Genomic DNA, 72,089 nt, shown 5'->3' with positions numbered 1-72,089 from the left:
ATCTTGTATCTTTGATTCTTTGGTGAGGAAATCCCAACTTTAGCTCAATCTCAAGCTTCCAGCTTGACCACCCATGGTCCCCGAATGAGGCAGAAGTTTAGTTGCACCTCCTCCAACCTCTTCCACCATATCCGGTGTTCCCGGTGTGGGTTCATATATATTGGTGAAACCAAGTGTAGTCTTGGCGATTGTTTCGCTGAACACACTCGCTCAGTCCGCCTTGGCCCATGCGATCTCCCGGTAGTTAAACATTCCCTTCCCATTCCCATACTGACCTTCCTGGACCTCCTCCACTGTTAGTGCGCAAATTGTAGGAACAGCACGTCATATTTTGCTTGGGCAGTTTACAACCCAGCAGTATGAATGTTGATTTCTCTAATTTCAAGTAACTCCTGCATTCCCTCCCTTCCCCTCTCTCCCCACCCTAGTTGTCCTACCAGTTCCACTGGTCGCATCCTTGTATCCCTCGTGTATCACACCTTCCCTAGTCAACAATGTAGCATTGTACAAAACCTACCATCAACGGCGCTGCAGATCTGCCACTGCATGTGCGTGTGATTCCGGAGGCTTGTGGGGGGGGGGATTAAAATGCAGGTTTGTATTGGTTGTCGGAGAGGAATTTGCTCGGACTGCTAGCTGATGAAGAAAATCCGTTCTGCGAGCACGCCCACGATTTAAAAAAAAGGTTGCTGGTCGATAAAAACGCCTTCAACGCCTTCAACATCACGGATCGCAAGTGCAGGGCAAAACAAAAGGTATGTCCTTTATTTAACATATTATCTTGCTTTTTGTTATGGGTTCATTTTAATCGGCTGATGCGAAAAATGTTATTTAGGCCCCGATACAAATCGACCATGTCTTGCCTGCCGATGGGGCTTAAATCATGGCAATGGCAACATTCCAATCGATCACATTCCAGAAACATCCACTCTCAAGATAATCAAATTCATTATTTTTTGCACAATCATGTCATAAGAACATCTAGATCATCTATATTTTGTGTAATTATCTATCCATGATCAATATTTTCATACTAAATATCCACAGTACAGTTTTAGTCAGATGTATTGTGCAAAAAATAATGATTTTGATTATTTTGAGAGTGGATGTTTCTGGATTAATTTAGGGGGATCAAACATCAAATTCCTTCCATTTGGCATATAAGTTTATGACAAAGTGAGATTTAAAAATCATGTTATATTGTGAATTCTTGTGTGAATGGGATCAATTTGTTATTTGTTATTTGGATACTTTGGCTATTTAAAAATGTCAGCCTTTTCTTAAGAAATGGATAGATGTTTAGATCTAGTAATTGAAATTAGATTAATTTAATTGATTAGATGAATTGATCTAATCAATTGATTAGATTGATTTGATGAAACTGATGAATATGAATTTTTTGTTGGGTATTTACTATTTGTTTTAACGTTTAACTTTATCATTTCTTTTTTTTCACAAAATGCAAATCATAACTTGTTTCTATTAATGCTGTTCAGTGTTTTTTATCCGTTACATTTTAAACAGATGTCTCTGAACAAGAAATGCAAAATTGTCGATCCAAAAGCCCAGCCAGGCATAGCTAGAGTTCACCTTGAAGTGAATTTCTTTGTAATGCCTGAGTTTAAGAGGGATCTTAAAAATGGACACATCTTGTACTTGACTCCACCATGACTTCACCCAGGCTGAAGCAAACGTAGAACTTCAGATATTGGGCTTACTTGGCAAATATATGACTGGGCCTTGGATGAAGCACTTCTACACTTCAAGCCAGAATCAGATCAACCATGTTGATGGCATCAAAGTGGTTAAAGGGGTGATTGCTGCTCTAAAGGAAGCCACAGAAAATCCAGAGAACTTGATATTGGCAAGGGAAGATTTCTTCAGTGAGGAGGTGCATCTTGATGCCACGTTGACAACATTTTGGGAGCTACCAGTACATCCACAGTTCAGTTCAAAGATGAGGAGCTGTCTTCAAGTTGTCATTACTGTGTTGGAAAGGCAGTATAGTAAATACTTTGAACTTGATGTAACTGAGAAACTGAAGGAGGAGACTGCATCAGCAAGATCACACAACATTGATGCGGATGAGATAATGGGGATGTTTAGCTCATCGAAACAGAAATCTCCCAATGCCACCATGTGTTATTTGTCATGTAGGATGCGGGCCTGCAAGAATAGAACAGTCAACCACCTTGATAATCTCGAGGACCAACATAGGGAGGAGGTGCTCTCTAAGGCAATGAAATTGGGGAGAGTGCAGAGGAACAGACGGAAGAAAAATCAGAATGGATTGCGAGCAGAAATCGTCAAGCGGCAGAAAGACAAGGATCATGCTCGGGAAAAGAAAGTGAGGAAAAAGCTAGGAAAAAAATTGAAAGAGACTGATTTAAATAGCAATTCACAGAGATTATTGGAATTTGGGCTACTCCAAATGTGGAGTACAGGACATTCTTAATGGGAAAGTAATGGGCAGAAAGGCATGCCATGCGTGGTTTGAAGAGCAAAAACTTGTAGTTTACAATGCCAAAATTGAAAAGTTGAAGAAACCAAGGTGTACAGAGTTGCTTATTGGTTGCAATCTGAGGAGTATGATGATGCTGCTGATTATGTTATGCCAATGTACCAGCTAGCAGCTGATCTTCTCCATAAAGACTTGGTCTTTTGCTAGAAATTGTAATTTCTTTACCTGTCCGTTACAGACTTACAGCATATAATACAATAATATTAAAGTTCTGATCTTGAGAATATCACATTTTTGAATTTTCAAGGCAGTCTGGATGTTTATTATCTATTTCCGTCACAACGGTTAATTTTGTAATTAGCTGCAATTAGGTAACACTAAATTCCTTCTATTTGGCCTATAAATTCATGACAATGAGATTTAAAAATAATGTTATATTGTGAATTCTTGTGTGAATGATATTTGGACTCTTAGGCTATTTAAAATTGTTAACCTTTTCTTAAAAAATGGATAGATGTTTAGTCTAGTAATTGAATTTTGTAATTAGCTACAATTAGGTAACTAACTAATTATATGCTTTAATTTCAGGTCATCCAAGTAAGACATTTCATATTTGTTTCAGAATGCTTCAATCTATAATAACTGAAAATTTCATTCAGTTCTCTTAATTTTTAAGAAAGTTATGGGCTTTTATGACTTTTGACTGTCCTTGATCACAGCTTTTGTGTTAAGGATGGAAAAGCAATAGGGAACAAGATGCTAATTTCAGAGTATGAAAATGACCATAAAATTTTAATACTGAAGATATGAAAGTGAATTAGGTATCAAATGAAAGTTATTTTTATGCTTTATCTGAATTTGTAAATTACAGGTTTAATTTTTTAAATCATAAATTTTTGTAACATTCCTAAACAATGGGCCATTATGGACCTCACCTAGTGTTGCCAACTTTCTCACTCCCAAATAAGGGACAAAAGGTCAAAATAAGGGACAAATTCCCGACAGCATAAAGTACAGAAGGCCTTCGTCGAGTCACCGCTGATGGGCTGAACCCACGTCTTTTTTGCTTCCCATTGCTTGTTATAGCTGCACATTCTTTTATTTTGTGCAGGTTTATCCATATTTGCACATGCCAAACCGACCGAACAACACCAGACGTTACTGAAACTTCTTGTTTTGGCAGGAATTGGCAAATATAGTGTACAACTGATAAGGGGGCCTGTGATCGGATGACAGGTGAATCACTCGTGCTTGGCCTCAACAGCACATGCAACACGCACGCACGCTGTTGTATCAGATCTAGGATCTATCTGTAAGTGTGCCCTCTGGTGATTACAAAGTACAGATGCCCCTCGACTTACGATGCTTCGATGTACCAACTTTACGATGGTGCAAAAGCGATACACATTCAGTACAAACCGTACTTCGAATTTTGAATTTTTATCTTTTCGACGAACTAGGCGTGCAACTGATGCACGGAAAGTGACAGGACGTCAACCAAGTTACCAAGTCCGGGGCAATTCGTTGGACTACACACAAAGCCGAGCCGGCGGGCCAGCTGAGGAGTTTAGGCGCGGGCCACGTGACGTTGCACGCAAAGTCCAGCCTGGCTTTGTGTTCTGCTGCATGCCAAGTCCGGCACCCCATCCAACTCATGAACTGATGATCGGCCATGAGAAGGAGGGGTGGTGGTGTCGGCGGTAAGCGAAGGTCCGAAGGTTGGACAGCTGGCCGGGCTGCCAACCCACGGGGCCACGGGCAAGGCATTGCTGCACACTATGGGCTGCACTACGTCGGGATGCGTGAGGCGGGGCCGGACGCGATGCCCCGACCCAACAGTCTCCTCAACCCGAGTAGTAGCAGTCAAATGCGGTCTCACATGGGACAAACTAATTTAGCCCAATATAAGGGATGTCCCGGCTAATATGGGACAGTTGCAACCCTAACCCCACCCTTTCTGAGGTCATCTGTTGCGGGCCCTGATTTTTTTCTTGCCTTTCCTCGCCTTTAGTTTATTCCCCCACCCCCCACCTCTACTTTTTCTCCAGAGATGGTGCCTGACCCATTGAATCACTCCAATATTTAGTGTCTATCTTTGACAAGCATCTGACAGTTGCCTGCTGTTGAGATAAAACAGTATGGAGGGTAAAGGTCACTGCTTTGGACATTGCAACAGCTACAAATCACATACTTTGTGACTCTTGCTGGAAAACAAGCATGGAGGTGGAAAGGTCATAACTTTGGGCTTTGTAACAAAAATCAAACACAATTTATGGAGTCAGCAATCACAAGGCGAGATGTCAAAACAACAGTGCAGAAGAAAGACAAACATCACAAAGTCGAAAATAGAACAAGGAAAGCAAAGGTTTCTTTGGTCAACAAAGGGAGTTTCAGAGCAAAGGTCTCATTAACCCATTTCATGTAATACTTTCTCAGTGTAAGTGTTGGTCAAGACATTGCTTGTTGCTGCTTGCACAATAGCAAATTGCTCTATAGAAACAAAGAACTGCAGATGCTAGTTTAGCAAGGAAAGACACAAAATTCTGGAGTAACACTGCCTGTCAGGCAGCATCCATGGAGACTGATTCGGGTCGGGACCCTTCTTCAAACTGATTGGAGGGGTGGGGGGAAAGAAAGTTGAGTGGGGGGAAAGAAAGAGTGCAGGGGCAGGATAAAGCCTGGCAGGTCATTGATGAACACAAGTTGCGAATTCTGTAGCTAGGGCATAGATGGGGTGTAAATTACTTCGTAATGTCGGTGGAGAGGGTTGGGTGGGGAGAGGTAAGTGCAACATCAGCAAGGGTTCATGATATGGGTCTAACCTCACCTTTGTAAAGGCCTATGAAATCATGTATAACATCATGAGAGGAATAGTTCGGGTAGATGCACAGAGTCTCTTACCCAGAGTAGGTGAATCGAGGATCAGAGGACATAGGTTTAAGGTGAAGGGGAAAAGATTTAACAGGAATCTGAGGGGTAACTTTTTAGCACAAAGGGTGGTGGGTGTATGGAACAAGCTGCCAGAGGAGATGGTTGAGGCTGGGACTGTCCCAACTTTTAAAAAAACAGTTAGACAGGTACATGGATAGGACTGGTTTGGAGGGATATGGGCCAAACGCAGGCAGGTGGGACTGGGCAAGTTGGGTCTAAGGGCCTGTTTCCACACTCTATCACTCTATGACTCTGTGACTCTGTGACTCTGTGGCTATTCGTTAGGTTGATACTTTCATGCACAACATGCTAGTGAATCACGTGGTGAATCCCATCTCACACCTTACCCCAAACCACCAACCAACTCTTCAATGCTCTTGACGGCATCTTTTTAATGAATCATTGATACATTGACTTAATTAAATAACTTAGTGACAGAATACCATGAATAATGAAACCTCTGACAATTAATTAAATAAATTAATGTTTGAATGTATTGAACTCGTTAAATGCATTAAATCAATAAATGCCTTTCTCCAATTAATAAATAATGAAATTAGTGGTTGGATTTATTCATTAAGCTTTGATCACAAGAACCCATGTATCAGCAAGATTGTTCCTACTATCTGTTTCTCTTTTAGCAGGTCATTTCTCATATCTCATCTTCTTGCTCTCTTAGGTCCTCCCACCATTTGATATATTCTGCTACATTTCATCCAATTTGTGTGTTCTTAGTTTCTCCTGAAGAGCATGTCGCCATTTGAATGTATTAGCTTGGACCAACTTCCTTTTCTCTCTCCCTCCCCTCTTAAATCTTGCAATACATCTGTTTTATCAGTGGATGGAGTCGAAGCTTAATCTGATCTGCCACAGTTTGTGTAGATTTTGGCATTGAACTGGTAAGTAGAACCACTTAAATCTCCCACAGCAAACATTGCTCAAAGTGCTTCTCAAGAGAATTAATTTTGCATGAAATTGATGGCAGACTTGAGTTGCACAGAATATTTTCTGGCCTAACACTGTGCCAACACATGATCTAGTTATGATCTTATTGAGTTGAGGAGTTTCTGTATCTTTTCTTCTTAATCGGTTGTTTAATTATGTTTGACGAACAAATATAGGCAAGACAACTTGGGAGGACTATGCTGACCTTTCATGATGCAGCTCTGTAAGACTTTGGCTAGGCTGCATTTGGAGTATTGCATGTAGTTCCGGTCGTCCCATTTCAGGAATGATGTGAAAAGGGTACAGAGGAGGTATACGAAATGTTGCCTGGGTTAGAGGGTTTCAGCAACAAGGAGAGGTTGGATAACTTGTATTGTTTTCTCTGGAACATTGGAGGTTGAGAGATCTAATAGAAGTATATGAAATTATGTGAGGCATACATAGGCTAAACAGAGAACCATTTTCCCAATGTGGAAATGTCTAACACTAGGAGCATAGCTACAGTTTAAGGTGAGAGGGGGGAAAAGTTTAATGGAGATGTGCGGGGTATGTTTTTTACACAGAGATTGTCGGGGCCTAGAACACATTGCCAGGGGTGGTAATGGAGGTAATGGAGGTTTCAGTAGAAACTAGAAATGCACAAGCTGGATGATAGTGGTGTTTAAGAAGCTTTTGGATAGGCACATGGAAGTGCAAGGAATAGAAGGATATGGATCATGTACAGGCAGATGAGATCAGTTCAAATTAGCATCATGTTCAGCGCAAACATTGTGGGTTGAAGGGCGTTCCTGTGTTGCACTATGTTCTATGTTCTTCAAAGTGCTGCCATGGATTTTTTTCTGATGGGTCAGATAGAGTTTCAATTTAAGATGCACAAATAAAAGTGGCTATCTCTAATGTTGCAGCAAACCTCATTATAATGTACTGAATTATCGGACTAGATTATGTTCTCATCTCTCTGTGGTCAGAACTGAACCATGAACCAGCTATGCCAGATGAAAGAATGCAACATAACCACCTGAGTTCAGAGTTACAGCAGAAGTGATGAAACATGAGCTCATACGTTCATGAGTTATAGGAACAGAATTAGGCTATTAGGCCCATTGAGTCTACTCTGCCATTCAATCATAGCTGATCTTTCCTCCTCAATCGCATTCTTCTGCCTTCTCCCCGTAACCTTTAACACCCATACTAATGAAGAACATGTCAATCGCCACTGTAAAAATACCCAATGACCTGGCCTCCACAGTCACCTGTGGCAATGAATTTCACAGATTCACCACCCTCTGGCTAAAGAAATTCCTCCTCCTCCTGTCTAAAGGTACGTCCTTTCATTCTGAGGCTGTGCCCCCTGGTCCTAGATTTTCACACTAGTGGAAGCATCCTCTCTACATCCAATCTTTCCAAGCCTTCCAGGCTGGTTTGGACTGAAGCCACATTGGCCGCTTTCGATAGCTGACATAAATGTTACAGGTGGCATTAGAGAGAGAAAGCAATTGCGTCCAATTTACAATCAATATTCATCCTCAATCATCATTGGCAAAGCAAGGTTCATTGACCATTTATTCCAATGCTGGAACTTAGCAGGGAAATAAATCTCTCCCATGTTTTCTGTCCTTAGAAACTGCATCACAATTGCATCTGCTATCAGCGTAGATTTTAACTGTCTACAGCCATCCATATTTATTATTAATAAGTGCGTGATGCAATGGAGAGTTTCTCGGTATAATTTACACCCACTTAAGGTCCTGTTGCCTTTCCAGGGGTTTAAGAAGCGAACATTAGTTTTCAGCTGATTATTAAACTAGACCCTTGTGACAGCAATTAGGCAGACACGTAACTCCCTGCCAATTACCCCCTCTGTCTGGTGATATCCCTTGGATTTCATAGCTGCGGGTTGGTATTCATGGAACCTATTATAGAAAAGGTTTCAGTCAAAAACATAACAATTCTCTCAGAGTCAGAGAGATGGAGTTATAAGTGTGGAAAAATGCCCTTCAGCCTAACTTGCTCACGCCAACCAACATGTCCCATCTACACTCGTCCCACCTGCCTACTTTTTGCCCAAATCATTCTAAACCTATTCTACCCATGTCAGAAAGCTTTTCATACGTTGTGATAGTAACTGCCTCAACTACCTTCTCTGGGCGCACGTTCCATATTAGTTTTAGTTTTTCTTTAGTTTTAGCATGGAAACATGCCCTTCGGCCCACCGAGTCTGCACCAACCAGCGATCACCCCATATACTAGCACAATCCTGTATAATAGGGATAATATATAATTTTATAGATTCCAATTAACTTACAAACCTGCATGTCTTTGGAATGTGGGAGGAAACTGGAACACCTGGAGAAAACAGATGCGGTCACAGCAAAATTACAAACTCCGTACTGACAGCATTCGCAGTCAGGATTGAACCCAGGTCTCTGCTGCTGTGTTGGACTAACTCAGTGGGTCTGGCAGCATCTCTGGAGAACATGGACAGGTGATGTTCAGACCAAAACGTGGTCTCCTCATGACGTCATTATTTCTATCCGTTAAGGTAAATTCCATTTCATTTATGTGTTGCACATTTCAAACAACACGTTGGAGAATGTGCTATAATTTTGGATTTATTTTATTTTGGGGATTTGAATTCCATATTTTCATTACCAGTCCTCCAATACTTGAAATAAAAATGTGCAAACTACAGATAACCTTTGTTATAAAGGACCATAGGATGGGGGGGGGGGGGGGGGGAATATGTTTGTTATTTCTGTTTGTCCGTTATAATCAAGTAAGGAAATCGCTCCAACCACCTTGTGGTCACTCTGTGAAACAGTGAGTTGTTTTCAAATGCAAAGTACTTTTTAACTACTAAAATATATTTTTGGTACTGCAAGTTACAAATATTAAAGATTCTTTGTTACGTTGTTTAATAAAGTATCATTGTACAAGTGTAAATCAAAGCAATGGCTTGTCAAATTCAATGCCTTCCTGCAGCGTTATTTGCAGCCTGTAGTCTCAAAGAGACAGTGGGGTCATACAGTAAATTCATGTCACAGGAGCAGAATTAGGTCATTTGGCCCATTGAGCCTAGCCCACCATTCAATCAAGGCTAATCTATCTTTCTCTCTCAACCCATTCTCCTGCCTTCTCTCTGTAAATTTTCACACCCTTACCAATTAAGGGCCTGTCAATCTCCACATTAAAAATACCCAACAACTTGACCTCCAAAAAACGTTTTCACCCAGAAAGATGTGAATCTGTGGAATTCTCTGCCTCAGAAGGCAGTGGAGGCCAATTCTCTTTGGAAGATGGCAGCGTGAAACTACTCAAGAATTTAGTGTAGTGTGGCCGTGATTAAAGTGTCACTGGACTGGAGAGAATTCACTTCAATGCCCTGATTCAGTGCATTCGATTTGAATTTAATGTTGCTGTAATTGTTCACACTGAGATAAAAAGGAGAAATTCTGCAAATAATCCATTCACAGTAATTACAGACTGCGGTGTTCTCTTTGAAATGTCCCAACCATAAAGATACTTGTTCTCAACACAGGATTAATCCATAAATTACAGTGGGATAGCAAATATCCTTCACTCTCTTTTGCCAGGCATTAATCCACCTCAAATGTGTTGTTGGACACCTTTAGATTTAACTTTCATTTTACTCATGTGTTGGATGTGGACATCAATGTTGATGCTTGAGATGGTGATCTAGGGGAACTTGGTGATGGCAATGCTGCTGAATATCAAAGATAGACACAAAATGCTGGAGTAACTCAGTGGGTCAAGCAGCATGCCTGGAGGAAAAGGATAGGTGACGTTTCAGTCTGAAAGTCCCGACCCAAAATGTCACCTCCAGAGATGTTGCCTGACCTGCTGAGCTACTCCAGCACTTTGAGTTGACCCCCTACTTTCAGTCCAAATAAGTGTCCCAACCCGAAAAGTCACCTATTCTCTGTCCTCAGAGATGCTGCCTGATCCGCTGAGTTAATCCAGCACTTTGTGTTTATCTTTGATATTCAGTGGAATTCCCATTACCAAGTTCCCCTCCATCAACATTTCAGGCATTGTTAATCCTGGCTAAATTGGAGCAGGTAGGACTTCAAAATGGGGTAAAGCTTCAGGGTTGCTGGGAGAATTGGTCTATTTGGAATTACTCTTTGCAGAGCTGGGACAAGCTGCAAAGAGATGCCAGAGAGTCTGGAGCTTAGATTCAATTTGCAAGCAAAGACTGTGAATATCTGCAAACCCTGCCAATTAGGTGCAATATGCATAGAATGGATTGGATGGCTGCAAACCAGACATATACCTTATAAATAATTGTAAATAGTGTTGCCGAGTTTGACTTTGCCGAGTGTTGATTGGGTGAGGTGTTGAGCTATGTCTGGGTTTTCTGTAAATCAGTTGAAATGTTTCTAAGTTGGCTTCCTTACAAAGTCCGTTTTGAATACAATGTATTGAGCTGTTATATCAGTGGGTTAGGTGAATGCCTGTTATGCATGGGGTTAATCGATGTCTGTAATTGGGTTATTAAGAGACCACCCCCATGTGGTTCGTCTCCTCGAAAGTCCTGGGACATATAAAAGTCCGCTATCACGAGGCTCAGCGTCGATCTTCTGGAAGAGCGCTTTGGACTGCGTGAACTTCTGGAGTGTCTCTGTCTGAGCGAGGCCTAGAGGGCTTGAACAGGCAGACACGAGGATCGAACCCACGGTGGGATAGGTACAGTATTTGAACTGTGACACGCTTTTGTTAACATAAAATGTAGTTGTTTCAAGTTCTTGATTCAGTTTTTACTGAAACTAGACTGGGGGAAGCTTAGAAGCGAGCAATTATCAGCATCAATATTGATGTAGATGTAGAAACTAAAAGGATTCAGACCCAAAGGATTCCAGAAGAAGGATTCCGACCCGAAGCATCACCTATTATTGTTCTCTGGAGATGCTGCCTGACCTGCTGAGTTATTCCAGCATTTTGTGTCTATCCTTGGTGGAAACCAACATTCGCAGTTCCTTCCGACATGGTCTGAAGAAGGGTTATGACCCAAAATGTCACCTATTCCTTTTCTCTAGAGATGCTGCCTGACCCGCTGAGTTACTCCAGCACTTTGTGTCTGTTTTCTGAGTAAACCAGTTCCTTCCTTCACATTTTGTGAACAGCCTGCATAGTATGATCCATATCCCTCCAGTTCCTGCATACCCTTGTGCCTCCCTAATGGCCTCTTGAATGCCTCCATAATATCTGGCACTTTCACCACTTCTGGCAGCGTGTTCAAGCTACCCACCTCCCTCTGTGTAAAATAAACTTGCCCTGCACATCTCCTTCACATTTCTCCCCCCTCACTTCAAAGCTGTGCATTTGATATTACCACCCTGGGAAAAAAAATAGTTGAGGCAATTAACCGAATAAGACTGGATAGACTTGGTTTATACTCTCTAGAATTTAGGAGATTGAGAGGGGATCTTATAGAAACTTACAACATTCTTAAGGGGTTGGACAGGCTAGATGCAGGAAGATTGCTCCCGATGTTGGGGAAGTCCAGGACAAGGGGTCACAGCTTAAGGATAAGGGGGAAATCCTTTAAAACCGAGATGAGAAGAACTTTTTTCACACAGAGAGTGGTGAATCTCTGGAACTCCCTGCCACAGAGGGTAGTCGAGGCCAGTTCATTGGCTATATTTAAGAGGGAGTTAGATGTGGCCCTTGTGGCTAAGGGGATCAGAGGGTATGGAGAGAAGGCAGGTACGGGATACTGAGTTGGATGATCAGCCATGATCATATTGAATGGCGGTGCAGGCTCGAAGGGCCGAATGGCCTACTCCTGCACCTAATTTCTATGTTTCTATGTTTCTATGTTTCTAATAACCAATCCTATATGTGTTATATGATACATGATATATGACATGTGCGGTTTTTCTGAGTAAATTTATATTTACAACTCCTTTTCGAAAGGCCTCAAACAGCCGTGAACCCTTCAGCTGATTCTCAGGACTGACTGTGATGAAAAAAAATATTTAATCATTGCAATATTTGAGCACCAGTGGGATACACATCCTCCGTTCAATATTTCACCACCACTTATCAAATTGACAATGGGATAAACCTGACATTCTCCATTTGCTTGTTGCATATAAATGATTCATTAAAGCTTAATGGGGAATTCTTAATGTTAGCTAACAAATCCAGATGGAGAGTAAACACAGTTTTATTCTGTACCTCTTGTTCTAATGAAATTTCAATTCAGAAAGACTAGGTAAATCCAGAGCAAGAAATGCAATTATTTAGCAATTTGTTTATGTTCGTGCCAATTCTCCCTTCACATGAAACAATATCCACCTCATACCATTAATCTGAATGGTCTGAAACATCGCCTGTCCATTCCTTCCTTGATCGCTGCCAGACATTGGAGTTTTGTCTCTGGACCTGTTACGCTACAATGCTGCGAACTATATATTCTGCATTCTGTATCTTTCCCTTTGTTCTACCTATTGTACTTGAAGTTGGCAAGATTGTATTTATGCATAGCATTTTCCGATTTGATTGGATAGCGTGCAAAACAAAACTTTTCACTGTACCTCAGCACACATGACAATAACAAAAAAAAGCCTACACCTTTCTTTCTCTACCTTAAGGGGCTGTCCCACTTGGGCGACCTAATCTGCGAGTTTAGAAGAGTGTCTTCAACCTTCAAACTCGCAGCATGGTCGACACGTGATCCTAGGAGGTCCTATGGGGTTGCTGGAACTCTCCTTCATGCTTGAGGGAAGTTCCCACATACTCGCGGACTCAGCTAGGTCGCGAAAAAATTTTCAGCATGTCGAAATATTCTCCACAAGTAAATTTGGTTGGCATGGTTCTTTTGAACACGTAGTGCAGTAGAGTGGGGTCGCTATTTAGTCACAGGCAGTCAAGGATAGCCGTAGGCAATCTCGTTTGCTGATCGGGTATTTTGATTGTCTCATTGGAGTTTTCAGTACCAAGGAAAGCTGACCGGTTGGTAAAATGCCCGCTAAACTTTATTATACTTCTTAAAAGTGTCTCCACTCCTTCTCTCCCCTTCTCTCCCCTTCTCTCCCCTTCTTCCCCCCTCGCGCTCTCCAAAGAACTTATCGTTACTGTGCAGCCGTTTTACCTTCCTCTTCATCGTGGGTGTGAATTTCAGACACCGCTTTCCCTGGCCCCCGCCTTTGCGATGTGTTTGTGTTTGTGTGTGTGTGTGCGGTCGGTCGATCCAGCTCGCGGTTTCAACGCAGACGCTCGATCCAGCTCGTGGGACAGTCCCTTAAGATGCTTCCAAAACAGGTTTGTTTTCGGGGGCAAATGCTAGACTGGGCAATGTTCCAGCTGCACGAAATCGAGCACAAAGATTTCCAGTCGTCATTTGCATGTGTTGGATGGTTAGAAGTAAAGTGAGCTTTCAGAATAGAAGTCTTCAGAGATCCATGACCCAGTACTTTGGAACAAAAAATACATTGTGGTTTCTAAACACCATCTGCAATGATGAAATTAAAGCCTAAGTCCACTCGAGATAAGTTCTCTTCTTGTTCGACATGATGGATTGCATGATACCTGCGGAAAAAAACGGAATGTGAGTTAAGGCTATTTATTAGGTGACTACAGGCGACTAGGCTGCCACCACATGGTCACCGGGGTGTCGCCTGTATGGTCGTGAGTCCTTTCTTCAGTCGGCCAAAGAGTCGCAGCATCTTTCTGGTCGCCGCTGGATTTTCAACATGTTCAACATTTTTCGGCGGCAGTTGGACACCAATGAGCGTAGCTTGACTTCTCCTGATCTATGTGCTGCCGTAGGTTGTCGCCAGGTGACGTAGGTTGTTGCCGGTGCTGACTTTGGTGAATTTCATTGGCAACTACCTACATCAACCTACGTCAAACCGGCGACCGGTACCGTCGGCTGAATTGTCTTCTGTTGTTTTCAGTTGTCGCTGACAGGGTCGTAACTTGTCGTAGTTTGTCGCGGGTGGATGTTGGTTGACTTTGGATATGGTAGGTTGTCACCTGTGGGGTCGTAGGTTGTCGTAGTTGTGGTCATAGGAGGACATCCTAATGGATCGCCGATTGTCGGTAGCTTGCCTTGGCTTGATGTCGTCTGGGTGTCGTAGCTTGTCGTAGACATTGTCGTTGGTTTTTCGGCAGCCTGCTACAACTATGACAGTCACTGACAGTCGCCTAAAAAATTGCCAAAGTGGGACAGGCCCTTTACAAAGTTTTTCACAAGAATGACAACATTCAACTTTCGAGAGTCAGACAGGAACTATGGTAACAATGGTAACTACTCAGGTGCTGGGCACGGAGGTGAAATACATTGTCATGGAGAAATGTAACAATGAAGGTCAGCTCGATGTGGAAACAACCTCTAAACTAAATAAATACTTCTAATCAAGACACAAAATAACACACACGCCTGCCGCAGAAGAATAGAGAAAATGACTGATCGGTATTTCTTAACAATACAATACAAATTTATTGTCATTTGAGCCCCAGTGAGACTCAAACGAAATTTTGTTTCCACAGCCATACAAACAAAAACAATGTCCTACAGACATACACACAATTAAGTTCACACAAACATCCATCACAGTGAACCCACTGTGATGGAAGGCAAAAGTCTTTTCTCTCCCCTGTTCTCCATGTCTCTCCCGATGTCGAAGCCCCAGGCGGGCGATGATAAGTCCCACGGCCATTTTAGGCCGTGCCGGGCGATTTACGGCCCCGCTCCCGGTCTAAAAGTCTCGAAGTTGGAGCCCCCGGCGGGCGCTGTAATGTCTCACGGCCACGAAGCCGTGCCGGGTGATGTACTTCCCCGCTCCGGGTCGTTCCAAACCCCGCGACACGGGCTGGAGAAGTCGCGTTGCGGGAGCTCCGGGAAGCGGTCTCTCTCTCCCCCCGGACCCGCGAGCTCCCGATGTCCCGACAGTCCACCGGACCTGCAGCTGCGTTGCTGGAGCCTCCGAGCCCCAGGAGTCGAGTCGCAGCAGCGAGTCACCACCGCTCCCCACGTTCCGAGGCCGGCCAGCCCCACGATGATGAGTAGTCCGCACCTCCGCAGTCTCCCGAGCCCCCGGGTCGTTCAGGTTGGAGGCCGCTCCACGGTGCTAGGCCCCAACGACAACAGAGACCCGCCAGGGAAAAGGTCGGGTCTCCCGGACAGGGAAGAGATTTCAAACAGTTTCCCCCGCCCCCCCCCCCCCGCCCCCCACATATACACATTTAAAAACAAGCTTAAAAAACACCAAACACTACATTTAACTAGACAAAAATAAAAAAAAAGACAGACAGGCTGTAGGAGCCGCTGCAACGAGTCGCGCCGCCACTAACTACATCGAAATATACTGAAATATACCGAAATACTCGAGCATACTCGAACTTGGGGTAGGTAGGCTATTACAGAACATATTAATCAGTTAACTAAATATACGAGAGATAGATATTATTTTTGTTAATGGATAACTTGTTCTATATTTCATTTTTGCTTGTTATTCTCCTCTGAATTAGACTACTAAATTGGCAACACAGTAATTAAGAAGTATAAAATACAGATCGTTAAGTCCAAAGCTTAACAAAAGAAATTTTTTTTTTCACAAAATAGGCATACTTCAAATTTTCTTCTCAACTTCAGATTTTTTTTTGAATTATAATTGAAAAAAAAATGTACTAATCCAGAATCAACAGATTCACCCTCTGGGTAGGCTAAATTTACCCCCTGGGGTAACCCTTTTACCCCAGGCTGGGAACCCTTGCTCTAAACTAGACTACGTAAACTAAAAGACACATTTGTATGTGGAGGAAACTGATGAAACCACTATGGGGGTCAACGTTTTGATGAAATATTGGGAATCTGTGTGGTGACTTTCCACACCAGCCTGGAATGTCAAAAAGGAGCTTCAGAGGAGACTTTCCAAAGGGAATAGAAATTGGGGTAGTTTAATGAAACCGCTCAGAGACTTTCCTTTTTAACACCCAAGCTACAGTTTAAATCTTCCTTTGACAGATGCAGATGCTTGTGAATCAGTTTTAGTAAGAATCGGAAATAATGCTAGGAATCATTTTTAAATGAAAATGCTGAATGGATAGGAAATGCTTATGGGCCTGTCCCACTTAGGCGACTACAGGCGACTGCCGCAACATTTTCAACATGTTGAAAATGCTTCGGCGACAGTGGCGACAATTTTTGCTGTCGTAGGTTGTCGTAGGTGCTGATGTAGGTTGTTGCCAGGTGTTGAAGGTGAATTCCATTAAACTAGTCCCTGGCAATCACCTAAAGAGTCGCCTAAGTGGGACAGGCCCTTTAAAGGGATATGAGGCAAATGCAGGCAGGCCTACCAGGGGCATCTTGGTTGACAAGGGCAAGTTGGGCTGAAGTTTGGCAACACATGCAATGATTAATTACATGATTTGAAGATCTTTTTTTTTACATTTATTGTTAGGAAATGGATAAACCAACTGGAGCCAGAAGTCAAATACATTAGAACTTTTAAAAAGGGAGAGTATGTGTTTTTTTTCCGAAATGAAAATAGTAAACCTCTCTCGGGGAAAGGAACTGAGTAACCTAGATCTTTCAAAGAGTTGACACAAGTGGAAAAGTTTGAAAGACCACCAACGGTGTGATAACATTCTTTGATTCTAATTCATTGTAGTTAATGCAGACTATCTCTGACATCAATACGGATGCAATACTGTTAATCTTTTTTATGTCATCACTCAACCTTCACACAAAGGCTTTGTTCTGAGGCTCTGAAGCTGTTTGATGACTTTGGTGCAGGGATATATATGGTACAATGAAGAATCTTCATGCTTAGTAGATACCACAGGGGGGCTGTATGCAATTAGCTATCAAGTATCAAAGTTCATCATTTATGAACTGAAATGTGTGACTGAGAAATAGAACACATTCCTGAATTGTTGTGTTGGAAGGAACTGCAGGTGCTGGTTTATGCCAAAGATAAACACAGTGCTGGAGTAACTCAGCCGGTCAGGCGGCATCTCTGCAGAAAAAGGATGGATGACCTTTCGGGTTGGAACCCTTCTTCAGACTGAAAGTAGAGGTGGGGCAGGGTAGGGGTTGGGGTTGGGGGTGGGGTGGGTTCAGGAACTGGAGTTAGGAATAGTCCAGAACAAATCACGGCTGGCAACAGATGACCAAAGAAGGGTGGTCTTCCCCATTGTTGGCTGAGGAAGAGGTGATGACGAGGGGATACAAAGATGTCGAACTGGTAGGACGACTGGGGTGGAAGAGGAGAGGATGGAGAGAACTCATGGATTACTTGAAATTAGAGAAATCAACGGTCACACCGCTGGGCTGTAAACAGCCCAGGCAAAATATCAGGTGCTGTTCGTCCAATTTGTGTGTGGCCTCATTCTAACAGTGGAAAGGGTCCAGGGCTCGTGGGGGGCAGGGGGGGGGGGGGGCGCAAGAATGAAGGGTGGACCCAATGGGAGACAGCCGAGAATGAAGGGGGACCTGGAGTGGGACAGCCGAGATCAAAGGGAGGACCAGAGGGCAGAGTCTCAGAATACATGGATATACCTTTAGAGGAGATGAGGAGGAATTTCTTTAGCCAGAGGGTGGTGAATCTGTAGGATTCATTGCCACAGACGGCAGTGGAGGCCAAGTCAGTGGGTAGTTTTAAAGCGGAGATTGACAGATTCTTGATTAGTAAGAGTGTCAAATGTTATGGGGAGAAGGCAGGAGAATGGGATTGAGAGGGAAAGATAGATCAGCCATGATTGAATGGCAGAGAGGACTCGGTGGGCTGAGTGGCTGAAATCTGCTTCTATGACATGATTTTATGAACTTATGAAACAGACATTTTTGGTTGAGTCAGAACCAGTGAAACACGGTCGATTTTGAATCAGCAAATGGGTTTATTTGTTGATGTGTGATATAAAAATGGACAAAATGACATTTTCAGTGGCATATATCAATTTCCAATCACTCCAAGTACTACGAATTTTGTTTTATTCAAGTGGGTGCCACTTTCATATGCTGACTATCTCAGTGGAGCCTGATGTAAAAGCAAGGCTGTGTGAACTTATTCCAACATATTTCCAGTGTTTGGTAAAACAATGACCCTAATCACATGCAAATGTGTGACACTCTGATTCTGCAAATAGGTTTCATTGGACCTGATGCGGGGAGGTGGATGTGTTTATTGTCTTATTCTGCATAGCCAGGATGGGCTGAATGGTCTCCTCGGATGTGAAAATGGTTCAAAAAACATCATAGCACTATTATACTGGCCCTTTGGCCCACTCCATTCACACCCGATCACCCATTCACACTCGTTCTTTGCTATCCTATTTTCACATATACTCCCTACACACTAGAGGCAATATACAGAGGCCAATTAATCTACAAACCCACACGTCTTTGGGTTGTGAAAGGAAACCCTCTTGGTCACAGGGAGAATGTGCAAACTCCAAACAGTCAGAACCTGAGGTCTCTGGCGCTATGAGAAAGCAGCTCTACCTGCACCGCCACCGTGCTGCCCTGTAGAATGAATGAATGAAGGACAAATTAAAATAAAAACTTACCCAGCACCTGTGCAGAGGGAAACCAGATTAATGTTTTGGAAAATGCTGGAAACCCTCAGCAGGTTGGAGAGTAGAAAGAGAAACAGAGTAAATGTTTCAGGTTCAAGTCTCCTTATCAGACCCAAAACATTCATCTTGTTTCCCTTTTCACAGGAAGGGAAACGTTTTTTACACAGAGTGTGTGTGCCTGGAACGTGCTGCCGGAGTTGATAGTGGAGTCAGATATGACTGTGGCATTTAAAAGGCTTTTGTATAGGTACATGGATATGCTGGGAATGGAGGAATATGGATTATGTGCATGTAGATAAGAATTGGTTTTGACATTATGTTTGACACAGACATTGTAGGTCTGAGTGTCATCTTGGTGGGCATGGACAAGTGGGGCCGAAAGGCCTGTTTCCATGCTGTATGTCTCTATGGCTCAATCTGGCACATTATCTTCCCTTACTGCACCCTTCCTAAATCCTGATGCGACCCAATCTGCTGATGTATCCAGCATTTTGCATTTTGATTCAGAATTCCTGCAATTGCAGGGTTTTTTTAATGGTTCCATTTTAGAAAATGAAGATAAGTCTTGCTTGAGATATGCATGTGATTGTGACATTAGAAAGAATATTCTTCTCAATTCATTGCTTTGCTACAGAAATCAGCTTCTTGTACTTGTCGACACAAGGAACTGCAGATGCTGGTTGACAAAAAAAGGCAAACAAACAAACACTAATCGTGCCTGAAGACTAAACCAATGCCCCCAAGTCTATGTAATTCAGTTTATTTGTAGATTGCAGTGTTTAATAGCCTGGTGGCTGCAGGGAGGAAGCTGTTCCTGAACCTGGACGTTAGTTTACACAGTCCTATATCTTCTTTGTGATGGAAGTATAGATGTCATGATCAGTCTAAACTACACTGTTTCCTGCCCATCATTTCCATAAATTGATTTATATTAAAACGTGTCATTCACAGTCCAATAATTCACATGAGTAAGAGTTTTTGCCACTTTATCATATTAATTACTGGGAAGTTATAAACTGCCCTGGAGCTTGTCAGCTAAGTTTAAATCTTAATTTAAGTGCCATTGAAAAGTTGAAACTCTTTACAATCAAAATCTTAATCCATTTTTAAGGAAGACTATTTAATAGTAAGATTAAACGAGAACTTACCAGTTTGAAGTTTGATCTTTATTTTATGAGGAGTAACGTTGAGGGAATACATGAAGAACCCACTAGTCCGCATGCGCGTCATTCTTCAAAGCAGCGGTGTGAATCACAGATACCTGTAATGACTTAAACATAGTAAGATTAGAGAAAAAGATACCAGTCAAGTTTATGGTCCAGGGTGGGAGCGGAGGGCATATATTCCCTCAATGTTACTCCTCATAAAATAAAGATCAAACTTCGAACTGGTAAGTTCTCGTTTAATCTTACTATTTTACTTCGGAGTCACGTGAGGGACTCCATGAAGATTTCAAAGCTCTGTGATTCTTGCCGTGGACGAGTCCATGACACACATCTGCCTTGGTATAGGGGAGAAATATATTCGACATCCATACGGTATGTAGATGCAACAAACAAATTTGTTAACAAAATAAATCATAAACCCCGTATATTCATGGGGACAAATTATATTACGGAACTTAAAATAGTTTTTGAAAAATTTACGGAAAGTTCCTTCTGATGACCATCCTGCCGTCTTGAGGATCTGATCCAATGGAACATCCAACTTGTATGCTGCCGACGTAGCTGCAGCCCTGGTGGAGTGAGATTTAAAACAATTAGTATCTACACCTGCTTTGGTAAGTACTTGTTTTATCCATTTGGAAATGGTCTGTTTTGTTATTCGTTTATGAGGCTGTCTGTGGCTAAAGAGCAGTGCCTTTTTTGTGCCTCTGATGGTTTTGGTTTGTTTAATGTATTATTTTAGATGTGTTACCACACACAGTCGCTCATCTGCAGGGTAGTTATTGAAAATCACTTTTAGGCCTGCCGACCCCTGTCTGTTCTGTTTTACCAGTTCCTGGATGTAAAAATGTAAATTTTCCTGCGAACTGGTCATGTTATCCAGCCTCAATTTGTGTAGGGAGTGCGCCCTTTGTGCTGTGACCAATGCCATCAGCATGACCGTTTTTAAGGTCAAAGTCTGTAATGACAGGCTAGTGGCTGGAGTCCAGTTCCTTAGTAGATTCAGAACGATGCCAACGTCCCATATATGGGAATATCTGGCCTTAGGAGGGTTAGCATTGAATATGCCCCTCATGAACTTGGTTACCAAAGGGTGTGACCCCACAGGCTGTCGTTCCGTTTCTCTCCAGAGGTAGGTAGACAGGGCACTTTTGGCACAGTTGATGGCGCTGTACGTAAGTCGTTCGTCATGGTGTAAATTTACCAGAAATTCCAATACCGGTTGAATGTTCGTAGGTCTGTGGATAATGTTGTTCTGGTTGCAATACCTGTGCCATTTTCTGATATATACTAGGTATTGATTTTTTGTTGGGCGCCAGCGATCATGTTCACAGCTCTCGTTGTTAAGCCCAGGTGTAATAAAGGAGCTTTCAGACTCTACAAACCAAAGCGTTAATGTGACGATGACAAGGATGACTTGTCCTAGTTGCTGGATTTACCAGTAGATCCGGTCTGTGTTGAATGGTGATGTGAGGTTCTAATATCATCTCCTGTACCACTAGGAACCATGGTTGGGTAGGCCAATCGGGTACTATTAAGATACCAGACGCAGAGTCTTGTCTTATCTTACTTAGTACCCGACTGATGAGGCAGAAGGGAGGGAATGCATAAAAGAACAATTTCCCCCAATGCAGCGAAACAGCATCTGTAGCTGCTGCCCCAGGGTCTGGTTCCCATGATACATATTTTGGCACTTGGTGGTTAAGCCTAGATGCGAATAGATCGACATCTGGTGTTCCGTATCGTGCTGTAATTTCAGCAAATACTTTTTTGTCCAACATCCATTCGATGTTGTCATTGAATTTGCGTGACCTGGTGTCTGCCACTAAGTTTTGTCTACCTGGTAAGTAGGTAGCTGATATCCAAATTCCTCTGCGGATACACTATTGCCAGATCTTGTTTGCCAGATTGTCACATGATGTCGATTTGTTTCCACCCATGTGGTTGATGTATGCTACCACAGTGGTGTTATCAATTTGTAATCTTACATGCTGGTGAGATAACCCTAAGCAGTATGACTTAAGGCCGTGAAAAGCTCCCAACATTTCTAAGTAATTTATGCCCAAAGTGTGTAGTAATGATGACTCCTGTTCATTCCATCTCCCACCACAGCTGGTGATGGAATCCGTGGCACCCCATCCGAGAGCACTAGCATCCGTTTGTAGTGTGATAGACGGATTGCTGATAATGATTGGATTGGAACAATGCCTAATGTTTTCTTTCCACCATTGTAGTTCTAATATGGCTTCTTTTGGTAGTTCCATAGGTCTATCAAAATGACCTCCATTGTTTTTTAGAGCTGTTATTTTTGCCCTTTGTAAATTCTGATAATATAAAGGTCCGAATTGTGCAGCTGGAAAAGCTGCTATTATCTTGCCAATCATTCTCGCCACTTGTCTAATAGATGGTTTGCTTGTGTCAATGATTTTGCTGCAATCCTCCTCGAGGGCTATTGCTTTGTCTTGTGGCAAAGTCACTGACATAAGAACTTAGTTAATGGTAAATCCCAAGAAATCCATTGTTGTTGAAGGTTTCAATTTAAATTTAATTGGATGGATAATGAATCCTAGGCTTTCAAATAATTGTATGGTGGCTGTTATTGTTAATTCTGCTTGTTTTACCCTTTTGCCCAATATAAGTATATCATCCAAATAAGCCATCACAATGTGTTTATGTTCCCGTAGGAAAGCTAAGGCTGGTTTTAATAATTTAGTAAATAACCCAGGTCCATTTGGTAGTGCTCTGTATTGCCAGAGTTGATCCATCCAATTAAATTTCAAATACGTCTGTGGTCACCTGTTATGGGTACTGAATAGTAAGCATCTTTTAAATCAATGCTTGCCATATAGTAACCTTTGGAGATTAATAGTTTAGCAGTAGCAAAGGATTCCATTTTGAAGTGAATATATTTTACAAAAACATTCAAAATTACTCAAATCTATGATGATGCGGCAACCACCATCTTTCTTATGTTTAATAAAAATGTTGGACACGAATTCTAAAGGTTCGTGTTGGGTTTGTTCAATTATCCCCATTTTATGGAGTCTCTGCAGTTCAGCATGTGCTTTTGCTTTATCTTCGCCCTTAAGCCTGAACACTCTGTTCGGTACATGCTGGACTGGAGGATTACGTGGTTGTAAGAACTCTATCGTGTATCCCTGGATACTGCTTAGGATATAAGTATCTGATGTTAACTTATACCATGCATCCAGAAAAAAGTGTAATCTGCCACCAACACCCATGCTTTCGTTAATAAGTAAGGGACCAGACCCACCTACCTCTATGGTTACCAGTGGTCGTATTTCTTCCCTTGTCCCCGAGGACATTGAGGCCCCGGTGTCTTGATTTGTGTTGTTGTAGTTGGGTGCATCTTCCACGAGGGCCGGCCTGAGCCATGTCCTAAAAAAGACCGCTGTTGGATTGGTCTTGCCCTCGACTGTTCCCCGGAGTAGTCCTTGCGACCCATGAGTGCATAGGGGTGGTACTTCTGGGGGTGGCGTTTGGTTGCTTTTATCATTCCCAGGCTTTGGATTCTTCGTCCAAATCTTTTACCTGTTTTGGTAGGCCCCCTCCAAACAGGTAAGTCTTTTCGGTGGTACACAAAATTGCTGGAGGAACTCAGCGGGTGCAGCAGCATCTATGGAGCGAAGGAAATAGGCGACGTTTCGGGCCGAAACCCTTCTTCAGACTGATGGGGGATGGGGAAAGAAAGAAGGAAAAAGGGAGGAGGAGGAGCCCGAGGGCGGGCGGATGGGAGGGTGGGAGGAGACAGCTAGAGGGTGAAGGAAGGGGAGGGGACAGCACAGGCTAGCCAAATTGGGGGAATTCAATGTTGATGCCATAAGGGCGCAAGGACCCCAGACGGAATATGAGGTGCTGTTCCTCCAATTTCCGCTGTTGCTCACTCTGGCAATGAAGGAGACTCAGGACAGAGAGGTCGGATTGGGAATGGGAGGGGTAGTTGAAGTGCTGAGCCACCGGGAGGTCAGGTAGGTTAAGGCGGACTGAGCGGAGGTGTTCGGCGAAACGGTCGCCCAACCTACGCTTGGTCTCACCGATGTAAATTAGCTGACATCTAGAGCAGCGGATGCAGTAGATGAGGTTGGAGGAGATACAGGTGAACCTTTGTCGCACCTGGAACGACTGCTTGGGACCTTGAATGGAGTCGAGGGGGGAGGTGAAGGGACAGGTGTTGCATTTCTTGCGGTTGCAACGGAAAGTGCCCGGGGAGGGGGTGGTGCGGGAGGGAAGGGAAGAATTGACGAGGGAGTTGCGGAGGGAGCGGTCTTTGCGGAAGGCAGACATGGGGGGAGATGGGAAGATGTGGCGAGTGGTGGGGTCACGTTGGAGGTGGCGGAAATGGCGGAGGATTATGTGTTGTATTTGCCGGCTGGTGGGGTGAAAGGTGAGGACCAGAGGGACTCTGCCCTTGTTGCGTGTACGGGGATGGGGAGAGAGAGCAGTGTTGCGGGGTATGGATGAGACCCTGGTGTGAGCCTCATCTATGGTGGCGGAGGGGAATCCCCTGTCTTTTCGGTGGTCGTTTCCGTTCTGCATAATCCTGCAAATTTTGGGTCTAGTACCGGGTTATACTCTTCTTTCTGATATTATTCAGTTCATATTGGGTATTGCAGAAGAGGGCCAGGGCATCTTTCTGGTGTTGATTCATATCTTCCTTATCCAGGGTTCGTGTGAATGCTGTTATCCCTGCGGTGAGGGTTTTAAGTACTTTTTGCAGTAAGACATCCCTTGTCCTGATGCTTGCTCCTACATGCTTCCAAATACATGCGTTCACGGTTGGGACATTAAGGGATTTACCATTTCCAGGTTGCAAGTGACACCCCACGTCAATTAGGGCTTGTCCCTGTAGCTGGTTCAGGGACATGTAATTAATACTTGCCGCTAACCTGGCTGGTAAATTATGCCCTGTGAGTTCTGGTTTTGCGAACTGAGCCACCATTTCAAGTAAGTTCCCACTCACCCCTTGCACTGAGTTTTCCATCAATTCCTGTTCAGGATCAGTCCAAATCTGCCCCGCTATGCTGTCCTGGGAGGCAATAGACGCCGAATACAGCCCTGAATAAGGTACTGCAGAGGGGCTGAATGTCTGCCCAGTAGAGCCAGACCCCCTCTGGAGTATTGCCTCCATCAGCCGCTCCATTTTCGTCCAGTGCTCTCGGGCACCTGGCTCTTGCGGCTTGTCCTGGACCAGCTGCCGCTCCAACGCGGTACACAGCTTTCGAGCGCTGACCGCTCGCGGTCGCTGGTTCCGCAGCTCAAACGCGTTCCAGTGATCTCGGTCACTGGTCGCTTGCTGCTCCTCCAATTCCTTCAGCCCCACAGGCCCCTGAGCGTAGGTGGCTTGGGGCTGTTCGAAATCCGAGTCGTCCGAAAGAACGTCTCTGTCGGTTTTACGTTTAGCCTTTCCACCCGCCGGTGGTGAGGCTAGCTCTGGCACAGGTGCTCCCGACAATGGAGACAGCCCTGCCGTCTGCCGCCGCTGGCTGCCCGTTCCTGCACGGCTCTCTCCCGCCAGCTTTTTTTGCAGCTTTGGTTCGCCTAGAGGTAAGAAAAGCGTAGATCTCTTACCTGTCTTCGCTGGTTGTATACACCAGCCATTTAGGAGGAACATCCTTCCTCCATCGAAATGACTCGTGCAATGCATGTAGCGTAATGACGCGCATGCGGACTAGCGGGTTCTTCATGGAGTCCCTCACGTGACTCCGAAGTAAAATCCATTTTAAACTGCTGTGTATTTTCATGAATCTCATTGCAATGATAATTTGATGTTCTTTAATGTTAATTTATCAGCAGTCCATTGATTTCGATCAACGTGGTCGAAAAGAGTGAGGCATACATTTATTTTTCCATGAGCATCCTGCAGAAATAGTGTTGCAGGTTTTATGAAAGGAGATTTTATTTTTTATCTAGACCTTAACAAATAGACAAGGCAGAACTCTAAATTAGATTTTCAACCCAGCAATTCACTTTTAAAATGACAAATGATCTGTCTGACCCTTAGATAGATATTTTTTTATCGGGTAGCATGGGCACTCTCCGAGAAAGGACCTTTGTTTTAAGAGATGAAGTTTTGCTGCAGAGCAAATTTGTTGGCCTGAAGAGCAAATGTGAAGTTCTGTTCACCTTAACAATATTTTGGGAAGTTCCTGGAGTCACGGCATCTGACATGAACTCTGTGAGCACCAGCTTTCAAGGTTTCAAAATCCAGTTCCACGAAGGGAACCCTCTGTCTCCTGGAAGGCGGCAAGGTTACCAACAAGCCAAAGGCAATGAGGAAAGAGGAGTGGTTGATCTTTTGTAAGTGATGAACTGTAAGTAAAGGATATGGTTTGCACAGTTTCAATAAGGGCCTTGACCCAAAATGTGACCTCTCCATGTTCTCCAGAGATCTGCCTGAACCGCTGAGATACTCCATACTTTGTGTTTTCTGGTGTGCTTTACACAGTTGGCTCGAGCTGTTTGATTCTCCCCCAGTAATGATACAGTTTAAAACATAAAAGCTGCAATTGAGTGAAAGCCTTTTTAAGCTTTTAAGATGGGATGGGAAAACAGTAGAAGCACCACCAGATACTAATTGCCCAGCGCTGTGGTAGAGTTGCTGCCTTATGGGCCTCTCCCACAGGTGATTTTTTAAGCGATTGCAGGAGACTATGCAGTCTCCACATGGTCGCCACATGTTCGCGGGTGGTTGTCGGGGAGTCGCCTTCTTGGTCGTGAGGAGTTCCCGCATTCTGGGAACTAGTCGCGGCCTCATTATGGTCACTGCAAATTTTTCAACATGTTGAAAAATTAGCGGTGACCAGAATGAAGCCGCCATGGAGAGTAGCGAGAATTCTCGTGTCGTAGGTGGGTCGCCAGGAAGTAGAAGGCTCTCGTAGGTTCTCGTTGGTTGTAGCCAGTGCTGACCAGTGAATTTCATTGGCTCATTGGGGGAAAAAAACGTAAGCAGTAATTTTCAGAACCAAGGATAACCGCCCGGTAATGTTAATGTCGCCGAGCTTCACAGCCGTGTATCTCTGGCTTCTTAGAAGTTGTCTCCACTCCTTCTCCCCCCTTCCTCTCCCCTCCTCTTTTAAAGGACTTACCATACACTGTGCTTTAGCCGTCTTAATTACAGCGCTAACCTTCCTGTTCATTGTGGTGTGTGTCTGTATTACCATGGCTTTGCACCGTGTGAATTTCACTCAGACAGCGTCCCCTGTCCCCGCCTGCATAATGAGAAGAGTTATGGATATTAAAAAATTGTCATTCTGTTTTTATCATGGTGTTTGCATGGCATATGCAACATTATTTACATTTATTGCAATAACCTTTATGACATTACTGAGGGAACTCAGAGACCATTATTATTCATACAGTACCTCATTATTATTCACACAATGGCTAATTATTATTCATTCAGTACCTCATTATTATTCACATGATGTTTCATCATTATTCAAGCGAATATTATAATTATTCATACAAAACCTAATTTGCTTATGGTGCAGTCATTCAAGTGGGCATTGGAAGTTTACATGCAAAGGCAAGTGCCTTCTTGGTAGTGTACACATCAAGGGGTAAGAAGTGGAACACGACTCATTAGCACAGTCTTCTGCTTACTCTCTCCCACCCTTCCCCAGAGCTATCCATTCCTGCCCTGTGTTTCCAGCTCCGCTCACTCAATTAGCTGCAAAACTAAAGGAAAATGAATTTGAAACTAGTGGGGAATGGGGAGATCTTGTTCCTGTAGCATGAAGTAGCCAACAAGACTCGAGACAAATGGAAGGCAAATTTGTCCCCATTCTTTCACAGTTATTTGCTCAGTTGTGTAAGAAGAAGCCAGTTCAGTGTAGTGACCTGGGGTGCATTATCCTCACTAAAAACAATGAGGATTAAGTTGGCTCCACCACCCAAACCTGCTATAATTATTTGGCATTCTATTCACATCTCCTCCTGCAACAGCACATGGGCAACATTATTTGTTTATGAAAGAACTGCAGATGCTGGTTTAAATCGAAGGTTGACACAAAATGCTGGAGGAAAGGGCCTGTCCCACTGCGGCAACTTAATTGGCGAGTTTAGAAGAGTTTGCCCATAACTCATACTCACAGCATGGTTTTTCAAACTCTTCTAAACTATTGTAAACTCGGCAATTGGGTCGCCGCAGTGGGACAGGCCCTTAACTCAGCAGGATCGGCAGCATCTCTGGAGAGAAGGAATGGGCGACGCTTCGGGTCGAGACCCTTCTTCAGACTGAAGTGAAGAAGAGACTCGACCCAAGACATCATCAATTCCTTCTCTCCAGAGATGCTGTCTGTCTCTCTGAGTTACTCCAGCATTTTGTGTCTACCTTCAACATTATTTGTTACTGGTTTATGATTGTCATGTTACTGAAATATAGTGAAAATCTTTGTTTGCACAATACCCCTTAATAAAAAAGCAAAAACAGGTGTTTACAAATTTTTGCAAGAAATAAATGAAATATCACATTTACATAAGTGTTCAGACCCTTTACTCAGTACTTTGTTGAGGCACCTTTGGCAGCGATTACAGCCTCAAGTCTTCTTGGGTATGATACTACAAGCTTGGCACACGTGTATTTGTGTAATTTCTCCCATTCTTCTCTGCAGATCCTCTGAAGCTCTGTCAGGTTGGATGGGGAGCGTCGATGCACAGCTATTTTCAGGTCCCTCCAGAGATGTTCGATTGGGTTCAAGTCCGGTCTCTGGCTGGGCCACTCAAGGACATTCACAGACTTGTCACAAAGCCAATCCTGCGTTGTCTTGGCTGTGTGCTTAAGGTCATTGTCCTGTTGGAAGGTGAACCTCTGCCCCAGTCTGAGGTCCAGAACGCTCTGGAGCAGGTTTTCATTAAGGATCTCTCTACACTTTGCTCCGTTCATCTTTTTGCTCTGACATGCTCTGTCAACTGTGGGACTTAACATAGATGTGTGCCTTTCCAAATCATGTCCAATCAATTTAATTTACCACTGGTGGACTCCAATCAAGCTGTAGAAACATCTCAAGGATAATCAATAGAAACAGGATGAACCTAAGCTCAGTTTTGAGTGTCATAGCAAAGGGTCTGAATACTTATGTAAATGTGATATTTCAGTTATTTCTTTTTAATTACTTTGTAAAAATTTCGAAACACCCGTTTTCACTTCTACATTCTGGGGTATTGTGTGCAGATTGATGATTAAAAAAATGAATTTAATCAATTTTAAAATAAGGCTGTAACGTAACAAAATGTGGAAAAGGTGAAGGGGTCTGAATACTTTCTGAATGCACTGTATCTTTGGTATAAACCAGCATCTGCAGTTCCTTCCTACAAGTAGTTAAGTCAACTTCAATAACATTCACTCCATCCAGGACAATGTGGCCCACTTGCATGGCTTCTCCACCAATGTGGTATCTTTCATCCTTCATTTGTGCACTGCAGAAAGCGTCATTGTATTCATGTATAGTCTTTTCTTTGACTGGATAGCACACTAAAACATTTTTTTCCTTGTACCTCAGTACACGTGACAATACTAAACTAAACTAAACAAAACTATACTGTAGAAAACATTAATTCTCTAAAATAATCTCTGCATCCGCTGCATTAACTCTTGCCTGATGGGAGGGGAGAGAAAAGGGAGTGTCCAAGGTAAGACTGGTCCTTGATTATGCCAGTGGCCTTGCCAAAGCAGCGTGAAGTGTAGGTGGAGTCAATGGAAAGCAGGTAGGTTTTGTGTGATGGTCCGAGCAGCATCCACAATTCTCTGCATTATCTTGTAGTCTTGGATGGAGCTGTTCCCAAACCATGCTGTGATGCATCTTGATAAAATGCCTTTTATGGCGCATCTGTAGAAGTTGGTGAGAGTTGTTGGGGACATGCCGAACACCTTAAGCCTTCTAAGGAAGTAAAGGCGTTGGGGTGCTTTCTTGGCCATTGCTTCGATATGGGTGGCCCAGGAATATATATTACTAGATTTACATGTGGTAACGTACATCAAGGCATGCTGACTAATCGCTGAAGTAACTAGGAATCTTCAGTCTTCACTACCAGGGCTCTCTGGCTTCATGCAAACTTGTACAGAGTAGATGCAACTGGGGTGAAGATCATCTGTGAGTAAGACAGAGCGAAGACAACGAAAGCACAGTATGAAGATTAACCAAGAAACTCTCCACTGTAGTTTGATCATTTCTTCACACACAGCTGCCTGGCGGGATGTAAAGTGTAGCCAGATTAAAATTAGCTTCCTGAAAGTGCCTATGCAGTAATTTTTAAAAAGATCAACACGTCGTTATTATCTGAACACATCCAGTTGTCCAAATGTATTAAGGCAGCGTGCTGCCTTGCAAATCCTACAAAGGAAAGTAAATTGAAAATCTCCACTCATTGATTGGCTTTATGTTGACATATGAGATATATTATGTTGCCCATGAAGAAGCATGATGATTTTAATCATTACTTAGCAGAGAGCTCAAATAGAAAATTACAGCAGAAAAATTGCCACTGCAGGAGTGCTCCCAAGTCTTTTCAACTCGTCAGTCATCGCTTGAGTTGCACTGTGCTTCTGCGAGATCTGAATACAGTAAAACTCTGATAATCTGCCGACAATTCAGAAATCCAAATGGATCGGTATCGAGCTCAGGAGATAATGTTTGCCGTACTTCATTTCCACTCGCTGGAGAATTTATGCTGCATCAAACCAAGAAGAAAAGAGAAGTAAAAATGTGCATGGTATTAATTGAAAATACAAATGTCATTGTTTCGTTTCAGTGCTATTTAGACTTTAGGCTTTAGAAATACAGCGCAGAAACAGGCCTTTCGGCCCATGAAGTCCGAAATTACCAGCGATTACCCCGTACACTAGCCTAGACACATTTTACAACTTACCAAAGCCAATAAACCTACAAAATCTGTAGGTCTTTGGAGCGCCGGGGGGAAACCAGAGCACCCGGAGGAAACCCACGCAGTCACAGGGCAAATGTATAAACTCCGTACAGACAGCACCCGTTATCGGGATCGAACCTGGGTCTCGGGTGCTGTGAGGCAGCAGCTCTACCCTTGAACCACTGTACGGCTTGGCATTGACATATGACAATTAAACATTCTTGATTCTTGACTTATGTCCACTAGTCCAGCTATTGTTTGGAAAGTTTGGAATGTGTTTGATTATCAGTGTTTAGAACATGGAGCCTTTGGTTCAGGGCCTTTGGCCAACAATGTTTGTGCCAAACATGATGCCAACATAAACAAAGCTCATCTCCCTGCACATCATTCATATACTTCCATTTCCATCATAACCATGTCTTAAATGCCAGTATCATCTGCCTTCACCACAGCCCTCACAGCGTGTTCCAGGCACCAACTACTCTCTGTTTAAATAAAGGGCATTGCACATCTCCTTTAAACTTTGCCCCTCCCACTTTAAAGCTGTTCCGCTCACCGTCAAGGGGCTGCAGGAGTTTGTCGGCATGGTGAACTTTTACCATTGCTTCATGCGGCAGCTGCCAGGAACATGCGCCCCCTGTTTCCGTGCCTTGTCGGTAAACCACGAGACCTCGTGTGGACTGACGAGGCCATGGCTGCGTTTGATGGTGTGAAGGAGGCGTTGGCCAAAGCCACCTGTGGGCCACTGCCCCGACTGCCCACACGGTGGACACGTCTGATATGTCTGTGGGAGGGATGCTCGAGCAACTCATCGACGGCCGCTGGCAGCCGTGGACCTTTTTTAGCCATCACCTGCGACCCCCGAGCGCAGCTACAGTGCCTTTGACCGAGAGTTCCTAGCCCTTTACCTGGTCGTACGGCATTTTCGATATTTCCTGGAGGGCAGGACTTTCACCGCCTTCAGTGACCACAAGCCCCTGACATTCGCTTTGGCCAAGGTGTCCGATCCACGGTCTGCCCGCCAACAGTGGCACCTGGCGTTCGTGTCTGAATCCACCATGGACGTTCAGCATGTGGCCAACAAGCACAACCTAGTTGCGGACGCTCTGACTCGTCCTGCTCTCGCAGCTGTGGCAGCCGTAGACCCTGGCGTTGATTATGCGGGGCTTGCCGAAGCGCAGCACGTGGGTGGTGAGATGAACAATTACCGGACGGCCGCCTCCGGGTTGAGGTTGGCTGATGTCTCTTTCGGCCCAGCAGGGGTGTCGGTCCTCTGTGCTGTGTCCACTGGGAGACCACACCCTATCGTCCCCGTGGGTTGGTGGCGCCGGGCTTTCGATGCCATCCATGGCCTGGCCCACCCTTTCATCGGGTGACTTCTGCACTGGTGGCGGACAAGTTCATCTGGCAGGGCCTTCGGAAGCAGGTCGCGGCCTGGGCAGAGCCTGCATTCCCTGATAGACGTCAAAGGTCCAGCGACATGTGCGGGCACCGGTGCAAGATTTTGTGGTGCCCTCTGGCCATTTTCAGCATGTCCACATGGATTTGGTGGGTCCACTGCCACCGTCATATGATGCCACGCATCTACTCACCATCGTGGAACGCTTTACGAGGTGGCCTGAGGCAATTCCGCTGACCGACACATCTCCGCGTCTTGTTCTCGAGCCCTCGCGGCTCATTGGATTGCTCGTTTTGGCGTGCCTGAGGACATTTCTACTGACCGGGGGTTCAGTTCACTTCAGCTTTGTAGGCAGCTCTGGCACAGCTGTAAGGGGCGCAGTTGCACCACACCACCGCCTATCACCCTCAGGCCAACGGGTTAGTGGAACATTTCCACCGGCATCTGAAATCGGCGCTGATGGTGCGGCTCACTGGCCCGGACTGGGTTGACCAGTTGCCTTGGGTGTTTTTAGGCATCCATACGGCCCCAAAAGTGGACCAGGACACATCGTCCGCTGAACTGGTGTACGGCTCCCCGCTGCGGGTTCCTGGGGATTTTCTTCCTGCGGCTCAAGGGCAGCCAGAGCCCGCCTCGGCTGTTCTGGCGAGTCTTGGGAGAAAGTGAGCGGCCTGGCCCCTGTACCTACCTCGCAGCATGGGACAGCTCCGGTGTATGTGCCGCTGAAGCTTAAGAACTGTCTATTTGTTTTCCTTCGCAGAGACTCGCACAGGTCGCTGCTGCAGCGGATCAATGAAGGTCCTTTCCGGGCGTTGCGTCCCGGCGTCGCGTCTTTCCTGTTGGATGTCGGGGGCAAGGAGGAGATCGTCTCGGTCGCTCGCCTCAAACCCGCCCATATGGATGTTAATAGCCCGGTGGTGGTGGCACAACCCCGGCGTAGAGGTCGTCGGCTGGTTGTTCCCGTGGCACCTGTTTCTCCCCTGCACATTTTCTTCCTGTTTTCTCTGCGCCGTTACCAGTTCCTGGCTCTGTTATGCCAGTCCCTCTTGGATCTCCCGTCCCGCCGCTCGTGTTCCTTGTATTCTGCTTCCCGCTCGGTTCCGTACCTCCGATTAAGGGGGGGGGTCGTGTAGCGGCACCTAGTGGTGGCTTGGGGCGACACAAACCCTCGCTATTGGCTGGCGCAGTCACGTGATCATGGAGGTTATTTTGCGCGCTTTTGTACTGTCTTCATTCAAGCTCCACCCGTGTAGAGGGAGCTTTGTGTTATTTGGCTGATCTAAAACGCGGTTAAGTTAATCGCTTTATTATCGTTTAAAATAAAGAATTCTAATTTACTCAACTGACTCTTCACGCCAAACCAGCATCTGCAGGTCTTTCCTACACATGACTCACATGTATCTTGTCTGGTCAGAAAATTGTGTCTTTAGGGAAGATTGGAGACGCTAGGGCTGTTTAAAGCGAGGAGGCTGATAGGAGATTGAACTAAGATATGTAACATTATGAGGGACTGTGATAGTGAATAGATAGGACAATTTCCTTAGCAAAGGGTGGCACAGTGGCACAGTGGCACAGTGGCGCAACGGTAGAGTTGCTGCCATACAGCGTCAGAGACCTGGACTCGGCCTTCGATCCTGACCTCGGGTGCTGTCTAGACGGAGTTTGTACGTTCTCCCTGTGACCGCATGGGTTTATCTGGCTGCTCCAGTTTACGCCCACATTCTGAAGACTTGCAGGTTTGTAGGTTAATTGGCTTCTGTAAATTGTCCCTAGTGCGTAGGATAGAACTAGTGTGATCAAAGTGTCTGTTCCCATGCTGTATCTTTAGTGTTCAGACATTTGGAGTTACTTGCTGCAAACAGGCCCTTCGGCCCAATGAGTCCGTACCGACCAGCGATCACCAGCACTAGGGACAGATTACATTTTACAGAAGCCAATTAACCGACAAACCTGTGCATCTTTGAAGTGTGGGGAGGAGCACCCGGAGAAATCCCACGCAATCACAGAAAGAACGTACAATACAGATAGCACCCGTAGTCATGATCGAACCCTCGTCTCTGGCGTTATGAGGCAGCAACTCTACCACTGCACGTCTATGCTCCATTGTGGTTTAGTATCACTAAACTAAATAAGAATGGTCTAAAAACAGCGGAGATAGATTAAGATAAATTGGTGGAGGAACTAGAGGGAATGAGGATGAGGAAATATATTTTCACCCATAGGGCGTTAGATGTCTGGACCTTATTCGCCTGAAAAGATTGTAGAGAGAGAAACCTTCCCCAGACTTAAGCAGCACACGGATGTATGTCTGAAGAGACATGTGCACTGGGACACAGGTCTTGTGCTGTAAAATGGGATTAGGTAGGTTAATCTTTCTTGACTGATACAGACACAATGAAGCGTATTACTCCCTTCTGTGTTGTAGATTGTCTGTGATTCTATGATTCAGAAGGATGTATAGGACAATGGGGAGAAAGCAAGATTGTGGAAGACTTTATCAAAGATTCTGTGAAGGTATGATGGCACTTATGGGCTTTTTCTGTGTTGTAAATCTCATTGACTCTTAGGCATAATCTACTCTAAGGCAGACATGTACCTTTGAATTTGTCCCCAATGAATAGCACTAAACTACTGAATTAGCATGTTGTGTTCCGCTCCAGAAGTCAATCCTTTGAAGTTAACAAAGTTTCCAAGCAGAGTGAAAAGACCAATGTGCATAGATGGCATCCAAGGTGTTACTGACTATGGTTGAACATCTGGGCGGGTGTAAGAAGATACAGAATGCTAGAGTAGCTCAGAGGGTCAGGCAGCATCTCAGTGAAACATGGATAGGCGACGTTTTGGGTTGGGACCCTTCTTCAGACTGACCCAAAACGTCGCCTATCCATGTTCTCCTTAAATGTAGCCTGACCTGCTGAGTTAGTCCAATACTCTGTCTTAGTTTAATTGAGTTTAGTTTCGAGATACAGCGCAGAATAAGACCAACACAGTGGCACAGCTGGTAGAGCTGCTGCCTCGCAGCGTCAGAGACTCAGGAACTGTCTGTGTGGAGTCTACATGATCGAATGGTTTCCTTCCGGATTCTCTGGTTTCTTCCTAGATCCCAAAGATGTGTGAGTCGATGGGTAATTTGGTCACTGAATTTGTTCCCATTGTGCAGGTGAGTGGTGGAATCCAGAAGGAAATGGTGGGAATGGAGGGAGAATAAAAAAATGAATTAACGTAATTGAATGGAAATTGGAAGTATCTCGAGCTAATTCTGCTACCACCATCATCTATTACAACAAGTGATGGCTCCCACTGATTGTCTCTGTAAGCTTGTGTCCTTTTCAGGACGGACGATGACAGAATTAAAGTGACCTGATTTGTCAACTACAGTATAAAGGTCTACCCTCTTTAGACTTTAGACTTTAGAGATACAGCGCAGAAATAGGCCCTTTGGCTCACTGAGTCCACACAAACTAGCGGTCACCCCATACACTAGCACTATCCTACACACTAAGGACATTTATCAAAGCCAATTAACCTACAAATCTGTACGTCTTTGGAGCTTGGGATGAAACCGGAGCACCTGGAGTAAACCCACATGGTCACAGGAAGAATGTACAAAATCCTAACAGACAGCACCATTAGTTAGGGTCGAACCCGGGTCTCTAGTGCTGTAATGCCCCTGTCCACTTAGGAAACCTGAACGGAAACCTCTGGTGACCTTGCGCCCCACCCAAAGTTTCCATGAGTCGCCAGAGGTTTTGGTCACTCGCCTGGAAAGCCTCGACTGAAGCGTGAGCTGCATCTACTGGCCAAAGAACCTATAGGATCTTTGCTACCAACACACACACACACACACACACACACACACACACACACACACACACACACGCACACACACACACACACACACACATCGCGAAGGTGGGGGCCAGGGACAGCGGAGGAGCGCTGTCTGCGCGATGAAGAGGAAGGTTCCGTCTGTCTACCCTATCAATGCCTCTCATAACTTTACATACTTCCATTAAGTCTCCCCTCAACCTTCAGCGTTCCAGAGAAAATAATCCAAGTCTGTCCAACCTCTCCTTATAGCTAATACCCTCAAATCCAAGCATTATTCTGGTAAACGTCCTCTGCACCCTCGCCAAAGTCTCTCCATCCTTCCTGTAATGGGGCGACCAGAATTGCATACAATACTCCAAATGTAGCCTATACCACGTCCAAAGCAATTGCTGCACCATTACCTCTTGACACTAATACTCAATTCCTGCATCCCACATTTTCCAAGAAGGATAAACTCAACCAGTCAATGCCTCTTACCGTGTTTTACATGCACAATCCTACTTGCAGAGTTTGACTAACCCAGAGGCATTTGCATTATAGAATGGAAAACAGGCACAGCTGCAATCTTTCCCCCAAAAGCCCATTCAATGCAATGTAGTAATATGCAGTTGTGAGAACATGTATATTGCAGCTTTGATAGGAATCATGCTATCAAGAAGAATCACAGTGAATCATTCAGATTCCATCAGTGCTTTACAGTGTATTTCAATATCTGCCAATGTAAAAATAAATTGAATTAAAATGTATTGCCTTGACACTGTCAGGGGCATTATAAACTGGTTGATCTTGCCATCGAGTGTTTTTGTAGCTTAAAGTAACAGATGGTGCTAAAGCCATTTTCTCACCAACATGCTAAATCGACTATTTAAATTTAGTCCCACAAACATTTATTGGGCATTGTTAAACTTTTTTGTGGAAGTCTGTAGATGTTTAAGTCTCAGACGTGTGGCCTCTGATCCAGAAATTCATAGGTCATCCTCAAATTCATTTGCACAGAATCCAGGCGTAGTTTAGTCAAAGCCGCATGCTAAAGAAACGTGAACATGTTTTGAATTAAAGACCTGGGAAGAGATAGTTTATGAAAAAAAACAGAGTTTGTGAAGGCAAGGAGAAAAGCAGTCCACCAGGCAGATAGATAGATAGATAGATAGATAGATAGATAGATAGATAGATAGATAGATAGATAGATAGATAGATAGATAGATAGATAGATAGATAGATAGATAGATAGATAGATAGATAGATAGATAGATAGATAGATAGATAGATAGATAGATAGATAGATAGATAGATAGATAGATAGATAGATAGATAGATAGATAGATAGATAGATAGATAGATAGATAAATACTTTATTAATCCCCTTATTCAGGGGAAATTCTGATGTCCATGCAGCACACTAATAAAAATACAACACAGTATTCATAAAGAAATTCAACACCAAAACATCCCCCCACAGTGATTCCCACTGTGGGGGAAGGCACAAAGTCCAGTCCCCATCCTCTTGTCCAAGAGATGATGAACTCTGTGATGAATCAACCCTCTTATCAATATTGTAGTTCAGTTTTAGTTTTAGAGATGCAGCGTGGAAACAGGCCCTTCAGCCCACAGAGTCTATGCTGACCATTGATCACCCGTTCGCACTAGTTTTATGTTAGACCACTTGCCATTCCACTCCCTACACACTAGGGACATTTTTTAATAGAGGCCAATTAACCTACAAACCAGCACGTCTTTGGGATGTGGGAGGAAACCGAAGCACCTGGAGGAAACCCACGCACTCACAGGGAGAACGTACAATATCCACCCAGATACCACCGCAGGTCAGAATTGAACTCGGGTCTCTGGCGCAGTGAGAGAGCAACTCTTCCAGCTGTTGATTACAAATATTTATTTGTACCTTGCTTCAGACTTTTGAGTTATAAATGATATTGCCAGTAAGGGAAATGCGTGACTATGTATTTCATTGTCCATTTCAACCAGTGAAGACCTGTAAATGACTGAAAGTAAATTTTGCACGTTTGATTTCAGATCACATCAGGACATATTTTGCTGAGACGTTCTGTACGTTGAATCTCCACTTTGATCCTGGAAGGTCTGCACCTATTAGAGGTTTAATCCACGGCATAACCGTGAATTAAAAACCAAAACCTATAAATCAGAGCATTGAGTATAGAACTTGAGATGTAATGTCAAAATTGTACAAGGCCAATTCTGGAGTATGGTGTACAATTTTGGTCGCCAAATTATAGGAAAGATGTCAACAAAATAGAGAGAGTACAGAGGAGATTTACTAGAATGTTGCCTGGGTTTCAGCAACTAAGTTACAGAGAAAGGTTGAACAAGTTAGGTCTTTATTCTTTGGAGCGCAGAAGGTTAAGGGGGGACTTGATAGAGGTCTTTAAAATGATGAGAGGGATAGATAGAGTTGACGTGGATAAGCTTTTTCCATTGAGAGTAGGGAAAATTCAAACAAGAGGACATGATTTGAGAATTAAGGGACAGAGGTTTAGGGGTAACATGAGGGGGAACTTCTTTACTCAGAGAGTGGTAGCTGTGTGGAATGAGCTTCCAGTGGAAGTGGTGGAGGTAGGTTCGATTTTATAATTTAAAAATAAATTGGATAGGTATATGGACGGGAAAGGAATGGAGGGTTATGGTCTGAGTGCAGGGAGATGGGACTAGGGGAGAATAAGTGTTCAGCACGGACTAGAAGGGCCGAGATGGCCTGTTTCCATGCTGTAATTGTTATATGGTTATATTATATAGTTATATACCAACTACTGAGATCCAACATAAACATCTATGAATGTGCACAAAAATAAACTACTTGTTAAATGTCTTCTGCAACTAAATTCAAATCACCAGCACTGCATATTAGTGGGAAAACTCCACTGACGTCAGCATGAAATCTTTTGTTACTATAAGCCTCAAAAGCTCTCACTAGCTAGATAAATTAGTTTATATTGCCCATAATAATGCAAAGGCAAGACATTTTAATTCTATTCCATTTTAGTTAGTTTTAAGTTTATTATTGTCACGGGTACTGATGTATGTGCAACGTTTTGAATTGCATGCTATTAAATCATATCAGATAATACTGTACATAAATGCAATAGGTAAGCAAAGGGAAAGATCAGAGTGCAGAATATAGAACATAATACTATAGCACAGGAAAGGGCTCTACGGCCCACCGTGTTTGTGCCAAACACAATGCCAAGTTAAACTGATCTCATCTGCCTGTATATGATGCATATCTCTCTATTCATATGTTCATGTCATAGTAATAGAATTAGGCCATTTGGCTCATCGATTCTACTCTGCCATTCAATCATGGCTGATCTATCTTTACCACACAATCCCATTCTCCTGCCTTCTCCCTATAACCTTTGAAGCCTTTACTAATCAAGAATCTGTTAATCTCAACTATAAAAATACCCAATGCCTTTGGTATTCCTATTCCTTGTGTTTCCAGGTGCCCATCTAAAAGCCTCTTACATGCCACTATTGTATCTGCCTCCACAACTATCCTTGGCAAAGTGTTCGACGCCCCACTACTCTCTGTGTAAAAAACTTGTCCCACACATCTCCATTAAACTTTCCCCACTCACCTTATAGCTTTAGTGCTGGATGTTTCTACTCTCAGAAAAAGATTCTGACTGTCTACCCTATCAATGCCTCTCATAATCTTATACACTTCTATCGTCTTCCCTCAACATCCGCTTTCCACAGAAAACAATCCAAGTTTATCCAACATCTCCTTGTAGCTGAAACCCTCTAACCCTCAGGCAGCATTCTATTAAACCTCCTCAGCACCCTCTCCAAAGCCTCCACATTCTTCCTGTCATGGGGTGACCAGAACTGCCCATATTACTCCAAATGCAACCTGTTAAAAGTCTTATGGAGCAGCATCATTACTCGCTGACTTTTATACTCACTGCCCTTAGCATTGAAGGCAAACATACTGTGAAAGAAAATATTAATATCCTTTCTTACTTAATTTTGATTGGAATTGAACAAGGCGACAAAAGTGTGTTTGGATGTGACAATTGGCATCTCTCATTGACCAGGTGTAGAATAGGTTTGTGGCAATCAGCAAAGTAAGATTAGACGGATTACCTCTTGTCGAGAAATATCTTGAAGAAACATGAAATAGTTGACAAAGATTTCTCTCAGCAGTGTGTTACAGTAGACCATCCGCGCCCCCTACCGCAAGTAGCATAGATACGTTGCAGTAAATGGGGGCTCGGAGAGGGGATAATTGGTACCCATGTAGTAGATAGTATATTTTCGTATAGTTGTATCTAACAAAAAACAAAAGTTGTTTACTGCGCAGTATAACTGCAGGTTAATTCTGCTGTGAAGGCAGAGAACTGGTGAGCAGTTAATTACTGCCATCTCTCCATGATATCATGCAATAAAGTTTCTTGAAGCAAACCTGCAAAGTCTCCACTTTTCATTTTCCCTTAATTTAAATCTAAATTAATTTCTTCCACACATACCATACAACACCAGTTCAATAGACAAAGTCCAATGTCTGTAATGGGATAGAGGTGTTGTCTGTACTGAGTTTGTACATTCTCCCTGTGACAGTGTAGATTATCTCCATGTGTAGATTATCTCCAGTTTCCTCCCACATTCCAAAAACATGCAGGTTTGTAGGTTAATTAGCTTCTGTAAATTGCCTCTCGCGTGTTGAATAGATCTAGTGCATGGGCGATCGCTGGTTGGCATGGACTCAGTGGTCCAAAGGGACTGCTTCCACACTGTATCTCTAAACCAAACTAAAGGTGAATCGAACAGTACCCAAGCCTATAGAAGGACCGTTCAGAATTTTACATTGGTCAGCTAGCAATACTCTAACTATTTATTCCAAAATGTTATGGGTTCATGCCCCACTACAACAAAACTGAGTACAAAACTTCAGTTGGATGCTCCACGCTGTTTGAATGCTTTGCTGTAGGAGGTGATACTATTTAGTTGGCATTTCTGTTTTGACCTGAGTGCAATTAAGTCCCTTGGTGTTGTGATTCGTTTCATTATTTACATAGTGGCTGCCTGATTCCCCACTTTTGCAGGAATGACCACACTTCAACATTGGCTGTAAAGCACTTGGTAAGTCCTGAAGTCATGGAAGATGCTTTCTCCTTTGAATGGATGTGCTACTTGGCAGATATGCGGCAACGCTCGCTATTGACTTAACTCAATTGTTTTTAGAGTAATACTGTCATTTACAGATAGAGCCATTTTTCATTCACTGCATTAGCCCAGTTTACCAAGTTTATCTTTCTATCATATATCCAATTTCAGGAATATTACATTGGTTTCTCAGCCACACCGTCCATCTTTCTTTAAACTTCATCAACGTTGACCAGATTTTTTCCACCAAATTGCATTGGAAACTGTGAAGGCTAATTGGATTTGAGTCATTGTCTTCCGTTACCACAAATAAACCCAAGTAGACTTATGGAAACACTGTCCAACTGCAACTTGGAATGCAATGTGCAAGGAATGCGTAAGAGCTTTTCAACATTTTGTACTTTGTGACCAAATGAGATATTAGCAACACATAACACATGTTTATCATTTCTCATATTATTTCAGTCTCATGTTTATGTATGTTATGGAGGAAGGTCATTTACCCCTATTTCATTCCTAATAAATTATTTCATCTCATATACTTATCAACCCCACTCTGTTTCTCTTGCCACCAAACCTGCACTAGTGGTGTTTTACAGACAGCAACTAATTTACCCACCTTCACATCTTGGCGATGTTAGAGGAAACCAGACTACCTAGGAAATTCCTCACACAGGAAGAACATGCAAACTCTGCACTGCCTACTGAACATTATGAATATGGTGGGCTGAATGGCCTGTTTCCATGCAATTTGATTCTATGACAGCACCGGAGGTCAGGCTCGAACTCTGGCGCTGTAAGGTGGCAAGATTACATGAATATAATCAAGTCATACATAAGTACAATGGGTAGTGCAAAGAGAAAAGTACCTGAGTACAGTATTACAGGGTTATAGCATTACAGTTACAGAGAAAGTGCAGTTTAAAAAAAAAGTGCAATGGCCGCAGTGAGGTAGGATGGGAGATCTGTACATCTACCGATGTACTGGATAATCTAGAAGACACAAAGTCCTGGAGTAAATCAGTTGGAATATGCTTCTCCAGTCTGAAGACGGTCCTGACACTAAACGTCACCTATCCATGTTCTCCAGAGATGGTATCTGACCTGCTGAGTTACTCCAGTGCTTTGCGTCTTCTTTTGTAAACCAGTATCTGCAATTCCTTTCTTCTACTATATAAAGCATCCTGACAGTTTGCATCATTGTCTGGTACATCAATTCTGATGCACAAGACCACACAAGGCTGCAGATAATGATGCATCTGCTCAGTCCATCATGGACACAGTCCTCCCCACCACTGAAAGCATCTACATGAGAAGCTGCCTCAAAGTGGCATCTATCATCAAGGATCTCCACCATCTGGGCCTTGCCCTCTTCATGCTGCTACCATCGGGCTGGAGGTACAGAAGCCTGAAGTTCCACTCCACCAGGATCAGGAACTCTTACTTTCCTACAACTGCCAGGTTCTGGAACTATCCTGCACAAATCTAATTCTACACTATGAACCACCTCCGGTGCTGTCATAGAATCAAATTGCATGGAAACAGGCCATTCGGCCCACCATATTCATAATGATCAGTAGGCAGTGCAGAGTTTGCATGTTCTTCCTGTGTGAGGAATTTCCTAGGTACTCTGGTTTCCTCTAACATCGCCAAGATGTGAAGGTGGGTAAATTAGTTGCTGTCTGTAAAACACCACTAGTCTGTAAAACTCCACTGCCATGGACATATTTTTTTCTTCTGTTTGTTTCTTTGCACTAATATCTTGTTCTTTATGCAGTCTTTTTTCTTTTTACTGTCTTGCAGAACTTTATGTATGATTTATGTTTCTGTGTGTTTGTCTGAGACTATGTGCCTGTGATGCTGTATCAAGCAAGTTTGTCATTCTATTTGAACCTAACCCTGCTCATATGACTGTAATCTCCATTTGAATTCATACATTCATAAATCACAGGAGCAGAATCAGGCCATTTGGTCCATCAGGTCTACTCCACCATTCACTCATGGCTGATCTATCTTTCCCTCTCAATCCCATTCTTCTCCGCGTAAATTTTGACAGCCATTCTAATCAAGAACCTGTCAATCTCTGCTTTAAAAATACCCAATGACTTGGCCTCCAAAGCCATCCACAGCAATGAATTCCACAGATTCACTACCCTCTGACTGAAGAAATTCCTCCTCATCTCCTTTCTAAATGTACACCCTTTTATTCTGAGGCTGTGCCCTCTGGTCCTAGACTCTCTGACTAGTGGAAACATCCTCTCCACATCCACTCTCCAGGCCTTTCACTATTCGGTAAGTTATACTTGCTGACTTACTGGTCAGCAAGTATTATGCTGCTCATGAGGCATTTAAACTAAAGAAGCAAGAACAATCGAAGAAAAAGTATTACATAATTCACAACGTTTTGAGGCATTGATTGGCATTACAGTCACACTTGCAGGCTATGCTGAGAATAAAGAGATGGTAACTAAAAGGATACAGACATAAATGAACTGTGAAATATGGGTATGAGACTACAAGTAAATATTTGTTGATTGGTCCACTTCAACTCTTGAACATGTGTGACTCTTACAGGTGGCATGAATATGATGGTAGAGTTAGATTTAAAACAACTTTTTCAATTTTACCAATGCACAGTGGTGTCCCCATTTGCCAGCAGGCCTTATGCAAGATTACGACAAAACTACACATGATACTTCCACTAATGCGAGAGTTTTGAATGTGGGGATATAATTGCAAGATACGGTTGAAGTCATTTAAAACTTAGATCAGCAGGAATTTCTTCTTGCAAAAGATGGCAAATCTCTGGAATTTTCTACCCCAGAGAATTGTGGCTGCTGGATTACTCGAGGTATTTAAAGAGGTGATTGGTTCTATTTATGAAAGGCACAAAGAACTGCAGATGCTGGCTTACAAAAAAAGGAAAATAAAGTGCTGGAGTAACTCTGCCGATCAGGCAGCATCTCTGGAGAATATGAATAGGTGATGTTTCGGGTTGGGTTTAGCATGAAAAAGAGTCCCAGCCCAAAACATCACCTATCCATGTTCATCAGTGACGCTGCCTGACTTGCTGAGTTACTCCAGCATTTTGTGTCTTTTTTTTTAATCAAAAGGAGACATCAGTTTAACAGATGCTGTAATAAATCCATACAGACTCTCAACACGCTTCACCACTGGACGTATGATTAGTGTAATGGGTGGGCCTGTCTCTCAATCTTCCAGAACTACCTGGCAAAACTTAAATAAATTAGAACTGTATTAGAGATATTAAGCCTGAAATCTGCCATGCTATAGATCAATAAAATGACTGACATAGCAGGTCAGGGCGGCACAGTGGCGCAGTGGTAGATTTGCTACTTTACAGCTCTAGAGAACCGGGTTCGATCCTGCTCACGGGTGCTCTCTGTACAGAGTTTCTACGTCCTCCCTGTGATCACGTGGGTTTTCCCCAGGTGCTCCATTTTCCTCCCACACTCTAAAGACGCGCAGGTTTGTAGGCTAATTGGCTTTGGTACAAATTGTAAATTGTCTCTGCTTCAGTTTATTAGTTTAGAGGTATAGCGCAGAAACAGGCCCTTCAGCCCCCTGAGCCCATGCTGACCAGCAATCCCCGCACACTAACACTGTCCCACACACAGTAGGGAAATTTATAATTAGCCCACAAACCTGTAAGTCTTTGAATTATGACCGGAGCTCCCTAAGAAAACCCACGCAGGTCATGGGCAGAAAGTACAAACTCTGTACAGACAGCAACTGTAGTCAGGATTGAACCCACGTCCCTTCCGCTGTAAGGCAGCGACTCTGCCACTGGGCCACCATGCCGCCTAGCGTGTAGGATAGTGCTAGTGTACGGGGGTGATTGCTAGTTGGTGTGGACTCGGTTGGCTGAAGGGCTTGTTTCCATGTTAAAGTCTAAAGTCCTGTATTTCCTAATACCTCTGTGGTAAATGTCAACGTGGAACTGTCTGTATTTCCCTACAAATTCCCCCCTAACAGAGCTCCAGGAACAATGACACTAATTATTATACTCCAGCGTATAAAATGTGGTAGATGAAAACCATGACAAATGGGGCAGGTAAATGAGGCATGATGAAGATAATTTCAATAATAAACCAAGCAACAAAGGATTTCCTGCAACGATTCACTAATAATGAAGTTATGAAGACGGCAACAGTAATTGACTACATATTACAGGTGTAACAGCTTGTTATTTGTGACTATTTGAGAATTTTAAGTGTGATCTGCATGGTCTGTTGCTTGCAGGATGAATAATTTGACGTTAATTGTTTAAACTTTAAAAATATACCAAATCAAACCAATATTTCTGTCTGATTTCACGGAGTAATACTCCAGATGCCTTCTGTGGTTTTTCTGTCGATGATTGCTGTCATTGGGTCAAACAAAAAAAGTACCACTTGATATGAGTTGTCCATTAGTGTCGATCAGATCAAAGGAGAAGTGAACCACTAATTTTTGTCTTAGAAGTCACACAAGACGCCTAATCGCAATGAAAATCGCTGAACTTACTTTGGTTCACTCATTCCGGGAGTGCAATTTAAATAAATATTTCCCCAGTTCCCTCAAGATTGAACTGCCTTCCAAATGAACTGCATGCAAAAGTATCACTCATTTCCTCCCTCATTTATCCAATCTCAACTAAATGCTCCCCTTTGATTTAGATGAATAAATTTTCAAAGCCGACAGATGTACCTGACCTGCCAGAGAATATGAAAGGGGTGAAGATCAGAGCAGGAGAGAGAAGCAGTGTTGGGGAAAGCATTGCCTGCTTAATTTAAGAGTCCATGGAGAGTTACTAAGCATATTTTAAAATGCAGGGAAGGATCAGCAATCCGGGAAAGGTTATCCTGTGAATTAAGATCTGACCTATGTACTGGTATTCTAACTTCATTAATATCATTAGCAATTTAAAAACTGAATATTAAAGTTAGGCACCATGTTCAGGCTTTTACTTATGAGGTTCGCAAGACCACAGAATTATAATCAGTAATCAATAAATTGCATGCATTAGCAGCTCAGTTCCTAGACAGAAACAGCAGTGGGAAGGATGGTCTCAGTGGCTTGGTGAGAGGTTTATCCGCTAGGAATATTATGCTGCATAATGCATGTGTCTTGCCTTTTTTTTAGCTGCATCTGCACATCATTCACTATTAAGGATCGCGGTCAAATTGACTGCAAGGTTTCTCATTAAAAACTTTACCATCGTAATGTCCCATGTCTAGCCAAAAGGAAAGCAAAACTAGAGCAATATAATTACTAGGAAGTGAGTACTTTCCTCAAGTCATCATGGTAGCGTTTGACAAGGTTACTTCCATCAGCGACGCATAGAGTATCGAATGCACAATCCGTCTGAAAAAAGGCCTAATGATATCCAATATATCATTTTTGTGGAAGCTACAAAGCTAGCTAAAGAGTGTGGAGATACAGGAACTACAGATGCTGGTTTACAAACAAAAGACACAAAGTTCTGCAGTAACTCAGCATGCTTCAGTGATAGACCCATCCTTCAGCTTGGCTATTTTTTTTTAATGAAACCTCACTCAATCACAACAATAGTGTTAGGTTAAGATGTGTTTGACGGGCTGAAGCTGGTTTAACAGGCAACGGAACCATCCAATCATGAACTATAGAGTGGCCCTGACCCACTACCTTTCTCATTGGAGATCCTTAGATTATCTTTAATCGGACTTTACTGGACTTTATCGTGCACCAAACGTTGTTCCCTTTATTTTGAATCTGTACATTATATAGTCTTTCTGCCGACTGGTTAGCACACAAAATAGAAGCTTTTCACTGTACCTCGTTATGTGTGACAATATACTGTGCTGTACTAAACTATACTAGATCTCCCAACGCAGAAAGCTCAATCAAAACTAGAGAGACAATGCAGTGTGGATTAATGAGCATGGTGGCAAAGATTGAGTTAATTGACAGCATGGAAACAGACCCTTCGGCGCACCGAGTCCTTGTCGACCCATTCAAACTAATTCTGGTATACGACCCCTGGGTGCTGGGGTCTACATCCGAGCACTGGAAACGCACACGAGATTTAATCAATAACTTTTTTTTTTTTTTTTAATATTTTATTTTATTAGAAGTAAGTACAGTCATATGGCACCAAAGTGCCTAATATATATTTTCATAATACATTTTATGTACAACTTCTTTTTTTTTTTTTGTTACACTGAAAAAAGATTAGAATAAGAAAAAGAAGTTAGATAGTAAAGGATAGAAAGATGTGAAATATATAGTGTGTGAAAAAAGAAAACGAGTAAATGAAAAAAGTTGAGAGAGAGAATAGAGAGAAGAAAAGAAAAAAAAAGAGGAGATCATTATTTATAGTCTTGACCAACCCTCGTCCAGTCCTGAAACAGTTATTTTTTACAATTGTGTTGCACCATATGATTCCAAAAAAACGACGAATGGAGACCAACTCGTTATGAATTGGTCTGATTTATCCATTAGGAGGAATCGCATTTCCTCAAGATGAGCGGTGTCCAACATACTTGCAATCCACATTTTAAGCGTTGGTATTGATGTACCTTTCCAAAATTTAAGAATTAATTTTTTTGCTATTATTAAACCATAGTTAAGGAATAGATTTTGAGATGTGTTCAATTTATTCCCATCTTCCATTACGCCAAATATAATCATTTCAGTATTAGGTTCCATTCTTGTCTTGAATAATTTTGTAAATATTTCAAAAATATCATTCCAGAATCTATAAAGTTTTATGCAGGAGACTAAGGAGTGTGTTATAGTTGCCTTTTGGGCTAGACATTTATCACAAGTGGCGGATATATTTGGATAAAATTTGTTCAATCTTGTTTTTGAGTAATATAATCTATGTACAATTTTAAATTGAATTAAATTATGTCTTACATTAATTGAACATTTGTGAATATATATCAGGTATTTTTCCCATTTAACCTTCGTAATTTTTATCATTAGTTCCCGTTCCCACTCTTCTCTAAGTACCTCTGTCGATGGTAGGTCTATATTTAGAATACTATTATATAAATATGATATTAATTTTTGTGAGTCAGCTTCAATATTCATTGCCTCTTCCAATAAGTCAGGAGTTACTTTTTGATATCCTTGTATATATTTTTTCACGAAATCGCAAATCTGAAGATATTTAAAATATTGGTTGTTTTTCAATTTAAATTTTAATTGTAATTGTTGGAATGATAGTAAGTTTCCCATTTCATACATATCCCCGATCCTTCTAATTCCGAGACTTTCCCATTGGTTATATGTCTTATCAATAAGAGATGGTTTAAATAAAGGGTTATTCGCTATTGGCATTAACAGTGATAGATTTCTTAATTTTAAAGATAATTTTATTTGTTTCCAAATTCTTATTGTACCATATATAATTGGGTTCTTCTTATATATTGTGTTATTCAGTTTTTTTGGGGAGAAGAGGATCGTTCCTATATTACTAGGATGGCAATCCTCCTTCTCCATTTTTATCCATTCTGTCTGTTGGGTAGCACTATCCAACCAATAAATCATATTCTTAATATGCACTGCCCAGTAATAATACATAAAATTCGGAAGTGAAAGTCCCCCGACCTCTTTTGGTTTACATAAATGTTTTTTTGTGATTCTATGTGATCTATAGTCCCAAATATAATTAGTAATATTAGAGTCTAATTTTTTTAAAAAGTATTTTGGTATATATACCGGTATAGATTGAAATAGGTATAATAATTGTGGTAGGAAGATCATTTTTATTGCATTTATTCTACCTAATAATGATAAGGGAAGTGTTTTCCAAAATTTAATCAACGTATTAAGTTTATTTAATAAAGGCATGAAATTAGCATTGAATAATGCTTTATATTTTCTAGTAATCTGAATACCCAAATATTTAAATTTTTCTGTTGCGATTTTAAAGGGGAACTTCAGTAAGTGTGTAGGTTCTTGAGGTTTTAATGTCATGATTTCACTTTTATTCCAGTTTATTCTATATCCAGAAAAAGACCCAAATTCCTCTATTAAGTTTAATAAATTTGGTATGCTCGTTTGTGACTTTGTAATATATAAAAGTATATCGTCTGCATATAATGAGATTTTATTCTTTGAGTCTCTGGTATTATAGCCCTGAATATTCGGATGAATTCTTATACTTTCAGCCAGGGGTTCTATCATAAGGGCAAATAGCAGGGGTGATAGTGCACATCCCTGCCTATTACCCCTTGATAGTTGAAATTTTTGAGATAACATGTTATTAGTTAAAATTCTTGCCATCGGTTTATCATATAATAATTTTACCCATCTTATAAAATTCTCTCCCATATTAAATTTTTGTAGTACTTTATATAAGTATTGCCACTCTACCTGATCAAATGCTTTCTCTGCATCCAAAGAAATAATTGATATATCTTCTTCCTCTACTTTATGAGAGTACATTATATTAAACAGACGTCTCAGATTATTAAATGAGTGTCTTTTAGGTATAAACCCCGTTTGATCAGGGTTTATCAATTTACTAATATATTTGCTTAATCTTCTTGATAAAATCTTTGCTAAAATTTTCTGATCTGTATTTAAAAGTGATATAGCTCTGTACGAGCCCGGATCTTCTAAATCTTTATCTTTTTTTGGAATAAGTGTAATAGTTGATTCTGTTAGTGTTTCAGGTAGTTTGTTTTCTTTAAAAGCATGGGAGTATAAATTAAATAAATAAGGGGTTGTTATCTCCTGAAATTTTTTATAAAATTCATTATTAAAACCATCTGGTCCCGGTGTCTTACCATTTTTCAGCGATTTTATTGTTTCACCTATTTCTTTGATTGTAATTTGAGCTCCTAATTCCTCTTGTTCCAAAAGGTCCAGTATTGGAAGATTACAATTATCTAGAAATTTTTTTATTTTACTATCTTCTCTTTTAATTTTAGATGTATATAAGTTTTGATAAAATTGGGCAAATCTATTATTAATATCTTTAGGTAGTATTAGTAATTCTCCTTTCTCTGATTTAATTTTGGTTATAGTATTTTCCTTTTCTTGTTTTTTCAATTGGCGAGCTAAAAGCTTATGTGGTTTGTCACCAAACTCAAAATGTTCCTGTTTTGTCATTTGGAATAGTCTTATTACCCTTGCCGATAAAATTCGATTAAGTTTAAATTTCAGTAATATTATCTTATTGTGTTTATCTGTCGTGGAATCTTTGGCATTATCCATCTCTAACTGTCTGATTTCTTGTTCTGACAACAATTGTTCTGTCTTATTCTTTTTATTTTGAAAACTTTGATATGAAATTATAATTCCTCTCATAAATGCCTTAAAAGTTTCCCATAGTAAAGAAGGCAAAGTACCTGGTATATCATTTGTATCGAAAAAAAGTTCCATTTGTTGTTTTAAATATTGATAGCCTTGCACATCATTTAAAATATGTGTATTAAACCTCCAAAAAAAATTTTTGCCCGGCATTCCCTCAAATTTTACTGAGAATGTCAACGGGGAGTGATCTGAGATACTACTAATGTGGTATGTTGGGTTGTTTGTATATGGCATTAATTTCATATCCACTAAAAAATAATCAATTCTTGAATAAGTTTTATGCACCGAAGAGTAAAACGAGTATTCCCTTCCAACTGGATTAGCAGATCTCCATACATCTATTATATTCGTATTTTTTATATATGTATTTAGAAGTTCGCTAGTTTTAGATTTTAAATTACTCTTCTTTTGTTTTGCTGATTTATCTAGATATGAATCTAAAACACAGTTAAAGTCCCCCCCTATTATCACATTTTGGTAATTAAACTCTGATATTATGTCAATAATTTTATCAAAAAAGTGGGGGTTATCAAAATTCGGAGCATAAATATTTAACAAAGTTAGTGGGGTTGCATAAATTTCACCCGAAACTATAATATATCTTCCCTCTTTATCTGATATGGTATTCTTTAATTTAAAAGGAATACCTTTCCTAATAAGAATAGCTGTACCCCTAGATTTAGAAGTAAATGAGGAGTAGTATGTTTGGCCTATCCAATTCGCCTTTAATCTTATTTGTGTTTGTTGTTTCATGTGTGTCTCCTGCAAAAACATTATGTCGCTTTTCAACGATTTTAGTTGGGCAAAAATTTTACCCCTCTTAATTGGTTCGTTGGCACCCCGTATATTCCAACTACAAAATGTAATTCCTCCATTCTTTATTTGTCTATCGTCTTGCATTGTAAATCAGGGTAATATTCCTGAATCATATGGTGCAAACAAATACCTCAGAACTTTAGGACTTGGGTGGTCATCCCGGTTTATTAGATTTATATTGCATCTCCTTCTTGTAAAGTGCCTTAGAAAAAGAAAAAAAGAATGTGATACACAATTACTTTCAAAAAAATTAAACAGATAAAAATCTTGTTTGTGCTTTAAAAAAAAAGGTGCTATTAAGGTATCTAAAGGAGGATACCTTAAGGACGAATAGCCATCAACGATGGCAAAAAATGTATAGACCTCCGTGATGTTGTTATACATTGAGCTCCTCCCCCTAGGCGAATCCTCATAAAAAGTTACATATCGTTTCATATTGTGTTTTTTCTTATATGAGTTTATCAAATCAGTGCTAGTGACAGCCGAGAGAAAAAAGAGACATAAGGAATAAAAAAACAAAACAAATATAGAACAAACATATACACGATTATATAAGTATATATGTCCCTCTAATTTATCCAATCTTAATCTAATCTAAACTTTCCCATATATATCCACCCTGTATTCTTACATAATATCCCATTCTATAACTACCATACATCATACAAGCTGGTACCAAAGGGTTAACTACCGTACAAGCAGGTGCCAAGGGGTTAAACTTTGAGCTTTGCATCCAAGGTTGAATATAACCAAGCTCTCTGAATAACACATTCCAACGAGATAAGCTTTATAATTGTCTGGGTAGCTCGGCCATTTTAATCAGTTCAGAGCTTTGTAAAAAGTTCAGATTTCTTCATTGTCGGCAGCTTGACCCGATGTTTTCTTAACAATATCCTCTGCATACTTTAAAGCTTTTCCGGGAGCTGCAAATGAGCGTTCAACGCCGTTATAAGTTATCTTCATTTTTCCGGGAAACAAAATTCCATATCTTACTCCCGGGACTTCCCTCAAAGTGTGTCTTGCCGGTGTAAACAATCTCATTTTCTGGACTACCTCAGGAGAGTAATCGCGAAATATTCGCACATCATCCCCACGGTATGTCAGCTTTTTCCCATGAGTGATCTTTTTCAATATAAATTCCACTGAGGAGATGTCACGGAATTTCACAATTATCTGTCTTGAATCATTTGTTCCTCTTCCAACTCGTTTAGCGACGTCTGTTCTTGGTTCTTCCGACAATTCCAACACATCTTTGAGTAAGTCAGTAACGAAAGTACATGTTTGAGATTCATGTCCCTCTCGTCCTTCCTTTACTCCGAGAATCCTCAGGTTATATCTCCGATTTCCTGAATCCAGGTCCAGACATTTATCAGTCATTCTTCCAAGTTTTTCCTCTTCAGTTTTCTGTGATTGTTTCAAATTCTTTATTTCCGAGACAATCTCTTTTATCTCATTCTCCATCTCTTCCATTATCTCATCCAGCTTTCCGATATCATCACTTATACCTTTAAATTTCTTGTTGTAATCATTTTCAATTCTGACACACTCTGAGTTTAATCTCTTATCAAATTCCTTATACTGCTTTTTGAGTTCTTTTAACTCACTGCAAGTATTATCAATTTTTTGAGAAATACTCTCCATGTTAGTTTCCATACTCTGTTTATTACTTTCCATGTGAGAGTCCATACTTTGCATCTTCTCCAGTGTCATGTTAATTGTAGCAGTCATATCTAAAAGCATTTGCTTCACCTCTTTCTCCTTCTTGTCTCCTTTTGTTGCCATTTCAAGCAGAGACCCTTGGCTGTAAGAATCTTCTTCTTCTGTCGTTTGCAGAGTATCCAAAACTTCCTCGAGCTGAAGGCTGATAGTATTTTTCTTTGGCGCTCCTGAACGATTATCTCTGCTCATTTAAACTCATTTAAACACCCGATTTCACCATTAATCTCCCCGATTTTCACGTCACCTTCTGATGATAACACCCTTACACAACACCAGGCGACTTCGGTGAGTTTTTTAAAAAAATCGGTGCTGACTTAAACGACTTTTACAATTTTTTTTCGGGGGAGAAGCTCAGTGCCGCGCCTTAATTCTCCATGACGCCGCCTTTAAGTGATGAAGAAAAAAATATTCTGAGGAAATAATCTGAAGAAATTAAAGATTTAAGTCCTGGTGATAGTATAGAGAGTAATTCAGCAAAAAAAGACTAATGGTAAATATGCTTGAATCTGAAGAAGGGTCCCAACCTGAAATGTCATCTATCTATGTTCTCCAGAGATGCTGCCTGACCCGTTTAGTTCCTCTAGCAGTTTGTGTCTTATTTTTTTGTAAACAGGCATTTGCGGTTCATTGTGTCTACGTAATGTTAGTTATTGGTGGATCAGATGCTGGCTAGCTCAACTGGATTGCTACTCAACACTTTCAGTAACCTAAGATAGACACAAAGTGCTGGAGTAACTCAGCGGTCAGGCAACATCTCTGGAGAAAAAGGGTGGGTGACCTTTTGGGTCAGGACCCATCTTCAGAAGAATATGGATCTGAAGAAGGATCGCGATCCGAAACATCACAACCTTTTTCTCCAGAGCTGCTGCCTGACCTGCTGAGTTACTCCAGCACTGTGTCTATTTTCAGTATAAACCAGCATCTGCAGGACCTTTCTACACACTTTCAGCAACCTCACATATATTAGCTGTGTCCCAAGGTGCAGCATTTTTGTAGGGGAGAATTGGATGCTTTCTTATTCCATACAAAATTTACGAAACATATGTTGCAATTTTTCACTACAAGCACGGAGAAACAAACTAACTCATAAATTAATCCTTTTATTATTCACGACAGAAGTTTAGACATTTTTCATCTATCTGATAAAATAAATTTGAATAAAACATAAAGAGGACCATTCCCTTTGTGCAGTAATTATAGCAAACAACAAGATGCATGAAGCTGACCATGATGGAAACAGTTTGGGAGCAGATGCCCTCTTTAGCACAAGTCTTTATTTTTAGTTGGGATCTCTCCGCTGTTACATTTCAAGGAGGAAATCAACAGGAATGGAATGAAATGAGGAATGAATTGAGGAATGGAAATGGCCAGCTAGTCATTATCCGAAGCGCCCACCTGAAGTATTGCACCTGAAGTACAGTACATCCGGAATGAGATGGTGGAACTGAATACAGCAGCCTTCTCAGAGTTCAACAGCAGTGCCAAAGTCAGTGGTGATCCTGGTGCTTATTTTAGATGTGGCAGGTAGTACAACTGCCTCACAACTCCGAGAACCCAGGTTTAGTTTAGTTTAGAGATTCTGCGTGGAAAAAGGCTCTTTGTCCCACTGAATCTGCACTGACCAGAGATTCCTGCATACTAACGCTATCCTACACATGCAAGGGACAATTTACAATTTTACCGAAGCCAATTTACCTCCAAATCTGCAAGTCTTTGGAATGTGGGAGGAAACCGGAGCAGCCGGATACAACCCACGCAGGTCATGGGGAGAATGTACAAACTCTGTACAGAGAACCAGTGATCAGGATTGAACCCGGGTCTCTGACTCTCTAAGCAGCAACTCTACAGCTGCGTCACCACACAGCTCAGGTGTAATTGTGATCTCGGGTGTTGTCTAGTCCAGTCTTTCAAAGGTTCTTTATTGAATGTACCAAGGTATGTTGAGATACTTGTGTAGGAAGAAAGCAAATAATTTAACCGTGACTTGTCGCACGTGACAATCAAGTAGACAATAGACAATAGGTGCAGGAGTAGGCCACTCGACCCTTCGAGCCAGCACATCCATTCAATGTGATCATGGCTGATCATCCCCAATCAGTACCCCATTCCTGCCTTCTTCCCATATCCCCTGACTCCGCTATTTTTAAGAGCCCTATCTAATTCTCTCTTGAAAGCATCTAGAGAACCCGCCTCCACCTCCCTCTGAGGCAGAGAATTCCACAGATTCACCACTCTGTGAGAAAAAGTATTTCCTTGTCTCCGTTCTAAATGGCTTACTTCTTATTCTTAAACTGTGGCCCCTAGTTCTGGACTCACCCAACATCGGGAACATGTTTCCTGCCTCTAGCGTGTCCAAACCCTTAACAATCTATATGTTTCAATGAGAACCCTCTCATCCTTCTAAACACCAGAGTGTACAAGCCCAGCTGCTCCATTCTCTCAGCATATGACAGCCCTGCCATCCCGGGAATTAACCTTGTAAACCTACGCTGCACTCCCTCAATAGCAAGAATGTCCTTCCTCAAATTAGGGGACCAAAACTGCACACAATACTCCAGATGTAGTCTCACTAGGGCTCTGTACAACTGCAGAAGGACATCTTTGCTCCTATATTCGATTCCTCTTGTTATAAAGGCCTACATGCCATTTGCTTTCTTCACTGCCTGCTGTACCTGCATGCTTACTTTCATAGACTGATGTACAAAGACCCCCAGATCCCGTTGTACTTCCTCTTTTCCCAACTTGATGCCATTTAGATAGTAATCTGCCTTCCTGTTTTTGCTACCAAAGTGGATAACGTCACATTTTTCCGCTTTAAACTTCATCTGCCATGCATCTGCCCACTCCCCCAACCTGTCCAAGTCACCCTGCATTCTCATAGCATCCACCTCACAGTTCACACTGCCACCCAGCTTTGTGTCATCTACAAATTTACTAATGTTACTTTGATCCGTTCATCGAAATCATTGATGTATATTGTAATTAACTGCGGTCCCAGCACTGAGCCTTGCGGTACCCCACTAGTCACTGCCTGCCATTCTGAAAGGGACCCGTTAATCCCTATTCTTTGTTTCCTGTATGCCAACCACTTCTCTCTCCATGTCAGCACTCTACCCCCAATACCATGTGCCCTAATTTTGCCCACTTATCTCCTTTGCGGGACCTTATCAATTGCTATCTGAAAGTCCAGGTACACTACATCCACTGGCTCTCCCTTGTCCATTTTCCTAGTTACATCTTCAAAAAATTCCAGAAGATTAGTCAAGCATGATTTCCCCTTCATAAATCCATGCTGACTCGGGCCGATCCTGTTACTGCTATCCAAATGTTCGTCTATCTCATCTTTTATAATTGACTCCAGCATCTTCCCCACCACCGATGTCAGGCTAACTAGTCTATAATTCCCTGTTTTCTCTCTCCCGCCTTTCTTAAAAAGTGGGATATCCTCCAATCCACAGGAACTGATCCTGAGTCTATAGAACTTTGGAAAATTAACACCAATGCATCCACGATTTCTAGAGCCACTTCCTTAAGTTGCCTGGGATGCAGACCATCAGGCCCTGGGGATTTATCAGCCTTCAGTCCCATCAGTCTATCCAACACCATTTCCTGCCTAATGGGGATTTCCTTCAGTTCCTCCATCACCCCAGATCCTCTGGCCACTACTATATCAGGAAGATTGTTTGTGTCCTCCTTAGTGAAGACAGATCCAAAGTACCTGTTCAACTCATCTGCCATTTCCTTGTTCCCCATAATAAATTCACCTTTTTCGGTCTTCAATGGTCCAACTTTTGTCTTAACTAATTTTTTCCTCTTCACATACCTAAAGAAGCTTTTACTATCCTGCTTTATATTCTTGGTTAGCTTATCTTTGTACCTCATCTTTTCTCCCCTTATTGCCTTTTTGATTATATTCTGTTGTTCTTTAAACATTACCCAATCCTTTTGCTTCCAGCTCATCTTTGCTACGTTGTACTTCTTTGCTTTAATTTTCATACTGTCCCTGACGTCCCTTGTCAGCCATGGTCGTCCCTTTCTCCCCTTGGAATCTTTTTTCCTCCTAGGAATGAACTGATCCTGCACCTTCTGTATTATTCCTAGAAACACCTGCCATTTTTGTTCCACCGTCATCCCTGCTAGTGTATTTTTCCAGTCAACTTTGGCCAGCACTTCCCTCATGGCCCCATAGTCCCCTTTATTCAACTGCAACACGGACACCCCAAATCTACCCTTCTCCCGCTCCAATTGTAGATTAAACCTTCCCATGTTATGGTCAGTATTCAATTAAATTAAACTCATTCAATTCAAGGATCTGCAGATGCTGGTTTAAACTGTAAATAGACATAAAATAACTAAGCGGGACAGGCAGCATCTCTGGAGAGAAGGAATGGGTGATGTTTCAAGTTGAGACCCTTCTTCAGACTGACAGTCACAGGAAAGGAGAACAAGAGATATAGACAATAATGCAGAAAGATATAGAACAAATGAATGAAAGATATGCAAACGAGTAACAATGACTAAGGAAACAGGTCATTGATAGCTCACCTAGCTACAGCTAACAATGTCCTGTTTCCTTTATCATTGTTAACTTGTTTGCATATCTTTCTCGGCCCACCGAGTCCATGTTGACCATCAATCACATCAGCTAAGAGCGATTTACATTGAAACTCGTTGATGGGGATTGCTTTTGAAGCCACTAGATGTAGCTGTGTAGCAAAGAGCACTCTCTATTCAAACAGAACACAAGAGTAGGACCCCTTGACACAAGTAGTCTGGAAACTGATCACTGTCATAAGTTCATAAGTTATATGAGCTGAATTTGACCATTTAACCCATCAAGTCTACTCTGCCATTCAATCATGGCTGATCTATCCTCCCACCTCAACCCCATTCTCCAACCTTCTCCCCATTACCCCTGACACTCTTACTTATCCAGAATCTGTCAATGTCCACCTTAAAAATATTAATTGACAGGCTCCACAGCCATCTGTGGAAATTAATTCCTCAGATTCATCACCCTATGACTAAATAAATTCCTCCTTAACTCCTTTCTCTCTTTACACAGACAATGTATATTTATGATAATTTATATATTAAGGAAAAAAAAGAGATGGGACCTTGGGCTAAACTTGTGGCCATACATATCCACAGAAGCAATGCAGCAGGTAAGGAGAACTGAGTGGAAATAAGATCAGCAATGGAAATTTAGCCAAGAGGTTTGAAATGCCAATATTATTTACATTGGTGCTGAGAAGTTTTGGGAGATTTAATTGAAGCATTCCATGTTTGTTAAGACTATGGAAAAAATCAACAGGGAAATAAAATTTCCTGTGGTATTTAGAGATCATGAATCAAAAAGAGTAGTTCCAAAAAGTTTAGGAAACCCTCCTTTATGAAGAGAGTTGATAGAACGTGTATATTTCGCCTCAGAAAATATTTGAACTAGACTGTGGCTTCATTGAAGGGAGGAAGAAGCAGAAAGAACATGTGGTATTTAAAGAGAGAACTGCAGCCTCCTGGGGTCCCTGGATAGAAGGGACAATTACCTGAGAAGGGGGTCGGTTGCAGTGGGAAGGGATGAGGGAGCCAAGGAGTTGTGGAGGGAGTAGTCTTTGTCTTGGTCTGTGCGTATTGCAAGATGGTGCCCAAGTCAAGCAACTGTTTGTGTGCAGGTCACAGAAGTAGATTTGCAGTCGCGCATTACAAACTAAACCACACTTTAGGAAAAGCAGAAAGGGGTGGGGGTGGGGAGTTGTGACTGGCGGTGGGATCATGATGAAGGTGGGGGAATTATCAGAAAATGTTGAGGTGGATGTATAAAATCCTGGCATGAAAGGTGAGGACCAGGAGAATATCCTTGTTCCATCTGGGGAGTGCAGAATTGCAGGGCGCAGAGGAAACATAAGTGAAATAAAGGCTCCATCAACAACTGCAGGGGGGAAACCATGCTTACTTAAGAAGGAAGGTATCTCAGATGTCATGGAATGGAAAGCCTCATTTTCGGAGAAGATGTGACAGTTCGGAGAAATTGAGTAAGGTATGATGAAGATAGACACAAAATGCTGGAGTAACTCAGCAGATCTGAAGAAAGGTCTCGACCCAAAACCTCAACTACTACTTTTATCCAGAGATGCTGCCTGACCGCTGAGTTACTCCATAATTTTGTGTCTATCTTTGGGGTAAACCAGTACCTGCAGTTCCTTCCTCCACTGTAATGTATGGTGTCCTTCCTTATAAGAGGCAGGGTGGGAGGAGGTGTAGTTAAGTAGACATCATTACATAGTGTGTCCCCTGTGATGGAGCAGCAGAGTTGTTGCCTTACAGCACTGGAGACCCGGGTTCGATCTTGACTATGGATGCTGACTGTCAATGTCCACCTTAATGTGTATTCTCCCTGTGGTCGAGTGGGCTTTCTCCAGGTGCTCCAGTTACCTTCCCCATTTCAAAGGCACCTAGGTTTGTAGATTAATTGGCTTCTGTAAATTGTTCCTATTGTGTGTAGGATAGAACTAGTGTGCGAGTGATCGATGGTCGGCATGGACACGGTAGGCTGAAAGACCTGTTTCCACGCTAAACTAAAAACTAAGGTGACGTTTCGGGTCTGAACACTTCATCAGGCAAATTTATAATAGATGATGATCTGAGATTCTGATCACATATTTTCAACCGTGAACAAAACAATTCTTTCCCTCTCACCATTGGCTTAGTTTCAGCTGTGGGTATCTCATTAGCCTCTTGAATTTGTACGTTCTCCCTGTGACCACGTAGGTTTTCTTTGGGTATCTTCCCACACGCTAACGACGTACAGGTTTGTGGGTTAATTGGCTTTGGTAAAATTGTAAAATGTCCCTCGTGTGTAGGATTGTGTTAGTGCACGGGGATCGCTGGTCGGAGCGGACTCGGTGAGCCGAGGGCCTGTTTTCACCCTGTTGTTAGCCTGCATCCCTAAAGTCTAAAGTAAAATCTAAAGAGGTGGGGCAAAGCTTGGCAAATGATAGGTGTGGGGGAGTGGGTGGGGGTGTGGTTTGTGTCTTGTCTCGCAGAGTTTAGTCCCTTGATGGCTATTAAACGTTGAAAGATGTACTAAAAGGTACACGGAAGTTGCCATAAAAATGCATGCTAGGAAGTAATGAGATCTTCTTCAGTATCTTTGACGCCAGCCGAATACAATATTCTTCTGACTGATCCCTTCTCTAAATCTCAGCTTTTTAAAAACTCCGCTGCTTCTAACCTACCTCTGGTCAGGTCATGTTCGCTAACACCACTATTTTTATTCATACCCATTTTGGATCATGCTTCACCAAAGCCACAAATTTTAAATTGTGTTCTTCTGTAGGAATAGTGCCACGGCCACATTCTTGCGGAATCTGTGAGTCTTGCTCCACTCCTTGAATTATGCACATTTCTTTATTGCTATGACTCTGGTCTCAAAAATATTCTGCTTATCTTTTATACCTGAAATAGGCTGGCATGATCTCAGCTGTAGTTCCGTAGTTTGGTATTTCCCTTTTAAACCTCCTTTTTTTAAACATCCATTCTTTATGAAAGCTTCCCCCGGATCTATTATGTACTCTGCGATGTGAATTCTCCTGCGCTTCATATAAACCTTGTACTGTGTCGCACCAAATCCCTTCAAAACAATTGACTTGTCAGAAAAAAAAATCAAGCACTATTCCGAAATGTCCCTTTGCGAATAGTTGTGAATTAGCTCCGGTTAGCTCAGTCCCCATGACACGCACTTACAGATTGTGTTTTCCTACAGCTCTGTGTGCTGAGATCCGGTAATAAGATCAATGTGATCTTCAACATTTAATTTAGTCTCTTTTGCAAAAGGGATGGTGATCACATGCCCACACAGAAACGGGGGAAATGCATGAGCTCATTGCAGTGTATTGTTGTTTAAAAGCCAATCTCACTGGGAATAGCCGGGCTCTGGAGCTGCAAACTGCAATTTATCTGTGTCGCAGAAATTAAAAGATCCTTTGGTTGCTTGCAAGGTAGGCTAGAAGTCCTAGACTAATGACCCAGTCAGGAAGAAAGATGCACCTCAAAACACGCCTAATATATCTCCTGTAAATTAGTAACAAAATACAAGTACCATGGGTATTCTTTGTTTAAGCAAGGGCACTGGCTTTTGACTTTCACAAAAAAATGGACACAAATGTAGAACTCGTGAAGGTTCCTGAAGAGCACACAATAAAAACATGTTATTCAATGGTTCAGTGGTTCTTTGTTTCCACATGCAAACGCACAGTGGCATTCTTTTCTTACATAGAGACCATAGAGTATTGCCATAACTAAGCACAATCTGCGATTAGCAAAGTATACAGAAATAGTCCACTGAGACTGCATGCTCGAGGCGGTAAGTTTTGGCACTATTTTCACAGGGCAGTATTATTATCGGTGCCCTCTCCAGACGAGCCACAGACTGCTGCAGGGCTTCCAGCCATCACCTTCCATGAACCTGTAGATTGGCCAGCGAACTGATGTCCCTCTTCTCGCCCGTCCACCTTTGTGCCCCAGGGGAGCCTCCCACAGCCGATCTTGAGGTGCAATAGGCCAGACCGCAGTCCCCTCTCCTACAGGCCTTGCTCCTCTCAGGTCCGACGGCTCCATCCTCCCGGTCTTCGGGGATGAGCAGGGGCTTGCTCGGCAGCTTCCCCTCCACCAACCACGGCCCACGAGGGGTTTGTGCATCCGGCCGCGGAGGTCAAGGAGGGGTTTCCCACCTACAGGCCACGGCCTGCTGTCACCTTCTGCCACGCAAGGTCCCATTCAACTTCTGTTAACAGAGGGTCCCGATCAGCAAGGTACTTTTCAAATGATCCAAGAAGGGATGATGAAGAAGTTGTTTGTATTTTCCTATCAGTTTTATCTGAGGAGAGTAAAAGTGATGCGGAAATGAGTTACAGCCAGTGTGTTTATTAGTTAGAGTACAACGTCCCAGCATCTCCAAAACATTAAAAACTACATTTTCAAATGCTTAGAATTTTACTTTACATTTCAATTATTAGTTTATTCATTTATTAAATTAGTTGATTGGTCATAAAATCAAAATGGAAGAGCAGGGTATGCAGATGGAAAATAATTGTTGATAAATGCAGCTTATTTTTTTAATCAATATGCAGACTGGCACCATTTGGCCAATAAAATTGCACTGAATAAAGCTCGGCTATGACCACATTGAATGGCAGAGCCAGCTGAGACATGTTAATAATCATGTTACTGTGACTGAGTTGAGCAAACACTTTGGAGATAGATCAATTGTACAACGTGCTCCAAGCTCAATCTCACTGCTTCCAACTCCTGGGCTTGGAACTTACCGTCAAAACCACCATCTTTATTAATAAATAATTTTATTGTATCTTTGTCAGTCTCCAGTTCAATAAAACTTCCTGGACAACATTTGGTGGTTGGTATTGTTGACTGCTGACGAACATGCTATGAGAGGGGTGCAGTGAGAGTGGAGGAAACCGGAGCACCCGTGGAAAACCCAGGGCGTCACAGGGAGAACGTACAAACTCTGTAACTTACAGCACCCATACTTGTTCGCTTGTGTGTCTGATGACGTTTTGCCATCTCTTTGCCACAGCCATTGCCACATCTGTGCCTCTGCGGAGATCGTCCGCAGTGCATGCCTCTCCGCCACAAGTCAGTAGGTGGGCCACTGAGCACTCATAGTCAGCATCAAACATGAGTCTCTGGCGCTGTGAGGCAGCAGCACTATTGCGGCGCCACATTCAGTCTTTCAGGTGAAATCAGTCTTTCCTCTGAAATTTGATTTGATTTAATTTGATTCAACTTTATTGTCATTGCACAAATACGAGTACAGGTACAATGAAGTGCAGTTTAGCATCTAATCAGAGTGCAAGGTAGTAAAAATACTGGTTAAAACAATATGTGCAATGTGGATGAATTAAACTAGTACATAGGCAAATAAATATATACAGATAAAAGAGTATAAAAGATAGCTAGCGTCGGGCCTGTGAGTTCAGCAGGGTAATGGTATTTTGGAAAAAGCTGTTCCTCAGCTTGCTTGTGCGAGACCTGAGGCTCCTGTACTGCCTCCCTGATGGGAGGAGGGCAAATAGTCCATGGTTAGGGTGAGAAGGGTCCTTAATGATTTTTCCGGCCCGTCTCAGACACCGTTTGCGGTGGAGGGCATCCATGGCAGGGAGCGGGGCACCGATGATGTGCTGAGCGGTTTTCACCACCCGTTGCAGTGCCTTCCTGTCAGCTGTGGTGCAGCTGCTGTACCATACCGTGAAGCAGGTGGTCAGGATGCTTTCAATGGTACAGCGGTAGAAGTTGGACAGGATCTGGGGGGACAGGTGAACTTTCTTAAGCCTCCTCAGAAAGTAGAGGCGCTGCTGCGCCTTTTTGATCAGTTTGGTGGTATTGAGGGACCAGGACAGATCCTCTGAGATATGTACCCCGAGGAATTTGTAGTTGGAGACGCGCTCCACCTCAGTCCTGTTTATGTGGATGGGGGTATTTCATTCATTCCTTTTCTATAAAACTTTTCAAAAACACCCTTTCTCAAACAGTGAAAGCATGTTCCCTGAAAGTACAAAATTCAACCTTAAGTCTGAAAGGCTGCAAAATACCAAGATGGGGTGTTAATCCTCAAGTTTGTGTTGAGCCTTCTTAAAACAATACAGGAGGCCACATTCAGATTTGTTTAAAAATACAGTGTAAAAACAGGCCCTTCAGACCACTGAGTACATGCCAACCAACAATCACCCGTACACTAGTTCTATCCTACACACCAGGAACAATATACCAAAGTCAATTAACATACAAACCTACCGTACATGTCTTTGGAGTGTGGGAGAAAACCGATGGACCTGGTGAAATACCCATGTGGACACAGTGAGAATATATACATTTTGTGCAGACAGCACCCGTAGTCAGGATCAAACCCGGGTCTCTACCGCTGAGAGGCAGCAACTCTACCGCTGCACCACTGTGCCTCCCAATTAGTGTGTGAGGATTGTGGTGGGACCCACTAACAGTGCTGATCAAGACCATGTCTCAGATTTTCATGGTCCGGATAGTTTATTTCCAACGAGTACAATGATGATTCTTTTGACAGGTAGTTTCAATTCTGGTAGACAATGTGACCCACACCACACACAGCAAGGAAGTTTCAGCAAACCTGTCACTATCTATTTAGGATCTCAAACGAAATGACAAGGCTGACCTTTCTAAAATAAGGTTACACCAAGTGAAATAGTCAAGGGAAGAGTCAAGAGTCAAGAGTGTTTTATTGTCATACGTCCCGGACGGGACAATGACATTCTTACTTGCTGCAGCACAACAGAATATGTGAATATGTAAACATAGTACATAATGGGGGAAAAGAACAAAAAAAAGTTCAATAAATAACAAATATAGTGCAATAATAATACTTTTGCAGTTCAGAGCTAATTCTTTGTTATGTTTAATAGCTTGATGGCTGTAGGGAAGAGCAGTTCCTGAACCTGGACGTTACCTTCTGAACCTGGCTCCTGTACCTTCTTCCTGATGGCAATGGTGAGATGAGTGTGTAGCCTGGATGGTGTGGGCCTTGATGATTTTGGCTGCCTTTTTCAGACTAGATCCCTTCGACGGTGGGGAGGTCAAAGCCGGTGATGGACTGGGCAGTGGTCACAACGTTTTGTCGTCTTTTTCGCTCCTGGACGTTCAAGTTGCCGAACGAGACCACGATGCAACCAGTCAGAATGCTCTCTACCGTGCACCTGTAGAAGTTTAGGAGAATCCTCTTCGACACGCCGAACCTCCGTAATCTTCTCAGGAACTAGATTCGCTGATGTGCCTTCTTTACAATTGCATTGGTGTGCTGAGTCCAGGGAAGATTTTTGGAAATATGCACGCCCAGGAATTTGAAGTTATTGACCATCTCCTCCATCATCCCATTGATATGAACAGGATTGTGGGTCCTCATCCTTCCCCTACCAAAGTCCACAAACAGTTCCTTGGTCTTATTGATGTTGAGAGCCAGGTTGTTGTGTGGTCGATCTCACTTCTTTACTCTGACTTGTCCCCATCTGTGATTCGTTCAACCACAGAGGTGTCGTCGGCGAACTTGATGATGGAGTTCGCATTATGTCTGGCTACGCAGTCATGGGTATAGAGTGAGTAAAGCAGGGGGCTGATACAGCTTTATACAGCAATCATGATATGAAATCTCACTTTAACTTCTTACTGTGACTGATTTTTTTCCTAACATTAAAGCAATTAAGCGACTTTGATGAGAGCATGTACTGTTTCTCACTGCTACAATTAGCGCATACAATTGATCATCACAAGGTGAACCCAGAACCAGGAAGAGACTACTTAAATTTATCTTTAGATTCAGAGCTCCCAATTACAAATCATTGGAAGTACATCCTAGTGTTTGCTTCCCCAGCACTTTAATGCAATAGGGGGCATAGAGGCAAATCCAGTGCATGCTTTCATAATATTAAGGACATCACACTGTTTGAGACCATTAATGCATAAATATTTTATCCACTTCACGGAACAGCAGGTGAATCAATTCAATTTCAGTACCTACGATGATATTGTCCATGGTGGCGCAGGGGTAGAGTTGCTATCTTACAGCGCCAGAGACCTGGGTTTGATCCTAGCTATGGGTGCTGTTTGTATGGAGTTTATATGTTCTCCCCATGACCTGCGTAGGTTACCTCTGGGTTTTCCGGTTTCCTCCCCACACTCCAAAGATGTGCAGGTTTGTAGAATTATTGGCCGGTGAAATTGTAAATTGTCCCTAGTGTGTAGGATATGGCTAATGCACAGGAATTGCTTGTCGGTGTGGACTCAGTGCGCCAAAGGGCCTGTTTCCACGCTGTATCTCTAAACTAAAACTAATAAACTAAACTAAACTACTGCTTTTGCAGGTGATGGCAGATGCGTCTCGCTAACTGAAAGCAACATCTGAGTCAAGTCGGACAATCCAAATCCTCTTATGATACACACCATTCGTCTACACCGTGCCACTATTCATGAGTCTATTTGGGCTATTTTTTAATTGTAGGCAAATATGTGTTTCTCCTCCCTATGGCAACCTTATCTCTTCACAATTCTGACATTGGAGTCTGAAGTTAGCTGATATAAAAGTCTTAGAAAAAGCTGCAGATGCTGGTTTACCAAAAAAGACACAAAGTGCTGGAGTAGCTCAGTGGGTCAGGAAGCATCTCTGGAGAGCATGGACAGGTGATGTTTCGGGTTGGGACCCTTCTTCACACTGATCTGCTTGGGGGGGGGGGGGGGTGGGGGGGGGGGGGGAGGTGGGTGAGGGGGAAAGAAAGCTGGAAGACAGGAGAAGAGATGCTGAAGAAGGGTCCCAACCCAAAACATCGTCTATCCATGTTCTTTACAGATGCTACCTGACCTGCTGAGTTGCTCGAGAAGTCTGTATCCTTTTTTTGATGTAAAAGACTTTGTTTGGCAAGAGAAACAGCTTGGAATTCCTCTCGGTAGAATCTATCAAATTCAAAGTACATCAAGTTTTTATGCTCAAGATCAAAGGTAACTTTATTTTATCCACTTCATGGAACAGCAGGTGAATCAATACAATTTCAGTACCTACGATGATATTGTCCACTTTGATATTTTGAGTCTGACAAAAGGTTCCACTGAGGTAACACATCATGCACAGAGTATCGTGTTCAGTTTTAGTCACCATGTTACAGGAAAGATGTTGTCAAGTTAGAAAGGGTGCAGAAAAGATTTACGAGGATGTTGCCAGGATTCATGGGCCAGAGGCACTGCATGAGGTTGAGCAAGCTAGGACATTATTCCTTGGAGCACAGGAGAACGAGGGGTGATTTTATAGAGGTCTACAAACTCATGAGAGGAATAGATTATGGAAATGCACTGAGTCGTTTGTCCAGAGCAGGGGAATCGAGAACCAGAGGACATAGATTTCAGGTGATTGCGGAAAGATCTAATAGGAACCTGAGGGGAAACTTTTTCACACAAAGGGTGGTGGGTTTATGGAACCAGCTGCCAGAGGAAGTAATTGAGACATGTACCATCACAATGTTTAAAAACCATTTGGACAAGTACATGGATAGGATAGGTTTAGAACGATTTGGGTCAAACATAGGCAGGTGGGACTAGTGCAGATGGGGCATGTTGGTTGGCATTGGCACGTTGGGCTGAAGGGCATGTTTCCACGCTGTATAACTCTATAACACCATAACTCTATCTGCAATAAAAAACAGATGGCCTGAAACATTACCTTTGCATCTCTTTCCAGTGCTGTTGTTTAAGCTGTACAGCTTTTCAAGTGTCTGCAGTTTTTCTACCACCTGGGGCCATTTTGGTCAGGTCAAACCTTGTGCAAATGACAGATATGTTACTATTCCTTTTGTAATTACTACTTGTATCTTGTGAAACTTGCCAACTCCAACAGGGGGAGATTTGGACCAAATTCTCCACATAAGCAGCTTGGTAAGCAGCTCCAACATTTTGGAATGGAACCAAGGGAGAAATGAATTTGGATGAAATTACTCTTCAAAATAAAAACTTTGACATTTGGATGAATTCAGGCTTTGAGCTCTGATTCATCCTCAGCTTTGGGCACAGATGATAAATTTGTAACTCTCTCTCCAGCTCAATTTCATAGTGTCTTTCATGTTCCTTCATTATTTATATTTCCCACTCGTGATCTGAATGCCCTTCAATCCTTCGGTCAGGAGATGCATAAGAGCAGTAATGCAGCACACTCATACTGGTGAAAAGATAAGATAGACGCAAAATGCTGGAGTAACTCAGCAAGACAGACAGCATCTCTGGAGAGGAGGAATGGTGACGTTTCAGGTTGAGACCCTTCTTCAGACTGATTTCAGTCAGTCAGACCTGATTAAATCCAGCATTTTATGTCTATTTTCAGCTTTAACAAAGGCTGGCACGTTCATTTTACGATGAGTGAATGGATATACCATGTTTCCAAGGTGAAATGCATTTGGAGAATGGACCATACTATAACACAGAAGGAGGCTATTCAGCCTATCGGGTCCATGCTAGCCCCCAGCAGAACAATCCCATCCATTCTGATTCTTTCAGCTTACCATCCTGTACCTCTGTGACTTATTATTTCTCACATGAGCTCCCATTTTGACTCTTTTGCCACAAAGGTCTAATTGATAAGAGCCAGTTATTCTATGAGGTTGTCTTTGGGATGTGGGAGGAAATTGAAGCGCCCTGAAGAAAACCAGACAGTCAGAAGGGGAGTGTGTTTACTTCACACTGACAGCACTAAAGGTCAGGATCGAACCTGGACCCATGATGTCACAGCACTACCTGCTGACCCAATGTGCCCGCCATGAGACAGCGGTCCATAACAGTGCCTAGGTTACAAATTATCCACATTTCCCCCAACAAAAACCACACCTGCAAACTGTCGATCTCTTGGACACTTATGTTCACTTTCTGATTTAATTTAGATTAGTTTAGTGACATACCATAGAAAGCCAAGTCCACAGACCATCGATCACCCGTTCACACTAATTCCATTATCCCACTTTGCATCCACTCCCAACACACTGGGGTAATTTACAATGACCAATGAACCTACAAACACTCACGTCTTCGGGATGCAGGAGGAAACCGGAGCACCCAAAAGGAATCCACGTGGTCACAGGGTGAACGTACACACTCCACACAGACACTCCATCCAAGTTCAGGATTAAACCCTAGTCTCTGGTGCTGTGAGGCAGCAGCTCTACCATCTGTGCCTTTGTGCCACCCTCACTTTAATTATATTTAGATATATATTATAAATATTAGAAGCAACTTTAGAGAGGCTAATTGACCGACAAACTCGCATATCACAGCGTTTAGTCAGAATATTGCCTCACTTTCCTCCGCTGGCCCTCTGACCTTTTCATGCCTCTGTCATCCACTCATGTCTTCAGCACTCTCTGAAGCTTGAACCCGTCTTAGTGCCCAGCCATTGGGCCATAAGACATAGGAGCAGAATTAGGCCATTTGGCCCATCGAGTCTGCTCCACCATTCGATCATGGCCGATCTATTTTCCCTCTCCTGCCTTCTCCCTGTAACCTTTGACACCCTTACTAATCAAAATCCTATCAATTTCTGCTTTAAAAATACCCAATGACTTGGCCTCCACAGTGGTCTGCGGTAATTAATTCCACAGATTTACCACCCAGGCTTCCTACAAACCCCCAGTTTTTATGGTTTTACTATTGATGATTCCAGTGTCCTAAGCATTGCAAATCACTCTCTCAACCCTTCTCATTAGTGACCTTCCCACTGGTTGTCCTTTAAACTGATCTTTAAAATTGAGATAACTAACCCAGCTTTTGCATATTGCTATTATTATATCTTCAGTGTTTCGGCACAATATTTATTTATTAACACACATGTGAATGGACTGCGAGTTTGCACTCTGTTAAGGGTGCCATATAAATATAATGGTTGTTCAATCTCAGCTCTCGTTCCACTCAAGAAGTGTAAAGAGCAGGAGAAGCAGTTAGCATTATGCAAGTACAGTCAGAGAAGGCAGGTCTCCTGGGATTAATTAAATGGACATCCCAAAAGCAGTCTGAAGAAGGATCCCATCCAGAAGTAGTCTGAGGAAGGGTCTCTACCTGAAACATCACCTACCCATTTTCTCTCAAGATGCTGTCTACCCTGTTGAGTTATTCGAAAATGTTGTGTCTATACCATAAGCAAGATTTGACAAGATGTCTAGAAGCCATCTATTCTGTACATTTCAATACACAACTGTCAAACTATTTCCAAACCTGGTGGCATTTGCACTGTGCCTAAGCAAAATGACAAATTACTCCAAATCCTATCTGGTTTCCTTCTATCATATTCTTTATTATCTTGATTGAGATTGTCTGATTTCTTTCAGGCTATATTGAGCAATGTGATCAAAGAATTGATACAGTAAAGCAAATGGGATGAGATAATCATTTAGAATTGGCAGATTTCTTCTCTAGGATTATTGCAGCCATTTACCATCATTTATCAATGCCATTAGCATTTTAATGGTTACTTTGTATGTAATGGTCTCTGACAATACAGCAGCACTTTACGCTATCCCCAGTCAAATTTCCAACGCTGTTCTGCCTGCTCACTCCGAGTGCCAGGGTAGAAATCTCTTTCAAAAGCTATTATTCAAGGTGCAAGAGGTTCCACACAGTGTGCAGTGTAAAAATGTGTCTGGACCATTACTGCTTTCAGAGAGAAGACCGTACTTTCATTATCAACAGTGGCCAATTAGAGATGGAAGCTAGTCTTTGTAACTCAGAAGTCAGGCCACTGGTCGACGAAATGTGTAGGAAGGAACTGCAGATGCTGGTTTAAACCAAAGATAGACACAAAATACTGGAGTAACTCAGCAAGACAGGCAGCATCCCTGGAGATAAGAAATGGGTGATGTTTTGGGTCGGGACCCTTCTTCAGACACTGGTACTTTTACATGTGGAGTGGGCACTACAGTAAACCTGTAGCACCTCTCTCTCTCCACCCCATCCCCTCCATCTCTGAAACCTTCACTTGCACTATGGCCTCAGCAGACTTGCAATTTCTTATGTTCTCACTTTCATGTCTGATGCCCAGTGCGATGCCATCGGCTCATTCCACCTCCACTCTGGTGAGAGTCTGAAAGACAATGACAAAACTGACTGCGTGAGTAACCTTCAGAACTGGCCAAATAGAAAAGAACCCTGGTCTATCCTTTCACATTTGTTGTGATGTATGTGTCACTATAGTAAACCTGTTCTCTAAAATGTTTTTTTTTTTAACATGTCCTATATAGCTAGAGACATGATGTCAAGTATCCCAACAGGCCTTTGGAGAGACAGAGAGAAATGCTGGAACTAGGAGAACAAAGAAACACTGAAAATGGTCACGAGATTGACTACTGGTGGGAGCAGTGCTGAAGGTAGCTTCGTGGCTATGTAGTGTGGTCGTGAGAAGATAAGGTGTCTAGGAACGGACATTTTACAAAAGATACTGTATGATGAGAATGAAAATAAGAAACAGGCAACATAATTAAGAACTATTACCTGATAAGGAACGAAGATGTGTTTTGTTTATTCAGCCCTTGGATGAGTGAGAACTTGAAATCACTGACCTCTGAATCGTGAGAGCCTTGGGTTAGAACAAAGGCTCTGTCTAGGAGATAGAAGGAGAAATTAGTATAAAAAGAAGGCCGGTCCGAGACCGGCAGTGACAACCCGGGAACAACCATCACAAGAAAGAGGGACATGAGTTTGAAACTCAGGAATGACTACCCCTTTCAACAGAGTGAATCTGGGCAATTCATTTTCACGGGTAATATGAGTCATGAGTTTTGATGAATTAGTTTCAGAAGTAATAAGTTGAAATAGTAAAGTAAATGAGAAGTTATTATGTCAATGGTTTACTTGCATGCTAAAGTAACTTGAGTGTTAATAAAAATTAAGTTGTACTATACCCTGGTCAAATTCTTGTTTGACACATCAGTTGATACCCTATAGAGGTTATAGTGTCAACACTTGTTTAGTTATAACTTTCCAGTTATAAGTTTATAAAATTAGAATGCATGAATAGAAAGTCGGATTCAAATAAGTTAATATCTTACCTTTATAATACCCTTTTAAATATACAAACTCCATCGTCGGAAATAATTAGGCGAGCTTGGGAAGATGAACTGGGCCTAACAATTTTAAAAGACAGTTGGGAGGAAAGCCTTCTATATATACACAACTGTTTTCTTAATGTTAGGCATTCGCTAATACAATTTAAAATACTGCATAGACTTTATTACTCAAAGTCTAAACGGAATCAGATCTTCCCAAATGTCTCCCCTATTTGTGATAAATGTCTCCTTCAGGAAGCAACCCACTCCTTTGCCTCCTGTATAAAGTTACACAATTTCTGGAGGGGAATTTTTGAAATTTTTTCTAAAATATTTGA

Source organism: Amblyraja radiata, chromosome 10 (assembly GCF_010909765.2).
Source record: "Amblyraja radiata isolate CabotCenter1 chromosome 10, sAmbRad1.1.pri, whole genome shotgun sequence".
Taxonomy (NCBI): domain Eukaryota; kingdom Metazoa; phylum Chordata; class Chondrichthyes; order Rajiformes; family Rajidae; genus Amblyraja; species Amblyraja radiata.
This window is presented reverse-complemented; position numbering follows the sequence as displayed.